This window comes from Sciurus carolinensis, chromosome 2 (assembly GCF_902686445.1).
Source record: "Sciurus carolinensis chromosome 2, mSciCar1.2, whole genome shotgun sequence".
Classification (NCBI taxonomy): Eukaryota; Metazoa; Chordata; class Mammalia; order Rodentia; family Sciuridae; genus Sciurus; species Sciurus carolinensis.
Window position 1 is genome coordinate 124,643,191 of NC_062214.1, and position 72,089 is coordinate 124,715,279.

Here is a 72,089-nt window from a genome sequence, read left to right on the forward strand (position 1 = left end):
TCCTCAGAAATCTTGAAATGGAACCACCATTTGACCCAGTTATCCCACTCCTTGGCCTATACCCAAAGGACTTAAAAGCAGAATACTACAAAGATGCAGCCACATCAATGTTCATAGCTGCTCAATTCACAATAGCCAGATTGTGGAACCAACCTAGATGCCCTTCAATTGATGAATGGATAAAGAAACTGTGGTATATATATATACAATGGAATATTACTCAGCCATAAAGAATAATAAAATTATGGCATTTGCAGGCAAATGGATGAAACTGAAGAATATCATGCTAAGTGAGATAAGCCAATCTCAAAAAACCAAAGGAAGAATGATCTCCCAGATAAGCAGATGATGACACATAATGGGGGGTGGGAGGGGGGCAAGAATGGAGGAAGGAGGGACTGTATAGAGGGAAAAGAGGGGTGGGAGGGGTGGGAGGGTAGGGAAAAAAAATAACAGAATGAATCAAACAACATTACCCTATGTAAATGTATGATTATACAAATGGTATGCCTTTACTCCGTGTACAAACAGAGAATCAACATGTATCCCATTTGTTTACAATAAAAATAAATAAAAAACAAGAAAAAAAGACTTGTTTATCTAAAATTTATATTGAATTGGGTATCCTGTAAAATCTGATAAGTTTATCTGAGAGTGAACAGTGATTTCTTTTTTTTTCCCTTCCCCCCACCCCTCCCACCCTTCTTTCCCCTCTATACAGTCCTTCCTTCCTCCATTCTTACCACCCTCCTTAACCCTAACACTAAACCTAACCCTAACCCTAACCCTAATGCTAACCCCTCCCACCCGAACAGTGATTTCTTAACCTTAAATGGGGCACAAGTTCTCCAGGTTCTTGCAAACCCATTTAGCCCAATTCATTTCTTTATATAGACTGCATGATCTGCAAGTCTTTGAGGATTTTACAATTATCTTGAAGAGCTGAGTCTCTAATGATCTTTCTGTCTTCATTTCTACAAACTGGAAGTAATTATTTTGGCAAAATCATCCTTTGAAGTTACCTATCAAATGTGAGAATCCTTGCACTTTGGGCCCCTCTGTATCCTTTCAAAGGTCTCAGCACTGTGAACTGGACTGGGGGATCTGGCCTGTGGTCTACACTGACCCCCTTTCAGTCTTTTCAATGTTTTTATAGCCAAAATAGAGTAGAAGTAAGGAGTTCTGAGTTTAGAAGTAAGAAAAATTTTAAATCTCCAGGGCTTCCTTTTAAACTGGTAATCATACCTCTGTGACTAAATCCTAAACGCAGGGTAAAACATTAATGGCAGGGGAATGTTTACGGAATTAATTGCTAAAATTTGAAGCCAATCTTAATGTTTAGCAATAGGGGAAGAATAAAATAAATTGTGGCGCATCTCCCACCATGGGGTAGTTTATCCTTATTAATCCTGCTTGTGAAGTATTTAGAATCATATGGAAAATGTCAGAGTTAAGTCAAAAGAAATTCCAAAAGGAATTTGTATATAGAGTATTACCAGAGCATGTAAAAAACCATATGCACAGAATAAAGAACAACTGGGTAGAAATAAATAAAAAAAAAAAAAGAAATTCTAAAGAGAGTTTTCCAAGGCTGAGATGAAAGAGCACAAGGAAGTAGCTTGGAAGCTTGGAACCATAGCGAAATCATGAACAACTGTAAAGGTAACTGCATAGATAAATAGAAAGTCAGCATTTTTTTTCTTTATTCCTATATAACTTAAATACTTATGTTGGTACATGTGATAATATCCCACAGATGTCTTCAGCTGTTTCTTACTTTCATTCTTGTTTTTTTCACTAGTGCAACTTACATATTTCAAATGAACTCCAAATTAGTAGGATTTGTAGTAGGTTTTATCTTAATTTATGAATTGCCTGTGGAGGGGAAATAGTTTTTCAGCATTTTGTGGTTCACAAAACACATTTACAAAATTTACTGCTATAGAAAATAAAGACTGCTTAACAAATGAGGGAAAGAACTGTAGTTTTCCTTTTTGACTGATTGCCAAAAAGGTACCCAAAGTATTTGCACATCTCTTTTAGACATCATTAAGCACAGAGGCATTTGCAGGATAACACTGATGCTAGATGAATTCTGTCATCTTGCCAGCTCTGAAGTGGCTCTTGGATTTACCACCACGTTACATGTATTAACCCATTTATATTATTTTGGTACAGATCTTTAAAAAGGGGTGCATTTCTTAAAAGACTGTACTCGGGCTCAGGTCTGATTTCTAGGCCTTATGTTTCATTTTCAAACATTTTTAAGGCTGAGGTGGCTGCCATTTTGTGCTCCTATCATTCCTACTTTTGTTTCATCTTTACTAAGTAGTGCTATTATTATTTTTGAAGAAAAAGACTTTGATACTGGTTTCTTCCCTCTCGTTCTGATTCCTGTGCAGCTGGTGGGGAAGGGAAGGGTCTGACCAGGCCACGGTTGGTGGATGCTGGTTATGTGGCTCTTGAGTAAAGAAGGGTCTGCTGCTTTGCTGCTGTCCAGCCACCAGCTTCAGTCACCAAATGAAGCAGACTGCAGGACAAAGGAGGAATGTGAACTGTATGTGCTTGTCTCTCTGTAGACCCAGCTGGGCTTCTGGCTTAGATATCCTCTGATAGATATGGCTGGGTAGTTAGGTTAGGATGCAGATGCAAAAGGGGAGAGAGCTCTGTTCCAGAACTTTCAAAGGTCAACCCCTAGATATCAGGACTTTATTTAAGCCCAGAGAATAAGAGAAATTAGACAAACGAACAGGTGACATTGGGTTTTATTTAACGTCTAGGTGTTGAAGGCAGCCCCATCCCTCCTGCGTGAACCCAAGTGAGCACTGTTTGGACACAAGCGTGTCATTGGTGTTAAATGGATAAAATCTTCTAAGCTCCTCCAGTTTCTGACCTTGTTAGAAAATATTGACCAGGCTGAGAGCTGAAATTACGCTTGTTTTGGCCAGATTTTAAGCCATTCTGTTTGAAAAGGATCCTGGTGAATTACAAATAACCTTAAAAATTAGAGATGAGGGAGTGGTATGGGGGTGCCTCAATTTGAGTTATGAAATATGAAATGCTGCTTGAATTGCAAGATTCTCACACAGATTTCTGTAATAGAATTGTTATGAATGATTTTTCAGTGCAGAAAAATAGCCATTTGAAATAATTGCTCCTAATCAGAAAAGATGGCCTTTGGAAATAAAATACATACACATATACATGCCCCCCTCCCCCATCTACTTGGAACATACGTTTCTTAAATTTTTAATATAACTCAAGTGGCAGAATTTTGCTTTTAATAGTTAACAGTTAAGAAAGGTGACTATCATGAGTCCACAAGATGGCAGTGTCTTCTCAGGGACCTCTAGGAAAGCTGTCAGGTGCTTCCCTGTGTGTGTGTGGTGGTGGGGGTTGAGGGGGATGGGGAAGGGCTTGTTGGTGTTGCAGGGAAGGCAAAAGCACCTCTTTTTTCTAATTGGAAGAACAGATTCTTTTTATGTTTTCTGAAGTAGAAGAATTAGAAACGACAAATGAGACCTTCCACTCTCTTTCTTTAGGGTTTAAGATCTGATTCCTCAGTGAACCGGAGGAAAAAAGAATGATGAAATCCTTGAGTGTTTTGCTACTGATCCTGTGGCTTCAGTTGAGCTGTGAGTTTGGACATTTCTGCGGGAACTTAAAGAACAATATGTGAAGTTGTTATCTATTCTGTGCCCAAGGGTAGAAACCTGAATGCTTTTACCTTCTAACTAGGGGAGGGTGGGTGGCCATAAAGGGGTAATTTAAATTCTGGAGAGTATCCACTACCCAACCAACCTTCTTGGACCACTGTCTTTTTGCACAGGGGTGAGCAGCCAAGAGAAAGTGGAGCAGAGTCCTGCATCCCTCAGTGTTCCAGAGGAAGCCAAGGCCTCTCTCAACTGCACTTACAGTGACAGTGCTTCTCAGAACTTCAGGTGGTACAGACAATATTCTGGGAAAGGCCCCGAGTTGCTGATATCCATATACTCCAATGGTGAAAAAAGTGAAGGAAGATTCACAGCACAACTTGATAAAGCCAACCAGCATGTTTTCCTGAACATCAGAGGCTCCCAGCTCAGTGACTCAGCCACCTACCTCTGTGCAGTGAGCACACAGTGCTCCTCAGGCACCTGCAGCTGCACAGAAACCTACTGTCTCAGGAAACCTGAGGTAGACCATAGACCACAGAGCACAAAGCCTTTTGTGTTCTAAATGTGATGGGAAATAAGAGTAATAAACATTGTATTAGGAGTGTAATCCCAAAACAGAAATGCAAAGGGAAGAAAGGAGTCATTAAAAAAAATTCACTTTGGGAAGTTTTTAAGCCCAAATTATTTTGGTTATGTTCTCCTATCTCATCTCCACTCCCCACTCCTGAACATTTAATGGGTAGGAGGGAGGACTACAGTCAGAGAGTGAGATTGGTTAAAACAAGAATCTCATATGGTTGCAGAGATCAAATGTCAGAGAGAGTCCATGTTGCTCCCCACAACAGCGGGGCTGGGAGAACACAGTGACTCTCAATATCTGGAAGTGGATCCATGAGAAAGGGTCTAAAAAGCCCCAGACTTAAGGAACTTCATCCTGGAGAGTAAACTCCTGCATGAATAAGCTTTCAAAGACCACATGGTATTGAGTCCTTTAGCAAATGTTGGTGAGGAAAGTTGCTCCTTTGACTCCAGAACTCTATGGATTTTCTTTGTCCCTTTAAAGAGATCCAGTAAAAATATTTGTGTTCTGGCAAAACTAAAATCTTGTAATAGATATTAAGGTGAATTACAGAAAACAATTGAAAATCCCATTTACTGTTAAACTGAAGTTGTATTTGTTAGTCCTGTCATTGGTAACATAGTCTAGTGGGTCAGAGAAACTTGGAAATGTGGAATTTAGATTTATGTTTAGTTTTGTTCACAAAGCTTTGGAAGGTAGTAAGGAAGAGCAGTGTGTTTGGCAGGTTTTTTTTTTTTTTCTTCTGTGACAAATATACCTAATAAGAACAACTTAAGGGAGGAAAAGATTTTTGGGCTCACAGTTTCAGAAGTTCAGTTCATCTTTGACTAACTCCATTGCTCTGGGCCCAAGATGAAGCAGAAAATCGTGGCAGAAGGGCAGAGAGAGAGAGAGAGAGAGAGAGAGAGAGAGAGAGAGAGAGAGAGAGAGAGCGAGCCCAAGGGAACCAGGAGGACAAAATGCAATCCCCAAGGGCACACCCCCAGTTATTCACCTTCTCCAGTCATGCTTCAGTGAACCAGAGTTACCACCCAATACAGTAGTCCTTTCAAATTATGATGGAATGATTAGATCACAACTCTCATATATTATTTAACTTCTGACTATTCCTGCATTAACACAGGAGCTTTTCGAGGACACCTCACACCTAAACCATAATAACAGGCAGAAAGTTGAGCTATAATCAAGATGCTTCAATTTCAGCTCCACCTTTTTGCATGTCTCTGACATCTTGGAACTCAGGAAGGAGCCTGGGTAGAGCTGCTTCAAACATCTATTATTTTAATAATGGGTAATTTGATCTTATGCTATATTATTATATTTATTTCAGAATTGTTTTCAGAATTAAATGAAATAGCATGTTGGTTGAGTTCCTTAAAAGGAGAGTGTGAATTGGAATTATTTTGCTCATAATTTTTTGAGGAAAGCATTTTAGATGGAGAGCGGTTAAGCATGGATATTGTTTAACTGTAACCTTGATTTGGCCTGATCCTTTTGGGAGCTCTGGGGCATGAATTGTACTGCAGATCTGATCTCTCCCACCTTGAGGTAAGGGGGCTAGCCTACTAACATCATGTGTTAGAATAAAGAACCAAAGTTATTGGCAGTGGTTTTTCTTGGAATAGAGGTTTATACTATTGGGCATGCAATGGTGATTCTCAGTGACAGAGGTCAATTTTGTGGGGAAGGACCATCTGTGAGCCAAGAATAGTCAACACTCATAGTGTCTGGGTATTGTTCACAGTATCCTGGGACAGGGATTTATGCTGAATACCCTGCTATTAACATGGAAATTTGCTGGAACACGGGTGACATTCTCTTACTGATAGACTTTCTAACTTCTGTATTCTAATTTTTTACTTTCATCATTCATTCAGTAGGATAACTACAGCTGGTCTTTTTATTCTTGAAGAGTTGAAAGAATTCAACTTAAAGCATTTGTTAATAGAAAAGATCTTAAAAAATATAAGGGATTTTTAAAACTAAGTCTTAGATTTTTTTAAAGAGCAGTGACCAGGAAACCAGTGTTTTATTATCCCAGTTTGTTTTGGGAATGATTTTATGACACCATGCCTGTTACTTTAGCCAGGCAGAAATGCCTCTGATAATCAGAGTTGATCATTTTGGGCTTCCATGTATAGAAAAACATGCAGGAAGAGATCCCATCAAGCACACTTGTGAATGCCTAACATTATTCTGTATTTTGATTACCATTAAGAATGAAGGGCTGGGTAGCAGGGTGGATCCCCTATATCGTCTGCACACGCCCTCCCCTCTTGCCTAAGGTGTCGTCTTGAGTGGGGTTGGCTGGCATTATGGACATGTGGGCGTGTATGTGAATGGGCAGGCCTCTCATTAGGATGGAGGAGCAGGCAATGGGCAGTTCAGTTGCTCCTTTTCTTCCCTGTGTCTAATGCCAGTTTGAAGATGGGTGAACTCTGTCAGCTATTCACACTGAAATCCTCAGCCTTCCCAGGTGGCTCATTCCAGTTTAGTGAGAACTGAGTGCCTTGGTAGGACTGGCCTACTGTGCTCCTCACACACAAGCACAGCAGCAGGATGGAGGGCACAGAGGGAGGCTGCTGTCCCCTCCACTCACTCACATTCAGTTTGTTCCTTTGAGTCCCTCCCTCGTGCCCTCCAGCACACCTGCTCTCTTTCTCAGTCCAACTGCTCCAGGGTCTGGTGGAACAGGTTTCCTTCACACACGTCCCCACAGAGATCTTGGCACAGCTCACTCTGGGCTGTGCTTTTCCTTTCTCTGTTTCATCCTTCAATGGGCTCTGGTCTGCTTTCCATCTTACAATATTGATACAGTCATCTTATAATTGTCTTACCATTATGTAATGAGGTGCATCTGTTTATTACTTTAAAAAATTTTTATGTATTTATTTTGTTCATTTTTACTTTAAGTTTAGGGAAAGTCATGACTTAACACTTCACCATCTATACTTCATTGGTTTCTCAACTTCATGATAATCTCATAAGAACTATTGGGAAAATAAACTCTCTCTACTTCAACAATCAAACTTCTTTAGCTCCTTAAATGTGTAATTACTAAATTAAAATGATTTGAAAAAGAGTCATGTATGGATTTCATATATGGGTTATATATAATTTTTGGGGGGGTGTCATTAAGTTACCCAGACTGACCTTAAAGTTGGGGGCTCAAGCAATCCTTCTGCCCCAGTCTCCTAAGCAGGTGGGATATCAGGCTTCACCATGCCCTACATATAGAAAATGTTTATCTGCCTTGATAAAGATCAAACGGGTTTTCTGCCACTGAGTATTAATCAAATGCTGACTTTAGCTGGAGAGGGAGATGGAATTCCTCACATTTTTTTATTGTTTTTTGTTTCAGATGGTTTTGAGAAATAAGGGTAAAAGGAAAGAATGGAAGGAAATAAGCAAAGAGTACAATACACATGTGAATGAATTCCCCACATGATGCTCCCTGGGATAAACCCCTGAGAGACTGAATTCTTCTAAGGACCCTTATCTTCCCATTTACCTTGAGTTGCTTCATAGGGGCTATGCAGTTATATTATTCCTCATCCACTGTCCCTAAGATATCCCTGTTTGAACATTTTCCTTTGCATTCCAGCCTTGTACAAGGAGCACCTTCCAAGGCAGAAAATGAGGGCATCTCTCTGTCCTGTGTTTTGGGAGGCTTCTGATGTTTCCCTCACTCCATGTAGTCTTGCAGTGACTCTGGGCTTCTGTGTTCCACACTGCATCACAGATCACATCTTCAATCTCCCTAGGTTGAACCTCCTGAACTTCTCCTCTGGGTTCCATGCTCCTGAGAATGTAGATACTGAAATTCAATTCTGAAACTGCAATTAAGTGCAGGGCTGTGTGTCCATTCCTGGTCACCAAAGTTTCACCTGCTTATGATTTTTATCAGTGCATTATAGTTATATGTAATAGTGGGATCCATTGTGACATATGTGCACATACACATGACATAATTTGAACAATTTCATTCTCAAGTACCAGCCTTTTCCCTTCCATCCTCTCTCCCTGAATCCTCTTCTACTCGTTGGTTTCCTTTTGTTACTATTTTTTAAATAGTGCATTATAATCATGTACAAAATTGGGATTCATTGTGTATATCTGTACATAGACAGCATAATTTGCTTGATTTAATTCCCCAGTATTTCCCCATGCTTTTCCCTCCTCCCTCCATCATGATCCCTTTCTTCTACTCATTAGTCTCCTATTTTTGTGATATTCTTTTTTATCCACTCTCGATTCCAAATATGAGTATAAATATTTGACCTCCAACTTTCTGAATCTGACTTATTTCAGTTAGCATTTTGTTGTCTAGCTCGATCTATATACCAGAAAATGACATAAATTCATTGTCCTTTGTGATTGAGAAAAATTCCATTGTGTGCATAGACCACATTTTCTTTATCCATTCATCTGTTGACAGGCACCTAGGCTGGTCTCATAACTTGAGCTATTGTGAATTACACTGTGATAAACACTGGTATTCATACATTGCTATAGTATGCTGACTTTTGTTCTTTTAGATAAATACTAAGGAATTGAATAACTGTGATGGTTCCATTCCTAGTCTTGAGAAATAACTGTAATGATTTCCAGAGGGGTTATCTAATTTGCAAATTCTACCAATAATGTATAACTGAACTTTTTCCCTGTATTCTCATCAACATTTATTGTTATTTGTATTCTTGATGATTGCCATTCTAACTGGAGTTTTGATTTGCATTTGCTTAATTGCTAGGGATGTTGAGGATTTTTTTCATATATTTGTTGGTCATTTGTATTTCTTCTTTTGAGAATTATATGTTTAGTTCATTTGTCTATTTATCAATTGGGTTATTTGTTTTTCTGTTTTGTTTTGTTTAATTCTTTATATATCCTGTATGTCAATCCTCAATCAGAAGACTAGATGGCAAAGATTTCCTCCATTCTGCAGATTCTTTCTTTACACACTTGTTTCCTTTGCTGTGCAGAAGCTTTTTAATTTTATTCCACCTTACTATTGATTCTTAGTTTTAGGTCTTATTAAGGAAACCAATGCCTGTACCAATGTGTTGATGGTTCTTTTCTAGTTTTTGCAGAGTGATCTAATTCTTAGGTCTTTGATCCACTTGGAGCTGATTTTTGTGCAGGAGGAGAGACATCTAGTTTCATTCCTCTACATATGGATATCCAGTTTTCCTAGTTCTATGTGTTTAAAAGGCCATCATTTCGCCAATGCATGTTACAGTCAGATGATTGTATCTATGTGGATTTTTCTGTCTTCTTCTATTCCACTGACCTTCATGTTTGTTCTGATGCCATTGCCATGTCACTTTTGTTACTATAGTTCTGTAGTACAGTTTGAGATAGAATAATGTGATATCTCCAGTATTGTTCTTATTGTTCACTATTGCTTTGACTATTTTTAGGCTTTTACTTTTTTATATGAGTATTAGGACTGTTTATTTCTAGTTTTGTGAGTAAATTAGGTGCAGAAGACAAGACTGAAGTATAATGCAATAGTTGTCATACAGATGTTCAAATTGCTGACATTTTCAAAATAAAGTCTTTCTTATCTGTTGTTTCAAGTTTAGAAACCACCAACTGTGAGAAAGTCTTTAATATATGCCATGTACCCTTTGCTGCTTTTAAATTTCACCCATATTGGCCAAACTTGTTAGGTGAGTCGATATGCTGAATTAGGATCCCTTGTTTTCTGGTCATTTCTGCTAGAGACAGTTGGGGAGAATGGGGATTAATAACCTTATACTCTCAAAATGACTTTATTGTTTCTGGGGGTAAGAGTGTAAGTCTGGTAGGTCAGTTCCTTCATCTGCTTTGTCTGTGGACTGTGTGAATTTTACCTCTCAGTCTGAGAATCCCTGTTTGTGTGCTGTGAAGAGGTATGTGGAAGCCACTTTTGGGCTCGAGGGACGTGGGACTTTCCATCTGATCCTGATCTGCATCACTTCTCCACCCCATGTCAGTCATAGTATTTATCCCAAAGACCAGGCTGTCAATTTCAAATTGAAGCATCCTATTTTTCTTCTCCACTCTCCAGACTGGTCCAGTGTGCTCACTCAGTTGCTCTGTAGTGTGAGTTGCAGTGTCTCTTCTATCATCAGGTTGACTGTCATCGTGGTCACCTGCCAATTCAGTGAGAACTAGAGCCTAAGTGGCTGTTTGGTCTTGGATATTGTAAAAGCAAATTTAACAAGTACAAGGCAAAAAGAAAAAAAAAAAGGAGAGAAAGAAATCCAGAATAAAAGAGAGTGATTTCTGAGGGAAAAAAAGTAAGCTGCAGGAATTCCTAGTCTGCTGACTTGGGAAGTACAATCACGGAATCCCTTCAAGCTGTCAGTTGCTGCTCTTCTGACCACCTCTGTTAGGGAGGCTCAAATACATCTGATGAAGATTGTCCAGAGTCAAGGACTTTCTCTCCAGCATGTGTAGCTCAGCTTTATTGAGTTTATCTTCTGTTCTGATTGTTGGTATGTTGATCAGAATGTCTTTTAGCTTGTTGGAGGAGCGCTTTCCCTCCCCCTTCAGAGCCACAGTATGCCTGAAACTGCCAACCTCCATTGCTTTTGTTAATTCTCTATGTTCAGTTTGCTTCAGGACTGCTGAGTGAATTCACTAGTGGGGAATTGCTGCAACACTGGATTCCTCTGAGTTACCATTTTTCTATCCTGTTTATACTTCTAAATTTTATTTCAGTCAGAATTTTGGAGAGATAAGAGATGAATACATGTATTTAGAAAATTTATCAGAAGCACATTCTAGTAACACTTAAAATTTTATCTGACTGTATGATTTGGTCTTACATATGTAAGAAACTATATGCATCAACTGATGGTGACATAGATCAGAACGGAAGGGAGAAGTGGTTTCAGGCTGGTATGAATTGGTGTAGGTTCAGAGGGGAGATCTTCTGACTCTGGAAAAGGATTCCTGTTGGTCAGATTCTCATTTCACTGGTAATCTCACCTTATTTGATTTTGTATTACACTTTTAAGTTCCAATGGTCTTTATGCTAAAATTAGTTTGGACATGGAAGAGTTTTATTATTATTAGGCCATACAGCAGACTGCTCTCATTTCTTTGGCATCATTTCTCACCTGTAAGGAACCATTGCATGCTCAGCTCAGCTCAGGGTCACTGGCAACCTCTCCTGTGTCTTCTGTACCTCCCACAAGTTGCTTCATTTCTGGTCTGCTGGCTGTACTCCCTCTTGCCTTATTGAGTTCATGTATATTTGCTACCTGTTTTTTTTTTTTTTGGTTTCTTTTTAATTATTTCCAGAATCATTTATTTCCACCAGATCTTCTTAACTCTTATCATTCTACTTAAGTGTCTGTATATGGGTCTCTGTTAATCTTCCTTTCAGGGTGATGTTCTCATAATTATGTATAATATGCCAGTCTGTTCCTACCAATGACAATGAGAGCAGGACTCTCACTTTCTTTTCTTAAACGTGGTACTTGAATGATTTTCTCATAGCCTTAACAAATATTAGACTTTTGACCTGAAACCAAGGAATCTTCACACTTTCTGTTTGACAAAGAAAATTATAGTTTTTATTAGTTTGCATAGATTGATTAATTAGTGACATGTGATCCAGGCTGAGATTTAGTATGAGCCTCTTGTTTAATTTACTTTTTTTCTTTAACAACAAATAAAGAAATATTTTTTTTTCTCACTCTGATGCTTACCTCTTAGCATTCCAGGGCTATATGAAGACTTGAATCAGCGTAAGGTCACTGATTCTTACCTGCTCTGTCTGACGAATGGCTTTGCAAAATATTATGGAGTATCATCTGTATTCAGGGTCTAGACTACAATCTTCTGTGACTAATTTTTCAGTTAGAAAAGTTATTGTTCTCTTCTTCTGTTGCATAATTCCCACTTCTCACGTACTTTAGATTAATACCATGCACTGCAAAAGGTGGTGACATCATCACAGATTCCAGAAGGGAGACACGCATTCCCTTCAAGTTGACAAATCACAGCTCTGACATGGGAAAGAACAGCACGAGGTCTAGATCCTGGTCCTGTCTCTGGCCTCCAGAGGGCGATGTTGCACAAGGGAGGCTTCTGTTTTTACTGAGCCGCCTCTTCATCCACTGAGCCCCTCGTCCGTCCCTGCCACTGGTTGATGCTTCCTCACTGGTGTCTGTAAGGTACCTGTCACTAGAACAAGGGACCAGAGAGCATCCAGACTGCTTAAAGGAAAACCTCTTTCTAACCGTTTGTGAAACTTGTCCAAGCAAGGGACTGTGCTCCCAGCCTCTCCACTCAGTGCCCCAAGGCTCAGATACTGCGACCTTCCTGCCTGCACAGATACCTGTAGCATCGCCACCACTCAGCCATGCTCCTGCTGCTCGTGCCAGTGCTGGCGATGATTTTCGCCCAGAGTGAGTACATGCCATCCCCCCTCCCCTCCCAAAAGTGACCGTGTTGATTCGAACTAAAGAGGGACACATTTTCTTCACAGCCAAGTCTGCGCTGCGTTTCCTTACTCAGCATTAATGTTGCAGGAGGAAGCAGAGCCCAGTCGGTGTCCCAGCCTGACCGCCACGTCATGGTCTCTGAAGGAATCCCCCTGGAGCTTAGGTGCAGCTACTCATCTTCTTTCTCTCCCTATCTCTTCTGGTACTACCAACGCCCCAACCAAGGCCTCCAGCTCCTCCTGAAGTACATGTCAGGGGCCACCCTGGTTAAAGGCATCAATGGTTTCCAGGCTGAACTGAGGAAGAATGAAACCTCCTTCCACCTGAGGAAGCCCTCAGCCCATTGGAGCGACTCAGCTGAGTACTTCTGTGCTCTGAGTGACACAGTGCCTGGGGCTGCAGGGGGAGCTGAGCACAAACCTGAAATGACACAGGGGACTTTGTGTGACCCACGGGCTCAAGCTGGGGAATTTTCAAGAGGTTTTCATTTTCTGTGCAGCCCAAGAGGGCAGGGTGGCTGAGCACATGGGCGTGTTTTGTCTCCTAAATACTTGCCTCCATGTCTGTCCTGCTGCCTTTAGTCTGACTGTGTCCCAGATGAAGGTCTTGTGATGAATTTCTCCAGCAGGGACCCCTGTCTTCCTTCACGACTTCATACCCAACACCTGCACTCTGAAGAAAGTACATCATTGCTATAAGAGCTCTGACGTAAAAGAGGCAGAAGCATTTTCATTTTAAAAAGTCACTTCTAGCATCCACTGTAATGGTTATCATTGCCTCAAGGGAACTTTAGTGTCTGGCTATAGACAGACTCTGGTTTCTTTTTGGTGTGTCACTTCTTCTGTTTTGGGGCACAACTTAAGAACAGACCCATCACCACTGAGAAGTCCAAATTTGAGAGTCTTAATTAGCTGGCCAGCTGACTGTCTCACACAATGCCCCAAAAATGGCTATTGGGAGAATAGCCCCATCATAGGATTGCAGGGGCTTTTATACCATAAGTCAGTACATCAATCATAACTGTCTGCTGCTATGATTCAAAACTATAAGCTAACATCATGAGATCTAAAATCATAAGCAGAAGGGGAAGTAGGTCAAAATGACCTTACTTAGGTACAAATTGAAGAACAGTTACTAACATCTAGACAATCACTGTTGACATGGTACATTGTTTAGGAAAAATAGGAATCAAAAAGAAAACAATTTTTCATGATACAAGAATTGCCATTTTGTGTTACCAAACATGTCATGTTAAGTAACTGTTGATGGTACAGAGGCGGGGTATTCCCATGAGAGAAGTATTCCCTACTTAACATGGAGTCTCAAGGTAAAATGGAGTCTGTTTAGTCATTGCCCATATAGCCTGACCTGTAACATTTCCATGGAGTCAAATATCACACTTCCAGTTTTACTTTTGTATCCCTTTTTAAGTGTTTGGAGTTTTCCTGACACAACATTTATCCTTTCATTGTCCTTTATTTCAATCAGGTTTATACTTTTCAGGGACAATAATATTTTAAAATTTTGGTGAAAACACTTACGATTTAATTTTTTTTTAGAAAACTGTAAGTCCACAATTCAATATTGGTAACAAGGAGCAAAATATTGTACAAAGCATCTCTAGAACATTTTCAACCTAACTGAAACTTGATACTCTTGGACCAATATCTTCCCACGTCCTCCTCCCTGTAGTCCCTGGCAACCACCATTCTACCCTGCTGTGAGTTTGACCAGTTTTGATATTTCATCTCAGTGGAATCATACAGTATTTGTCCCTCTATGGCTGGTTCATTTCACTTAGCATCATGTTCACAAGGTACATCTGCATTGTTGCACATAGCAAGGTCACCATATTTTTAAAGGCTGAATGATATTTTATTTATGTATATGCTGCATTTTCTTTATCCACTTTTCTACTGTCTGATATTAGGTCGTTTCCACATCTTGATTGTTGTGAATAGTACTGCAACACCCAAGGGAATTCAAATATCTCACTGAGATCCCAATTTCAATTATTTTAGATAAATACCTAGAAGTGGCATTGTTGGATCATACAGTGGTTTTATCCATAATTTTTTGAGGAAGATCCATACTGCTTACCCTAATAGGTGCAACAGTTTGAATTTCCACAACCATGTCAAAGGATTCCAATTTCTCTACATCTTCACCAACACTTGTCTTTTTTTTTTAAATTATATCTTTATTTTATTTATTTTCATGTGGTGCTAAGGATTGAACCCAGTGCCTCACACATGCTAGGCAAGTGCTCTGCCACTGAGTCACAACTGCAGCCCTTTGATTGTCTTCTGTTTTCAGATAGTAGCCATCTTCATAGATGTGAAGTGAAATCTAATTGCAATACCTCATTCCTCTGATCATTGGTAAGTTGAACACATAGAACCCTAAAGAGCTAAAACCATCTTGAGAAAGAAAAACAAAGCTGAAGGCAAACACCTCACCTCCTAGGTTCTGAATATATTACAAAACAGTGTGATACTGTCATTAATGTAGATGTACAAACTAATGGAACAGAATGGAAAACCCATAAATAAGCCCATGCATGTACATTCAGTTGATCTTTGTCAAGGATACCAAGAACAGGAAATGCATGATGAAACAAAGATAAATTTTCAATTAAAAATATTTCTACGAAAGATTATGTTAATAACTTATGGTTAAACAGTTCAGTAACTCAACTACCATGCAAATAGGTAGGACTGATTAGAAGGCAACTGTTTTTAAGCCAGAGAAGACGAAACATTACTTAGCACTAATTTCATAGTTGAGGAAGTAAGTGTGATAGTCTTAGGGTGATGTCATTCCTTCGCTGCTCACCATCAGTGTTCCTGTTGCTGAGTTGCCTCTGAACAGCTAGGAAATGATTGGCTGAAAGTCACGTGAGATCCCATACGCTGGGCACAGAAGAACTTAATTTTCTATTAATTACTATTAAACACATTCACATCTGATTGGTCTGTGCTAAGATTTATGTTTGATCTATCAAAATGTATAAGTGCATTCTACTGTCATGTACAACTGAGTAGAACAAAAATATCAAAAAAGAAAATTGTATTTAGAGTAAAAAAATTATATGTTTTAATCCAAGTCTCCTTTCTGAATTTTCAACAAAACAGAATGAAAGCTATTGTGCTTTTACATTGTTTTCTTTGGTTATTTTGATTTTTGTAGCTTTTAAAATTAAAAACCATTGTTCTGACAAGGCAGGCAACTCTAGTGTAAGAACACAATTTTACAGAGAGTATGCTGTACCTGTTTTCCCCAAAGTATCTTGTAGATTTGTCATTGTTCATACTTGGTGAGAGGGTAACTGGGCTAGCAGTTCTAATGTAACATTCTAATGTAACATTCTAACATAGCAGTTGTAATGTAACATATTTTAAAATAGCATTTAAGTAAATGGTCTAATTTCTACACAATATTACACTGAACTTTTTGTGCTTTTGAGGTGTTTAATAAGCTCAGCTAACTCATGATACTGTAGCAACTTATGCCTCAGTGTGCTTGATTTTAGCAGCTTACAGAAGTATTTATGAAGGAAAAATATATAAATATAAATATATAAAAATATATGAAATACCTCATGTTGAAAATTATTGTACTATATTTTTAGTGTAACCATGCAGAACTTGTTAGACACATGAATGTGTATGATCGTGTTAAATGCAAATGTTTTAGTCAGCTTTGTCACTCCTGTGACTGAAAGACCTGACAAAGAACAATTTTAGGGGAGGAAAGTTTGTTTGAGGGCTCACGGTTTCAAGAGTCTCAATCCAGGGATAGCTGGCTCCATTCTTTGGGGATTTAGGTGAGGCATCATTCCATCGTAGTAGAATAGTGTGGCCAAGGGAAGCAGCTCACATGATGATCAGCAGAGAGAGACTTCACTTGCCAGATACAAAATATATACCCCGAAGCCACACTCCTGATGCCCCCCTCCTCCAGCCACACACAGCTTACCTTCAGTTACCATTCAGTTAATCCATATCAGGAGATTGATTCAGCAATGACTTAAGGCTTTCGTGACCCAATAACATCACATCCAAACTATAAAAACAAACAAAGTAAAACTGATTCACAGGAAAAATAAAATGAATACACAATGAGAAACTAGAAGCCCCTTAGTGATTCATGAATACTTATCATCATTTTCCTGATTATTAGAGATGTTGGACACTCATTTAAAATATATCTTTGGCCATTTATATGTCTTTGGGGAATGTCCAGTCAAGTCTTTTTCCATTTTTAAATCAGTATTTTTATTTTTCCTATTGAGGAGTTTTATGTATTTTGGGGATTAACCTCATATCAGATGTGATTATGAATATTTTCTTTCACCCCATAGGTTACTTTTTTAATCTGGAGATTGTTTCCTTTGCTGTGAAGAAGCTCTTTGGGATATCCTAATCTCACTTGACTACTTTTGTTTTTGTTGGCTGTGCTTTTGATGTCATATCCACGAACCAGTCACTGCCAAGGCCAAGATCAAGAAACTCCTCTCTTATCTTTTCCTAGGAGTCTCAGATTTTTAAGTTCAGGGCCTGAATTCACGTCCAGCTGACTTTTGTGTATGGTGTAATCTAAAGGTCCAGTGTCATTCATTTGCAAGTGGATATCTATTTCCCCATGACCATTTGTTGAAGAGACTCTCCTTTCCCTTGTTTATTTCCCTTGTGCAGGTGCCCTTGACAAAGATCAGTTGAGTGGATATGAATGTTTATTTCTGGTCTTTCTGTTATGTTCTATTGGCTTATGTGTGAAGACATTATATAAGGAAAACATTTTGAAGTTGAATATTTTTAACTTGCAAAGGTTATAGATTTTTAACTTGATTTATTATATTAGTGGATATTTTAATATTGAATCATATCTGTGTTCTTGGCATAAAATGTATGTTTCAAGAGAACCTTTTATTTTCTCTTCACTTATTTCATTTATAAATGTGGGAATGAATTCTCATGTTTCACTGTTCAAAGTTACGATGAAAAGGTCCCCATTCAACCTAGTTAGCTGACTTCACAGTTGTCCTTCCCAGAGTCTGAACAATTTTTGCATATGAAGCCAAATAATACAAATATTAGGAAAACTGCCCTCTTTGTAGGTGATGTTGGGCAAGTCTTGGTATTTCTTAGTCAGGGGACATCATTTAATTATTTTCTATATTTCCTGTATTTCTATATTTCCTATATTTCTATATTTCTAAAAACTACCTATCAGAAAGCAGGCAGAATAAAATTTCAACTTTTAAGATAACCTCAGTTCCTTGCCCATTTTTCCAAGAAAAATGGATTTGTGTTGGCTGTGATCCCACCCAGACCTTGCTGCAGGGTTCCCTCCTGGCACTCTCCAATCCACACTTGCTCCAACACTCTCCCCCATGCTTCTTCTTTCCTTTTTTTTTTTTTTCTATCTATCTTCCTTTCCTTCTTCTCAATTACCAGCTCATTTTCCATCCAGAACATCATAAGTTCAATATTGAAAAATTCACAAAATTTTCTAGAGGATTTTTGCCATTTTTTTGACTGCTCAGAATCAGGACCCTTTTTTTTTTTTTTTTTTTTTTTTTTTTTTTTTTTTTTTAGCAAGAGCAAGTTTTGAGACATCACATCAGGCCCTGTTCTAATGGCACTTTATGATCTCATCACTGACTTTTCACAGCTCTGAAAAGGGAGCACTGTATTTTTATTACCCATTATTCATATTTTACAGTCAAGAGAATACTGGCCCAGAGCATATAGACAGCTACTGAGTGGGTGGTTATCACCTTGACCTCCATGATGTCTGGACTACAAAGCTTCTTCTCTGCCTGTGCCCCATCCTCCTGCCATAGAAACTGAAAGACCCAGATACTCATTGCTATGCACTGAATTATGTTTTCACAAAATTCATATGTTGAAGTCCCAATGCTGTATACCCGAGAATGTGACTGTATTGAAGATAGGCCCTTTAAAGCGGTGATTCAGTTAAAATAGGGTCCTTTGGGTGGCTCTCATCTAAAATGATCTGTGTCCAAGTAATAAGAGGGGATTTGAGCACAGACGGCACAGACGGAAGGGGGACAATTTGAAGACACAGTGAGAAGATAGCCATCTGCAAGACTCAGGAGAACCCCAAACTGCTGACACCTGGAATTTTGACTTAAATCTTCAAAAATTGTGAGAAAATACATTTTGTTGCTTAGGTCATTCAGTCTGTGGTCTTTGTAATACAACCCTAGCAAAGTGGTACTTCATATATGAGCCTACTGTGCAGATAGTTGTGGGCACATGAGTGGGCCCCAGGAGCAGGTGCATCCTTCTCAGTGTTGACTCAGGAACCAGTTATGGATAAAGGAGAGATTAAGAGTTTCCTTTGGGTGAGTGGAGGGAATTACAACAACACAGAGATGACTGGGCAGCAGAGACAGTAGAATTGCAGCTACATATGTCATTCTGCCTGAGCAGCTTTGTAGGAACCACCTGCAGAGTCTGGGACTCAGAAGAGGAGCCGATGGATTCTCAGAAGAGGGCTTCTCCAGACTGATTTTCTGTGCTGCCCTGACTTGGTAGATTTGAGTCTACTTTCCTGAAGCTATTGGGGATTCCCAGGCAAACCTGGTATTCACTAATTTGTTCCTTTTTTATTTAATCAAATCACAGTCCATTTGCATTGCTCATAAAATAAAAACTCTGACATATACTCTCATTCCAGCATTACCTGCCCCCCCCCCCAAAAAAAAAGCACATGATCTTGAAGATATGTTTGTAGAAATTGTTGTAATTGTATCAAACTTCACAGTGGCTTTCAAGGGTATCCAATAATTTCTGGGCTTCAACATTCTTCCCTCATTGAGTTCTCATCTGAATTCAATTATATCTACTTTTACTCTAAGCTGAAACCAGGATTCAATGCAGACAGAGAATGAACTAGCTTTCTAGTTCCTTCAGTGTCAGTTCTGCACATTTCACCATCCAGAACACATTTTATCAGCAGGATGATGTTGCCACCACTAGATGGCAGTGCCTCCCTCTCCTAAGACCCAGTTTCAATCTGTGTGTGTGTGTGTGTGTGTGTGTGTGTGTGTGTATAAGTGTGTGCACACAGGCACCCTTGCTTGCTTGCGTGTGTGTTCAAAGCAAAGGATTGAGTTTGCTGCTGACTGGCTGGGTAAAAAAGTCAAGACTCTGGGAGGGGGATGGAAGACTAGATAAATGTTCAGTAATGGAAACTAACTCTTCTGACTGAAGGACCTGGCTCCTTTTCAGGTCCCAGAACTGTGCCTCCTGTGATCCCAATAAGGAAGAAGGATGCAGAAACTCCTGGGAGTGTGTTTGGTGACTCTGGGGCTTCAGTTGGCCTGTGAGTGGGGGAGCTAATGGAGATGGGAAGAGGGAGACCAGAGTTTAGAGCCCACATGCCACCAGAGAGTTGAGTCTTCCTGTGATTTTAGAAAAGGGAGAATTTGAAAATGCATTTGGTGACTTCTGGTCTCTGGTCTTGTTTCTGCTTAGGGGTGAACAGCCAACAAGAAGAAGCAAGTCCTCAAGTCCTGAGCATCCAGGAGGGAGAAAATGCCACCATGAACTGCAGTTACAAAGCTAGTACTACCAGCCTGCAGTGGTATAGACAGGATTCAGGTAAAGGTCCTGCTCTGGTGATTTTAATACGTACAAATGAGAGAGAAAAACGCAATGGAAGACTAACAGTCACCCTGGACACCTCCACCAAAAGAAGCATCCTGTCCATCACCGCTTCCCTGGCTGCAGATGCTGCTACTTACTTCTGTGCTACAGAAGCACAGTGATCAGCAGGCACCTGCAGCCCTGATGCAAACCCTGCCAGGGCTGCTTTCCAGAAGCCCTGACCATGGGTGGACTTTGTGGTTTCACATTCTTCAGGAAGGAGTCTACATGTGGTGGGCAGGGAGCCCATTCAAATTTGTGTTTTTTTTTTTTTTTTTAAAGCATCTTGGAATAGGGCAAAGGTCACAAAATGTGGAAAGGGAACTGTAAGGCCAGGCTCAGTTCTGCCCATCTTGGTTCCATGTTCTCAGGCTCACCTGCCGCTTGCCACCGACAAGCGGGACAAAAGACATGTACACTTCAGAAGTTCATGAAGCAGCTTCCGCTTTATTCGGATAACACCCTCAATATATAAGCAGTCTCATGCATAAGCAATTGTAATCAGATATGTCCATCCAATCCTATTAAAGGTCAAGCGATCATGAGCTCAAGCATACATGTAAGATATATCTGTCCACGTGCTAAGCGGCTGAACTAATTATCATACAGCCAATGGTAAATGCTTCCTGTTTTTCTCAAGGCGCATTCAGCACTCCCTTTGGCTCTCTGCCAGTTGTCATCTTGGATGCATGTGGCGTAACCCTGGGCCCCGGGTCTCACCTGACACACTCACCCTCAGTATAAATGCCTTTTGTAGCCTCACTTGAAGTGAAGGATTTGGATCACTGAGTCCAAATGATTCTTCATATTCTAATTTTAAAAGGAAAAAAGTAAACCCTGAACAACAGAGGATGAAGAAGGACTGCTCAGTAATGAAAGGTGTTTTAGTCAACTTTTTGCTGTTGTGATTAAAAGATCTGACCAAAATAATTTTAGAGGAGGAAAAGTTTATTTGGGGGTTCACTGTTTCAGAGGTCTCAGTCCATACAAGTCTGGCTTCATTCCTCATTGCTTGAGGTAAGGCTGAACATATTGGCAGAAGAGTGTGGCATAGGGAAGCAGCTCACATGATGATTAGAAAGCAGAGAGAGACTACACCCACCAGAAATAAAATATATACCCCAAGGCCATGTCCCCAGTGCCCACGGCCTCCAGCCACACACTACCCCCCTTCACTTACCACTCAGTTCATCTGTATCAGGGGATTAATTCACTGTGTTAAGGCTCTCACAACCCAATCATTTCTCTTTTAAACCTCCTCACATTGCTTCACACATGAACGTTTGGGGGACATCTCACATTCAAACCATAACGGAAATTCTCACCTGTCCTATTGCAGCCCTGGCCCCGAGGGTTCTTTGAGTCGCCTGAGATGACTCTTGCTTTCCTCTGGTTCCAGGAAGTGGTGGACTCTCAGGCATTGGGTTTAGGAGGAATCTTAGGATATGTCCAAGCAAACCTTCCATTTCACAGCTGAGGATTGGAGCCATTGTGTAATAAGAGAGGGAAATATCTGAATCAGATTCTGCTGTTAAGAGTTGTGTGATTTCCAAGTCTCAACTTCTCCATTAGGAAAAAGGGAATTTGTAAGAAAGTCATACTTTCGCCATCTAACAGAGGGATGTATATTCTCAATATCCAGGAATGGAAATGCAGTGTTGTGAAAGGCTTCTAGGATGAAGTACATTGGCTTTCCATCTATTTATTCTCACTCCTATTAAAATAAATAAATGTTGACTATAGTTTTCTTGACACAGTTTTGACACTACTGAAAATGTGTGGAGAAAATCAGGGCATTTGTATCTATGTGCATGCTTGGTGAAAAAGATGCAGAAGCAGGGGAAACACAGGGCAGGCCATAGTCCCAAAAGCCCCTACCTGTTAGCACCACTTGTACTAGAGTCACCCAGAGCACCACAAAAGTTCTGGACTATTGGGCTCAGTGCTGGCTCATGCAGTAGTCTCTGGCAAGGTGATGGGTTTGCATTTTTAATGAATATCATTAACCTTATTTAGAGATTGGCAGAGCTTCTTGTTATAGAAAACCCTGGCAGTGTTTTTAACAAGGAGGAAATTACTTGTCTCTCATATAAAGTAGCTCTATACCAAGCAGGGCTGTCATTGTTAGGGGCTTCGTCATGTTGTGAGGGACCTGGGGTCTTTCCAGCTTAATGTTTCTCATGCTTCAGGTGTCACTGTTGTGTTTACATTCCCAAGAAACTGCTAGAGATCCTTCCAGGTCACAACCCTTCTAGACAGAGAGATCACAGGTGATGGACGCCTGCTGGCAGAGGACAGCCTTTCCCGAAGCTCCACCTGGCAGCCTTCACTGACATTTTACTCACCAGTCACCAGATGTGTCCCCTCTCCCGCAAACTGAGGAGGAGATGGGGTGCCAGGACTTGTTAAGAAAATCTGACTATGCTGCCACCCACATCAAAATAGAGTTCTGCTAGTAAAACATAGGAAAGAATGGGCACAAAATAGGCAGCACACAGTTCCTCCCCCACTCTCAGGGCATGTTAGGACTCATAAATTTTCTGGGTCATATTTATTCATTTCTTTAATTTCTGCACTTAATCTTTCTCTTAGTTCTATTGAATTAAACTCATGAAATCTTCCAAAAGATTAAGTGTCCACCACTTAATTTGCCTCCACGACCTAATTAAAAACCTACCTTAATCCCTTGCTTCTCTGCCCCAGTGCACTTGACACACCCACTATGCCAGTGTAGACCTTTGCACTGAGAGTGACCTTGTCAGTTTGACCCAGATTCTCATTTGTTCTTAAGATGGAGAAAAACTTCCTAATGTGACCTGAACTTAGCAATTTGAAGGGTTCCTTCTCCTTTTCTTCCTCCAAATCACTTTCCCACTCCTCTAAAAATGCTTTTCCCTTCACAGAAAACAGTGGAAACTATTAACTGTCCACTCATTCTTGTACATCTGGTCAAGAGATCATAAGTTAAGAATCTCAGTGACCTCTCTGACAACTGGGGACCTCTGGCTTTCAAACATGCAATTTCTCTTTAATTTCTTTGATTATTTGATTAAAAAAATGATCTCTATTACTACTCTGGGTGCTTCTTAATGGCAGGGATGATTATTTGTGCAGCTCACTTTTGAATCTTTAGCAACAAAGTACTTCAGGTATAATGATAAACTCCTATTTCCTCCTTCCTATCCATTATCTTAGATAACATACTTACTTCAGTTTAAGCATTCTCTAAGAGTTATGATAATATCCTCATGGAAAAACAAGTATGAAGATCAGACTGAGTGTATTTCTCAGACTTAAGTCCATGGATCTTTAGAGGTATATAAATTAATTCCAGGCTGTATCAGAGGTCAGCAGCCTATACCCCAGTGGTCAAACAGAACAGCATGCCATCTGTTTTTGTAAACACAGGTTTACTGGAAAGAAGCCATGCCCTTTCATTTACATGGTGTAAAGGTTTGCTTTTATGTGAAAACAGCAGAGTTGAATAGTGCCAACAGAAAATTATGACCTTAAAGTCTAAAATACTTACTATTTGATTCTTTATAGAAAAGAAGTTGCTGGACACACTGTAACCCCAGTGGCTCAGGAGGTTGAGACAGGAAGATCATGAGTTCAAAGCCAACCTCAGCAATGGTGAGGTGCTAAGCAACTCAGTGACACCCTGTCTCTAAATAAAATATAAAAAGGGGTGGGGATGTGGCTCAGTGGCCGAGAATCCTTGAGTTCAATCCCTGGTATCAGAAAAAAAAAAAAAAAAGATTATAGAAAAGAAGTTTGCCAAACCTTGGGTATTTTTAGATTTGGAGTTTTCTGTTGGATGACAAATCTTTTTTTTAAATTTTGTTTTTATAATATTTCTATCAACACATATTAATTATATGTATTAATGGGGCTCACTCTGGTAATTCCATATATGCATATAGTAGACACTGACCAAATCTTACCACTTTTCACACCCCACAGCCATCCCAATTTCTAGTAATCACTATGCTACTTTCAGGTCAACTATTTTTTTTTAAATTCCCATACAAGAGAGAGAACATACTGTGTCTGCCTTATTTCACTTAAAATAATACCTTCTAGTTCCATCTGCTTTGCTGCAAATGAAAGGACTTCATACTTCTCAGTGGCTAGATAATACTCCATTGTGTATATATATCACACATTTCCCATTATCTACCCTTATGTTGATGAACACCTCTGTTGATTCTTTATCTTAGCTTTTGTGAACAGTCCCTCATGAACATGAGTGTGCAGGTATCTCTTGGTTTAGTTATCTCATTTTTGTTTCCCAGGAGTTGGGTGGCTGATCATATGGTGGTTCTATTTTCAGTTTTTTGAGGAAACTTCATACTCCAGAGGTTCTACTAATTTGCATTTCCACCACCAGTGTATAAGAATTACTTTTCCTCCACAAACTTATCAACATTATTGTTATTATTATATTAATTATTATGGTAATAATTCTAACTTAGGTGAGATGATCTCATTGTAGTTTTGATTTGCATATCATTGCTGGCTTAGATATTGGACTTTTTTGTATTTCTTCTTCTAAGAAGTTCTATTCAAACCATTTGTCTAGTTTTAAATTAGATGATATGCGTTTTGTTAAGTTTTTGAGTTCTTTACATATTCTGGATATTAACCCTCTGTTAGATTAATTGTTGGTAAATATTTTCTTACATTCTGTAGGTTATCTCTTCACTCTGTTGATCTCTTCCTTTGCTGTGCAGAGCTTTTTCATTTTATGTAATCCCATTTGTTTCTCTCTCTTTTTTTAGTACTTGGAAGGGAATTGAACCCAGGGAATTGAACCAGGTTTACCACTGAGCTCCATGTCCAGTCCTTTCTATTTTGAGGCAGGGTCTCACTAAATTGCAAGAGGTTGACCTCTAACTTGTGACCTGCCTTAGCCTCCAGAGTTGCTCAGCCCATTAGTCTATTTTTGAATAAAAGCATATTTTTATTTTTAATTGATTGTTTTTAGATATACATGACACTTGGGTGTATTTTGACATGTTATACATAATGGAGTGCAACCCATTACAATTTTGATCCCATTCTTGTAGTTGAACATGATGTGGCATTACATTGGTTGTGTATTCACATATGAGCATAGAAAAGTTAGGTCCAATTCATTCTACTGTCTTTCCTATTCTCATTCTTCCTCCCTTCCCTTCAATCCCATTTGTCTAATCCAATGGACTTCTATGCTTCTCGCCCTACCCTCCCTTGTTATGGGTTAGTATCAACATATCAGAGAGAATGTTTGACCTTTGATTTTTGGGGGACTGGTTTACTTCTCTTAGTGTGATAATCTCCAATTCCATCCATTTACTGGTGAATGCCATAATTTCATTCTTCTTCATAACTGAGGAATATTCTACAATCTTCTTTATCCATTCATCTGTTGAAGGTCATCTAGGTAGATTTCATTACTTGGTTATGAATTGACTTCTATAAATATTGATGTGACTGCCTCACTGTCATATGCTGATTTTAAGTCCTTTGGGTTTAAACCAAGGAGTGATATAACTCAATCAAATGGTGGTTCCATTTCAGATTTTCTAAGGAATCTCCATATTGCTTTCCTGAGTGGTTTCACCAATTTGCAGTCCCACCAGCAATGGTAAGTGAAACTTTTTCCCCCACATTCTCACCAACATTTAATGTTACTTGTATTCTTGATTATTGCCATTCTGACTGGAGTGAGATGGAATCTCAATGTAGTTTTAATTTGCATTTCTCTAATTGCTAGATATGTTGAACATTTTTGCATATATTTTTTGACTATTTGTATTTCTTCTGTGAAGTGCCTGTTCAGTTCCTTTGCCCATTTATTGATTGGGTTGCTCGTTTTATTGGTGTTAAGTGCTTTGAGTTCTTTTTATATCCTGGAGATTAATGCTTTATCTGAGGTGCATGTGGTAAGGATTTTTTCCCATTCTTTAAGCTCTCTCTTCGTGTTCTTGATGGTTTACTTTGCTCTAAAGAAGTTTCTTAGTTTGATGCCATCTCATTTATTGATTCTTGATTTTACTTTTTGTGCTTTAGGAGTCTTATTGAGGAAATCTGTTCCTGAGCAGATATGATGGAGAGTTGGGCTCACTTTTTCTTCTAGTATGTGCATGGTCTTTGGTCTAATGCCAAAGTCCTTGATCCACTTTGAGTTGAATTTTGTGCAGGGTGAGAGATAGGGGTTCAATTACATTTTGTTACATATGGTTTTTCAATTTTCCCGACTCCATTTGTTGAAGAGGCTACCTTTTCTCCAGTAAATGTTTTTGGTGACTTTGTCTAGTATGAGATACCTTTATTTATGTGGGTTTGTGTCTGTGTCTTCTATTTTGTTCCTTTGGTCTTCAATTCTACTTTTGTGTCAGTACCATGCCATTTTTGTTACTATAGCTCTGTAAAATATTTTAAGATCTGGTATTGTGATGCTTCCTGCATTACTTTTCTTGCTAAGGATTGCTTTGGCTAATCTGGGCCTCTTACTTTTCTAAATGAATTTCATGATTACTTTTTCTATCTCTATAAAGAACATCATTGGAATTTTAATATTAAATCTGTATAGCACTTTTGGTAGCATGGTCATCAAAAAATAGAAAAGGATGGAACCCTTTGAAACTCATTCTGTGAAGCTAGTATCACCCTGATACCAGAACCAGACAAAGACACATCAAGGAAAGAAAACTTCAGATCAATGTCCCCGATGAACATAGATGCAAAAATTCTTAACAAAATTTTAGCAAATCACATACAAAAACATATTTAAAAATTGTGCACCATGATCAAGTGGGGTTCATTCCAGGGATGCAAGTTTGGTTCAACATACAAAAATCAACATACAATAATAACACAATTATCTCAATAGATGCAGAAAAAGCATTTGACAAAATTTAGCATCATTTCATGTTCAAAGTACTAGAAAAACCAGGGATATTAGGATCATACCTCAATATTGTAAAAGCATTATATGCTAAACCCAAGGCCAATATCATTCTAAATGGAGAAAAATTGGAAGCCTTCCCTCTAAAAACTGGAACAAGACAGGGATGCCCTCTTTCACCATTTCTATTCAACATAGTCCTTCAAACCCTAGCCAGAGCAATTAGGCAGACCACAGAAATTAAAGAGATATGAATAGGAAAAAAAGAGCTCAAACTATCCCTATTTTCCAATGACATGATTCTACATATAGAAGATCCAAAAGGAAAAAAAGAAAAAAGAAAAGAAACATCACCAAAAAACTTCTTGAACTCAACAAAGATGAATTAAACAAAGTAGCAGGATATAAAATTAACACCCATAAATCAATTGCATTCCTATATACCACTGACAAATCAACTGAAAGAGAAATTAGGAAAACTATTTCATTCACAATAGCCTCAAAAAAAGAGATACTTGGGAGTCAATCTAACAAAAGAGGTAAAAGACCTCTACAATGAAAACTACAGAATACTAAAGGAAGAAATTGAAGAAGACCTTAGAAAATTGAAAGAGCTCCCATGTTCTTGGATAGGCAGAATAAAAGCATATTTCTAATCATCTGGGTGACTAACTTAGAATTGAACATCCTAATTTATTGTAATGCTTTTTCGTGTCATTTTCACCAAATTAAGGGTCAAAGGGATAATAGCACTTTATAAACCAAGACATCATGGTTGTTTAGATGGATAAAAATTTTCAGGGCAATTTGGTTATTATTTTGATTATGGCCTATGCACACAGGCGAAATTCCAAGTAATTTGCATTAACATGGTCACCGCTATCTTCCCATTGAAAAAAATGATGTATTTTTCACATCCATTGTTAGTGTGCATCAACGTGCAATTCAGTAGATATAAAGTTAGCAATAAATGAACATTATATATTTTTCAGAGATAAATCTTTGGTGATTCATGAAATAATAAAATTGTACACTGAGGACTTAATTGGGTACTTTCGAATTAAAAAAAAAAACCAAAACTTTCCCCTAGCAATTACTAATCATAACACAGACAATAATACATCAAGCTCCAAATCACTTTGTCCATTATTGAAGTATCCATTCTTACCTTTATTCTCATAATGTATACCAACTCTTTAGTTTCATCAAAGTGTCATCTCTTACACTGATGTTTTAATTAGAATTTTACTTATATTTATTTGCAATTTTTTTATTTGATAATTTTGCAACATCTGTGAGTCTTAAAGTTAGTACCTAGTTTTGTTTTTGTATGTGTTTGGAGGCCCTAAATTTTAAAAAATGGTCAGAATGAGAGTGGCCCTTACAGGAACATCTGTTGTGAGAAACAGATACACCTATTATCCAGGACCTGCCCTGGGAGAAACTGGTTACACCAGGGCCTGAGATACATCCTCTCATACAGACTATACTTCATAAAAGGACATATTCATTCATTCATTCATTTATTCATTCATTCTTTGAATATTTTGAGCATCTTTCATGAGTAAAGGGCTTGTATATTTTGGGAGACAGACTATTGATACTAACAGGATTGGGTTCCAGATATTGGGAACACCAACTGTAACTTGAGAAACAGGGATTGTAAAATGATGTGATCAGACAGATATGTACACAAAATATGAAGGGAGAGGAGTTGGGACCTGACTCAGGCTGAAGAAAAAGTGAGTGCACTCATGTTCTTAAAGAATGAATTGAAGTTATGAGGCATAAGGCAGGGGAGAGAAGGGAGAGAGTCCAAACAGAGGGGTTCACCCCCTGGTTTCAGGAAAGGTGTGGAAATGTGTCAAGGGGAGATCTCACAAAATGCTTTGTTACACTCCCAGTGAACCCATATACCTAAAAACATCTTTACTAGGTGTGAACATGCATTTGATGCTGGACTGGGAAGACTTAAGGAGCTATATTGTCCTGAACTTAAAGAGGGTGACAGAAGAAATACCCACTGCCTGGGCCCCAGGCACCACTAAAAGTGTGCAGAGTGTTACTGTGTTCTTCCTGGAGCCCAAGATACTACTTTCTCTTCTTTGCACCTTGAGCTCCAGTCTAGGGTAAATACCACCTTCAAAGATGTAAAGCAGGGTGCAGGGATAGGGGAAAACAGGGTACTGTCCCTTCCAGTTGGTAGTTGACTAATTCCCCTTCTGCTTCTGAACAACACATCTCTCTTTTCTTCAGCTTGTGGCATAATCTTGTAGGGCAGTTTGTCTTGCTTAACACCTGGACCAGACTTTGTAGAAGATTCCACAAGGGATCAAGCAATTAGAGGAAGAACTGTCTCAACTTTGGGGAATCCCTGAATGAAACCTTCTGCTGACTCTCAGGCAACCATGCTGTCTGCTTCCTGTCAGGATTGGTGATCTTGTCGATATTCAGAAAGCAGTATTAACTCAAAATGGTTAAGATGTTCTATGCCTTGGATTTAGGATGACCTTCAACCCTCTTGGAATTGGAGAATATCCCCATTACATTACCAGTGTAACAAAGCCTTTACTATTTTAAGAAGGGTGCAAAGGAGACTCTGACCCAGGCAGAGACCCTGTTTTGCTTCCTGCTCCCTGAGGGGAAGCTCTGACCCTGAACTGCACTTACAGACACAGCCACGCACCTTTCCTTTTCTGGTACATCCAAGGACTTGGGACTCTACTGAAAAACTCATCAGAAGACAAGCAGTGTTTCCAGGCAGGTCAACTAAGGGTGACAGCTCCTTCCCCATAAATAAATCTTGCCTGTAGATGTAAGCCTGGGCTGACCTCTGTGCTCTGAGGCTCTTGGGTGTGCAGATGGGGTGCAAACCCAGAGGGTGAGGGGGTCTTGGGTGTGGCCACTCAGGGAGGGGTGATTTCTCTGTCCAGTGTTTCTGGCTGAATGTCTCCTCTAGGACCTTCCAACTCTGTTGACTCAGAGCAGGACATCTGGAGTTCTTGGATTACTCTCCAGAGCAGAATTGGGGGAGGGACAACGTCAAAGGGAACTGGGCTGTTTTCCAGAGGAGCCTGTTTTCAGCATAGATGTTTCTTCTCTCCCACAAATGGAGAACATGCCTGACAAGTTTCACTAGCTCTGCTACAGGACAGTTTAGTTATTTGGTCTATGCTGAAACATGTCACTTTAACTGTTTATAAATGTGACCAGGCAAAATAGTTCATGAACTAATGTGTGATCTGTTTTTATAGTTGGAACCTGGATTGTGTGTCTTGCTGATTTTAGCAGCAGAAACTCTATCTTCAATAAATGGGAACTTTATTTGCTCAGTCCTTGACTTCTTTTTCCCATAGGGTTGGTCTAGAAATGTGAATGCCTATGAAATTTCTAAGAGGACAGCTAAGAGAGACCATCCTCCTGTCTGGGGCACTGCAGTTTCAGAGCAGCCCTGTCAGTGCAGGCTGTTCTAGGGCATCTTGATCACATCTCACTCTGACCTTTCACTCAGCTTGGCAGCTCTTTAATGCTGAAGAATGACCTTGAGGATCTGTGCTCTGAGAAGTTCTGGATTCTAGACATGACTCTAGCAGTGAAACTGACCTGTTATTTTTATCACTCAATTTATGCCCATGATCCTCCTGCAGCAGCCAACAAAAAACTCAGGTGTCCACTCATAACAGAGGAGGGTGCCCATGTACTATAATTCACTGGGACCACAAATGGATAAAATACTCCCATGTTTCTCCACACCAAATGAACACAAACAGAGGAACTTGGGCTCTTGTTGCAACCCTGGGGGAATTAGTTCATCAGGAGAAGTTCCCTAATTTTCTGAAGATCTGGGAGCCCTGCATGTCCTTTTTCCTTCTTGCATTCTCTGGACGTGGCAGGTGCAATATGGGCTTTGCAAGGTCTAATGCTGCTTCATTTCAGGGTTCTCTTTAAGAAAAAGAAACTGAACTTAGAAATATTTGTTTCTGTGGCTGGAATAACAGGAAGCCATGAAATAAAAGCTTCATTTGTTTCATGATAAATATGTCTCTGGACCACGTAGAGATTAACTTCCTCTATAAGAATGAATTATTATGGGCTGGTGATGTAGCTCAGTGGTAGAACACTTGCCTAGCATGCATGAAACCCTGGGTTCAATCCTCAGCACTGAAAAATAATAATTGATTATTATAATAGCCTCAGTTTGTCCTGATATCTGCAGGTTCTCCTGCCCCAAGTCATACTTTCCACCACAGCAATTGAGTCACTTTAGCTATCATTCATATATTTTCACTTTTATCAATTTCAATTAACAGTTTTATTGAGAGATAACTCACATGCCATAAATGAATCCTTTTGTAATATTCACAGATTTGTGTAGTCATCGCTACCACTTTCAGTAAAACAACTCTGTGATATTGTAATGGTGGACATATGTCATTATGTATTTGTCTCAACCCATAGAATGAATGGCTCTGAGATCGAAACCTAATGTAAACTACACACTCTGGCTGACAATGATGTGTTCATGCAGCTTCCTCAGTTATAACAGATGTATCTCTCTGTTGCAGGATGTTGATAGAGGGAGGCTATGTATGTAGGATCCGGGGTCAGTTTGTGACTCAGGAGACATGATGTGAAATTATTCACTAACAATAAAATATTCCTCATGTGATTTTTGTCAAATTCCAAGACTGGCAAGGTAGGAACAAAGGTTGAGACTAAAATTTTACCTTCTTGTTAGAGAGTCCAAATCTGTTTTTACTTTTCACATTGGCACCACCTGTAGAAAAAAACGGAGTATGTAAGACCAAAATATATGTGACCATGTTAGTACACGACGATAGTTCAAAATAAATTTAAATCCTCCGTATTCCATCAAAGAAGAATATGCTGAACATGATTCAATTTTCTATTATTTCCAACACAATAAGTTATAAAAAGATAAAACAGCTGCTCAGAGCTGTCAGGCATCTCCCACTATACAGGAAGCATGTGACAGGGCCCAGGCAAACCTGCCCCATATCTGCTAACTGCATTTCCTGTTAGAGCAGATGAAGGACACAGCTTGGTATCTTTGCTTGTGCCTCTTGAGCATAAGGAACAAACTTAAAATCTGGATTTGAGACAGAACACAGAATATTTCTATCAGGGGAAGAGCTACCACTATGTGGGCCACCAGCCTGCTGGGAGCAGCCATCACCTCCATCTGTCTTGGTAAGGATGTGCACAAGCACAAGACTCAGGCTCTTCTCAGCCATGAAGGTTATGCAGAGAGAAGATCACTGCTTCTTGTTGAGGTTAAAAGGGATGGATAAAGGGCAATGGGATCAGAGCACTGGGTCCTTAGTCACTTTATCCTTTTTACTCCCATAATTCCAGATAAAGGATTAGTCTATTTCTTCCTCTCTCTTGTAGGAACCAGCATGGCCCAGAAGGTAATTCAAGATCAGACTGCAATTTCTGTGGTGGAGAAGGAGGCTGTGACCTTGGAGTGTGTATATGAAACCCGTGATCCTACTTACTACTTATTCTGGTACAAACAACTACCAAGTGGGAAACTAACTTTCCTTATTCGTCAGGACTCTTACAATGAGCAAAATACAACAGAGGGTCGGTATTCTCTGAACTTCCAGAAGGCATCACGTTCCATCCAGCTCACCATCACAGCCTCACAGCTCATGGATGCAGCAGTGTATTTCTGTGCTCTGAGAGAGGCCACAGTGAGAGGGTTGCCTGTAGGAGTCCCACAAAAACCTCAAGAAGAGCTAGGGCCTCTGGGGGGAGACTCCACCCCAGATAGAGAGGAGTAGGGGCTGTGTCAGCGCAGGTGGGGGTTTGGCAAGGAAACCTGAGTGCACTTCAAGTAGAACGTCCAGATGTTCACTTGTTAGAAGGATGTGTAGCTCCTGTCCTACGCAATAGATTGATAGAACATGTAGCAGATACTTTTATAGCACATGCAAAAATTATTTTTGAAATACAATTTAACAAGACTTATTAATCATGTATTGATTTTATTGAATTGAGAGTTTCAAATTACCTTTATACAAAATGGATAGTTTTATTGATGAGTTGTTAAATTTTTAGAATCATAAATTCATTTATGTATTCATTAGTATGTAGAATGCTTTAGTTCACTTGTAAAACAAATGGTTTTCATTGATTTTTAAAAATTTTTTTGAGAAACTTTCTCAATACTTTTTTCTCAAAAATGATCAATCAGGAAGAATAAATTACTAATCCATCAGGTAGAATAAGTTATTTAATTAAGATCTTTTCCCATAATCGTATTAACAACCTTTTGTACAAGCAGAATAGATTTGAAATGTTTCCAAAGTTACCATCGTCTGACTTCTCTCTTTTCTGACATGGTTATGATTTTTTAAAGAGCATCTAAATCTGTTGCTGCCCACAGAGGGAGATGATTATTGGGAATTTATCCTGACCTTGGATTCTCTTGTCTTCATCTTTTCTCTACAAGTTATTGCCAGTTTGAAGACGAGAAGAGATCAAAATCAGAATGACAGTTGTCATAGCAGCCAACACCAGAGAATCTTTGCCAGTGTCAACTTCCAGACTAAAAATAAAAATGTTTCCAGATGTATAACTAGTGCTCAAGAACAAGGATTTTTATTCCTTTTGCTCCATACATCTTTTCAAAAATCTCTGAATTTAATTTTCATTGTTTAAAACTCTAAAAGCATATTAAAAATGAGATTTCTTGCTCACCTAAAAAAATGAGAGATCTATGAATGCTAGGCCTTCTGGAGTAGAGGCCAAATGTTCTGTCCGAACATGTGAAGACTTTAAAGAATACTCATTTCATTTTTGAAAATATGCAAATATACCATTGTTTTCATAATATAAATTTATCTAAATTTACAATGTTAAATTATTAGTTACAAAAATTATTTATATTTATAAACAAATTCATAAGACAGACAAATCTGAATTAACATTTGATTAAACTATATCTGTTTTTCCTCAAAATTTCATGTATCACACTGTATATTCTAGTCTGGAAATTTAAGTGTAGGTTATTCATTATTATTTCAAATTAATATAACAACTTTGAAAGATGCTTAGTTGTATGGTAGGTAGGTGTTAGAAAATCATTAGTTAACAAGATATGATTCCTGCCTTTATGGATGTCATATCCAGTGAGGTATAGTGGTATCTGGTACAGAATAGCCAGGAGAAAGAATACTGAACTGAAGTTTTAGAGATCACTACATAAACAACCTATGTGAGTGACCTTAAGGAAATTAACTTCTTTCAACCTCTATTTCCTTACTTGCAGAGTGTAGAGGTTTAAAGTAGGCAGTGCTGTTGAACAGTTCTTTCCAAAATTTTGCTGGCCTCACAAAACACACTTATTTCATAGCTTCTTGAGTTCCTAACACTTATTAACTACCTTATTATATTTGGAAGAAGACAACTGGGTGTTATAGAAACTTCCATGGTGCTCACACACTGCACAATAGTGTAACAGGACTAGCAAGAAGCCAGAGTGATTGGGGAGAGAGGAGAGTGACCTGGGAAGTCATCTGCTATGAACACACAGGTGTTGCTCTTCAATGTAGATAGGATGGAGAGGGAGAGGGAGAAGGAGAGGAGACAGAGAAGGAAGTAGAAAGAGGAGAGGAAGGGAAGAGGGAAGGAGGAAAGGAGAGACAGAAGGATGAGGAAGGATAAAATTGAGCAATCAGGAGAAAGAAACAAAGAAAAGGAGAAGAAAGGAGGGAGGGAGGGAGCAGGTATTCACTCATTAATAAAGCAGCTTCTATTTAAGTATGATGTTATGGTCTCTTTCACAAGTCATCAGACACAATTTCTTTCCTCCATGTAGGACAGTCAGGAAGTGTAGAAGATGTCCTTTTGACAAACATGAGGTCACTGACATTGACCAGCTAGCTGGACCTCCAGATGACACAGCTTCTCTTGAGAAGTCCTAAGGCAGATGGAGAGACAGACATTTTTAATCATAGCAGTGCCAAATGTTCCTTGTAAAATGAAGACAATTCCCTGTCTTTAGAGGAACTAAGAACATTGTAGATGGTTGGGGCTCCTTCAACATCAGAGCCCCATCTAGAGGTGGATTTCAAAGGCAAATGTTCACAGGTGTTCACAGCGTACAGAACATGAGTGTGGCTGTTCAGGTGTTTGAAAAAGGGGAGGAAACTTGATGCTGTGTCAGTTGGCACTGGACCTTAGTGTCAAAGGATGAAAGAAAGTGACATGGTAAATTCAAAATTCTCTTAGTAGAGTGAGGGTGCCAATAGGTTATCCAAGATTGAAGGTTCACTTTGTCCCTGAATCCCATCTGAGTCAGGTTGCAAGCTTATTGCAGGTGGACAAGGCCAGTGAATTAAGTATTTTTGATAATGACCATCTGTTGCCTCCTCTATAGATGTTCCCTGAAATCAGTCACCCTCATACCCACATCTCAGAGGCTGTGATCTTGCACATCTATCTCCACTCTAGGGTTTTGGCAATATTTCTGGGCTGGAAGTCAAAGGAAAATAACAACAATAACCAAATGCCAGGAGAGCTATTGCAGTCTTAATGAGCTGTCCAGGGTCCTGAACCACTTTGCTAATATGACTTCTGGATGAGATCCACTTTCATAAGTTTTATTTTTTAAAAGAAAAGATGAAAGTAAATATTAGACACATATTAACTGGATACAAAGAAGCTCTGAACCTCACCTCTGATCCCTCTGTATTTTTTACTTGTTGCATTTGCTTTTCACCTGGTCCTTGTGCAGTCTGCTCTCCACCTTCATCCTTTTGGTGTTTGCCCACATCCCCACCTTGTTCCAGGGAGAGTCACAGATTCAGCAACTTAGGGCTCTGCTCATCCCAAATGGCATCTCTGAAAGCTCTCCCACCTGATTTCTTAAGTTTCCTTTTATTTGACAAAGAGGAAAATTGACCATCAGAGAGAGATGTCTTTGGGAGTAAATAGTACAATGCCAAATATGGACTTTTAAAATCTCTAATGTCTCACATCATCTTTGTAATATAACCTTCAATGTACCTCAGCATTTCCCAACAGAGAAACAAAATTAGTTGGATGTGAAATACTAACTTAACCCAGTGAGTTTCCAGGAGAAGAAAAATACTATTTGTTTCTTGTTTACTACATTTGAAAAGATATTTCCATCTAAATTGAATTATCAATTCACAGGAAGTACAAAGGACAAAGGGATATATTAAATCTATCAAAAGTATATCATAAACAAAACCCACAATGTGAAAAATTCTGCAGATCAGAAAATCCTGAATTTTTCAACAATAAGCTTCAGAGAATGAAATGGAATGAGGAGACCTAGAGATTAAAGGGTCTGAAAATGAATCAACCAATCAGTGTGTGGCCCTTAGGTGGATGGTAAATCAAATGAATTGTAAAATAATTGAAAAATTGAGCATATATTGGAATTTCAATTGTATTAAGGAATTACTATTAACTTTTAGGTGTGATAATGAACTTGTGATTATTTTAGAAAGTCAAAATTTAGAGATTTGCAGTACAATTATCAACAACAACAATTTTATATCTGGGACTTTAAAAATGATGTAGGGCTAAGTAGTTAGGTAATAAGTGAAACAAGTTTAGTCATAAGTTAATAATCAGTGAAACTGAATGATGGGTACATGGGGCTTCATTTATCCATACAGTATACTTTTGAATATATTGTAAATTATTCTTTAATATAACTAAAAATAGAAATTGGATAGATTCAAACCCTATCATCTTGAGATATTCTTTAACTTGTTGAGATATTCTTTAACTTGTTGGTGCCTCAATTTCCTCATTTATAAAAAGGTGATATATATATATATATATATATATATATATATATATATATATGCACACATATATATATATAACCTATTTTGCAGAGTTGAGTTGGGAACCAAACAAAAACATCAGTCTATATAAATTATGTATATCTATATCAGTTATATACATGCCATATATGTACATTAATATAAATTATTATGTATACACATGCTATATATATGTGTGTGTACACACAAGCATGAACACACAAAGTTTTAAGAGAGGTACATAGCATGACTTTTATTTTGTTTTGTTTTTACATTACTGGGAATTGAACCTAGGGCCTCACACATGCTAGGTAAGCATGTACAACTGATGTACCACTGAGTTATTTAAATTTTTTATTTTGAAACAGTATTGTCAAATTGCTCAGGCTGACCTTGAGCTTGAGACTATCCTGCCTCAGCCTTCCAAGTAGTTAGGACTACAGGTGTGTGCCAGCACACCCAGGTAGCATGACATCTTCACACAGCCAATTCATACTAGCCATTATTAATATAAAGTGTAGAGGTAGTACTTGGGCCAGCAACACAATTTCAATCACGTACTTTTTTCATAACACTATGCTGCTCCTTGACATGATTTTCAAAGCAGAGAGCAAATAAGGCATGGGATTCTGCCACACCTGAAAAAATCACCCCAGCAGGGAAAATGGCCCTTGGTAAGTTTCCCCATCCATAGCTGTCCTTCCACCAGCACCCACCCTCCCAACAACCCCAGACCCCAGAGAAGCAGCTTATGTTTCACATGCAGGTACTGTTCTCAGGGAGAAGACAGGGCTGTTTTAATCCCCCTACCTTGGTAATTTAAAGCGAATTTTTTCATCTTTGCTGAAAGATTAAGCATATATTCTGTGACATAGTCAATATTCATGCCAGCATTCACACTGACTTGGTTTTGACCTTTATACCACTATAATAAACAGTTCAGCAGTGTTGCATGTCAAGATAAAATCTAAGAAGTAATGGCACCTTTTCTCTTGAGAAATATAGAACTAATAGATGAGTTTCAAGACACTAAATCTCTATAGGTCATAAAGTCCCCCCCCCCTTATTTTAAGAGTAGATTAAAAATTTTTCAATATACTTGAAAAATCACTGATTACTTTTAATTATTTATTCCCTGAGATGAGGTGATTATTGGCAGAAGACATTCTCATCCTGTATGTGGTTTCAGCACTAGCTGTCTTGAGAATGGGATGGGATTTATAACCTGCTTCAGGAAGTCATGAGAAGGTTTACCTAGTCCAGACAGACATATTTTTGTTCTCTGCTCCAGAACAAGGGTTTGGGAGCCACTTTGGTCACAAATTTGTGTCACTGCCTAAAGTTTTCCCATTGAACAGAGGGTCCTCTCTCCATCTCTGCAGGTATACTCTAGCCTTGACCTTCTGTGACTGTACTTTCTGAAGGAGGAACACAACAGGTAAGGAAGGATGCTCATTTTGCTGCTTGGTAGTCTAAGAGATGTGGTCTAAACTGAAATCATTGTCACTTTATAATTATAAGCACACTATAAAATTGTAGAGAATATATAGTCACCATTCTTGTCTCAGGACTTAGGTCTCTTGGCATAAGCACAACAGGTGAGTTTCTTCCACCTCTAAACTTCCAAATTACTATTTAACACTTATTGGTACTTGTCACTTGACCCTTTGTATGGTTGTTCTGAAAATTATATCTATAACTACATGAACATCATGGCTAACATGACAAATACTGACAGTACCAAGAGTTGACAAGAACATGGGGCATCAGGAACTATCATATACTGCTAGAAGAAATGGGAACTGGTCCAACTTTGAAAACCATGTGTAAGTATCCACTAAAACTAAACATATTTATTCCCTATGATCTAGCAATTCTACTTCTAGGCATATACTCAATCATAAGCAACATGTGTTCATTCATAAAATATATATACAACAATGAAAACATTTATTGCATCTGTAATTATAATACACAAATCTGGAAAATAACCCTGGTGTCTTTCATCAGTTTCAAGGATATGTAAGTTATGATAATGGAGTATAACAATTGGAAATGAATTGTTGCTATATACTCTGTGTGGAATGAATCCCACAAATATTATTGGTTTAAAGATGTTAGACACAAAAGAAGTTCAAAAATAGGCATACCACATTTATTAAGTTTAAGACAGGACACTGGGACAGGGTGGTTTTATGGAGAGATAGTTGCTAGTCACTAGAATTAGGACAAAGGAGGCTTCTGGGGTGCTGGTAATGGTCAGTTACTTTATCTGGGTGTCAGTTACATGGGTGAGTTCACTTTGTGAATATTCACCAAACTCTTCACTTAGGTTTTATGCTTGTTTTTGAAGGTATGTTATACTTGATTTTAAAATATACCTTATCTTCCTTATTTATTAAACTCTGAGAAATATTTCATATCCAATCCACCTTTGTATCCTTACTTCCTCTCAAGCTGTGATCTCATATAAGAGATGCTGAATAAATGTTCACCCAATAAAGGACTTGACTATTTGCAAAGATGCCCTGCTTCCAGTCCCAAGAGTCCAAAACGTTACCAGATGGGCTTGAACTTTGCTCCACTGCCTGCTGAGTACTTCCCAGTTCAGACTTGCAGAATCTCATACCTGGTATTCTGTAACAGCATTTGAACTGGCCTCCCTATTTCCAGGGTCTCCACCCCGAATCCACCTCATTTCCCTCTAAATGGTTTATTCTTCCACAAAGCACAGTGTGAATCACATATGTCCCCTGCTTGACACTCTTCAGTAGACCTCTTCTGTTCATTGAGTAATACAAGCCTCTTGATGAGGCTCTTCATGGTCTCTATAATTTTGTTATGGTTTAGATAGGTTGTTGCTCCCCTCCCCCACAAAAGTTCATATGTAAGATAATACTAGAACTTTCAGAGGTGAAATGGGTGGGTTATGAGATCCTTAATCCAGTCAGTGAATTAATCCCCTGATAGGGATTAACTGGGTGGTAATTGAAAGCAGGTAGTGTACGGCTGGAGGAAATTGGTCATAGGGGCATGCCTTTGGAATATATATTTTGTTCCTGGTGAGCCAAGCTTAGACCCTCTCTGCTTACTCACTGTCATGTCCTTAGCTGCTTTCCTCTGCTATGCCCTTCTGTCCCCATGTTCTGCCTCACCTCAGGCACAGAGCAATTAAGTTGGCCATTTATTGACTCGGATCTCTGGAACTGAGTCCCAAATAAAATTTCCTCCTCTATATTGTTCTTGTCAGGTCTTTTGATCACAGCAATGGAAAAGTTGACTGAAACAAATTTTATCATGACCTTTCTCCTTTAGTAAATCGAGTCTAACTTGAAAATGAGGTAGAGAAACACCCTCTGTCTTCCATCAACAGCTCTGTCTATGGTCCCTTACTGCCTTCATCACTGCTGTCTGAATGCTTTCCATCATTCTTTCTCCTGATCCTGGCCATGGTCCCATCATTCTTGCCTCATGAGAAATCCCTGATCACTCTGACTCACAGCCATCTCTCCCTTCTTACAGAAAGTCTTGCCACTCAATGACTGCCTCTGATATATTATCCAATTTTTAAAAATATTTCAGTTATGCCATCTAAATTTACAATGCACTTTCATAATTATTATCTCATTTACTGCTCAAGATACCTTTGTGAACAAGGCAAGGTGTAGAGAATTAAACACATTTTATAAATAAAACTTTTGTTCAGAGAGGTGAAGTGATTTGATCCAGTGAACTCAGCCAAGAGTAGAGCCTGTTCTAATCCTCTAAGTTCCTACAGCAGATCCCCTGTGTTTGAGTTTATGTCTTATCACCCCAAAAATATTATGGATCTTTTGAAACATGCTTATACTTTTCTATTCCTCACAGCAATGAAAAGTTTCCTGGGGTTGTTTTGAAGAAGTGATTAGTTCCTTTCAACATTGTCCCCACTCAGCTGAAGGACAGACTTCTGCACACCACCTCTGCTCTACGGCACTTCTTTTTTTTTTTTTTTTTTTTTGCACTTGTTTAGTAAAGGCTGATTGCTGGAAGAAATATATATTACTGCCCCTCCAAATTTATTTAGCTTTGGAGAGTAGGAAAGAGGAAGGTGAATGAGCATTTTTAAGGCCAGGGCAACCTTAATTTTACCTCCAAATCCTGGACTTTATATTGAAAAATGACTCCAGGGAGGCTAGCAGAGGGAGTGGCAATGAGCTCTAAGAATCACCATTTCATCACAATTGAATCAGCTTTAAGTGGATCAAAGTCCACCACTCCTTGAATATTCTATTTGGAAACCAAATGGAGAACTTTTAGATGTTGAAACTGTTTAGTAAAATTAAAAGTGTATTAACATGAAATTTTAACTTTATCCCAAATGTTAGACAAGATAAAAGATTTCTGGAAGCAACAGAAAACTAATATGGTGAAATTGACAGAATGGAGAAGGCTGCAGGGAGATGCCTGGATGCCCTCCGAGGTGATGCTGCCTCCTCCCACGACATGCTCCATCCTGCTCACTGGGGTCAGTGCCCTGAGGTCTTGAGGTCAGGCGTCTGGATAGCAGGCCTAAGGGGGGAAGGAGATGGAAGGACAAAAACAAATCTAAAGACTGGAATGAGATATTCAAACAGGCTTTACTTGCCTTGCAATAAGCCCATGGGCTGTTTATTTCCAGTCCCATCCCTCATTCCACACACCAGGGCCAGGCTAGTGGGAGCACTGGTGTGGCATAGGGTTCATTTTACTTACCTCCTTTTCATGGGCAGAAAGCAATGTACTTTTGCTTATGTATTTTTTTTTTTTATACAGAGCTTTACAGATCATAGGTAACTCTGTCAGTTCTGGAATGAATGCTTGGGTTTAGGGTTTCCTGAGCACGCACAAGTGTGAGAGCAGCTGGGTCATCTGCTTATCAGGGAATCTTAAGTAGCAGTTAAACGGTCTAAGTTCATTGAATTGGTGTAAAAACCCACTTAGAGTAAGTATTTATCATCTGGAGATGATTCTTGTGTTAACTGATTTTAGTCATGGCCACTGTTTTTACCTGGGCAGTGCTGCCCCTCAGAGTCTGTGTTGGAAAACTCAGCATAGCTGCCTGTAGTAGCCAAGTCCCAGGACTCCATAATGGTTTATGTAAGCAGAGAGCCACAACATGGTTTCTTCCTATTATATGATCATACCTTGCATAAGTAAAACTCAAGCCTAGAGAAACAATGAGCTCTGAAATTGGTCTTCTTAATTCTTCTACTGAGCTGGTTAGACTAGCACAAATAGGTACAAGACAACTGCCCAACAGACCAACAGATACCAAAAAACCAGTACCTTTAATTGAAATTCATGAGACCCCTAATAAAAGAGGAGGGACAGTTAAATACCAGATAATACTGAATGAAGAAAGCCTGGCTGGTCACATTAAGCCTCTAAACCCTGGGTTTCAAAAGAAAATACTTACTTGAATTACAGCAGAGTCATGACCTACCTGTCAAAGCTGTATCAGCAGGGCTGCTGCCATCCAGGTGTGGCCAGGGACCTCAAGGGAGAATTTTTTGCATACTGAAACTGTATAATGGCACCAAAGTAGTGATTGCTTTCTTCTTGTGTACTCTCACAGGTGTTTATGCACCTCTTCCAGAGTCCACGTGATGTGGATGACCGCCTTGCTCTGATGGTTGATGGAATTTATCTCCATCTCCACTCCATCTCACATAAACAAAACCTCCCCTTTGGAGTCTCTTTGTAACACTACACAGGGATCCTCAGACGCACACGATTGAGAGCTGATGGTCCAGAGGCTGCATATTTAACTTAGCCCTGTCTGACTTTAAATAGTATTTGACCCTTTCACATGTAGTGCAGGACACACAGCTTCCTTTCTCATCCTTTCAGCTGCCGTTGCCACCCATTTTTATTCTGTGGATGTTAAAAACCCACAATGCAGCTTTATGATTTTACCTTTCAAACAATCATCTTTTTAAGGATTTTTCTTCTTAGCCCTTTAGTTGTATTCTGACATGTACATTGTTTCTGATGAAAAGTCAAAAGTCTTTCTTAGCTTTGATCCCCTGTCTTCATTTCCATTTTCTCCTTATCCTACCCCAGCTAGTTTAAAATTTTTTCTCTTTATTACTGGGTTTCAGAAACTGAATTACTGATTTTGTTATAGCTTGGCTCTGAAATGTCCCCCAAAAGGTCATGTGTTGAAGTCTTGGTTCCCAATGCAGCAATGTCCAGATGTAGGGCTTTTGGAAAGTGATTGGATAATGAGGCCTCTGGCCTCCACAGTGGATTAATGCACTTGAATAATCAATAATTTTAATGGAATAGTGGGAGTAGGTTGAAACTTTGGGCAGGTGGGACATGGATCCAGTAAGTAGGTCACTGTGCTGTGCCTTTGGGGACTAGATATTCCCTCTATCTCCTTCCCACTCTTCTCTCCCTTTCTCCAGTTCCTGGCTGCCCTGAGCTGGGTAACTTTCCTCTGCTGTGCCCTTCTGCCATGATGTTCTGCTGCACCTCAGGCACAAAGCATTGGAATCAACTTTGGGCCAAAACCTCTGAAGCAGCAAGCCAAACTAAATCTTTCCTCCTCTAAGTTTTTTTCCTCAGGAGTTTGTCACAGCAATGAAAAAGTGACTAACATGTTTGAATATGCTTGTTCCTACTAAAACTCATCTTGTGGCTTGATCCCCAATGTGACAGTGGTGGTGAGTGGTGCCTTTGGGAGATGAATAGGTCATCATGGCATAGCTCCCATGAATCATTTAAGGTTCTTCTTGAGAGACTAGGTTAGTCAGTTCTCCTGAACTAAATCTTTCAGGAGTGAGTTAGGTCTCACAGGACTTGATTGAGTACCGTGAGGCTGGTTGTTAGAAAATCACTGACTTCTTTGTTTACTCTCTTGCTTCTTCTCTTGCTGTTGAATCTTTTTCACACATCATTACCCACTTTCACACATCCTTCTGTGTTGTGATGTGGCTTGGGGTCCTCTGCCAGATGTTTAGACTTTCCCATCATCAGAATTGTGGGTTCATTAAAACCTCATTACTTTATAAAGCACCTAGTCTCATATATTTTGTTATAACAACACAAAATGAACTAGACAGTTATAACGAATATTAGAATAAATTTCGTTCTATTTATTGTCTTTTGTTGCTGGTTTAATAATTAAATATGGAAAGTTTTAGCTGTTATTTCTTTAATTATTTTTATTTCTTTCTCTCTCTTTTCTCCTTCTCCTTCTTCTCCTTCTCCTTCCTTCTCCCCCTTCTCCTCCTCCTCCTCCTCCTTCTCCTCCTCCTCCTCCTCCTTCTTTTTCTTCTTCTCAGGCTTCAGTTACACATATATAAGACCACTTGACTTTTAACCATAGCTAGTGGACAATATATTCCTTAATCTTCAATTGGAACAATTTTTCTTCAGGATCACAGAGCTTTTTTTTCAATTTCCACTATACAATATTTTATTATCATTGTATTATACTGAGCATTTTTTCCCTGTGGTTTTAAATTTTCTATTAACTCTATTCAAGTTATTTTTCAATTGATTAATGTTTTTCATCTCTATAAGATCCATTTAGACACTTATTTTTCACCTGTTTTTCTCTTCTTTATTTTCCTATATTTTTACACCCCTTAATATATTTTATTGCACATCATTTTAATAATTTGTAATAACTGTCCTTTTATAATATTCTATCATCTGTGTCATTTTTAGATCTGTTTCTATTGGTTGATTTTTCTCCTGCCTATAGATTACATTTTCCTGCTTCTTCTCATTTCTGATAATTTTGATGATGCTAAACATGTGCACTTCACATTTTTAGATGCTGAATTTTGTTAAACTATTTTAAAGGGTATTGGACATAACTTAGGCCAGTGAAGTAATTTGCTCATCAGTTGGATCTTTTGAGAGTTGCTTTAATCTTTACCAGGACTGACTCTATTCTGGAACTCTCTTAGCCTACTACAAATGTATCAGTGTTCTGAGTGCCTTCCCCACATATGAAAATGTCTCTTAAATCCTGGCTGCTGTGAACACACACACTACCCAGCACTATGTGAACTCTGGAAAGAATTTTGTCTGTTGCTTTCTCTTCATCTTGGAGAGATTCCTCCACATGTGTTGCAAACCAAACCAAGATTAAAAATGAGTATGAAGGTCAATCCCTATAGCATCTACCTTCATCAGTGAATCAGATATCTCAGAAACATTTTTTTTACTGTATTTATAAATGTATCAGTCCATGATGTGTTGGGAAATACTAACTGGTCCTTCTCTACAGATTGAGAATCACATTACACAATGTTTCCTACAAGATGGCATACTAACTGAGGGATGAATGAGGTGGTGGCCTGGAGGAGAGGGGAGAGAACTTTCCAGGCAGAGGGGTCCTTCATCACCCAATGGACCCACAGGGATGTGTACAGGGAAGAGATCTCAGACTATTCCACTTCAAAGTTGTGTCTGGGATTATCTGAAGCTAGAGATCACTGTACCATGAAGAGAATGCTGAACTATTGATGCAATATTATTCCAAGTATAGTTGGAATATATAAACAAATGCTGAATGCTTTCTTCTTAGAGTCCTATATCATTTTCCTTCTTTATCTACCTTCCTCTCGAGCTGGTTTACAATACCCCACCCTTATAGAATATTTTGCTTTCCACAGTTTCAGTTCTCTGCTATCAACAATGATATGAAGATATTAAGTGGAAATTTCCAGAAATAAACAGGTCATCTTTCAAGTTGCATGCCATTTTGAGTAGTGGGAGGAAATCTTGCACTGTCCTGTTTCCTGTCACCAGGACTGAATCATCCCATGGTCTAGTGTATCCATGCTTTACAACTACCTGCTCTTTAGTCCCTGTTTTTAGGCAGTCTGTGTTTTGAGGTCACCAATCAAACTGCAAATGTTACAGCCACAATGCATGACAAATCCTTAGCCAATCTGGAAAAGGCACCACATTTGTGGGTGAAAGACATGAACAGGAAACATGTTCCAGTTGATAGCAATGTGTTGTACCAGAGAACCATGTGCCTAATTTATAAATAAACTGAAAGCATATATGCCCAGGAAAACATAGAATTCAGTACTATCTGTGTTTTCAGGCATCTGGAGGTCTTGGAATACATCTATGGAGGAAGAGGTGGAGGTACTATATTGTTAAAAATGCAGTACAAGATAGGGGTGCAATTTGCAGAGAAACCACAAGAGGGAGTGAATTTCCCACTTGTGGTTCAGTTTTGTTTTAGGTAGTGGTTCAACATACCTATTATCTTTGTAGTCAAAAGATCGACTGCTGTTATGCAAAAGGGGGCTCTTGCTTGAGTGAAGAGTTTCTATAAAATCCAGCTGGAGACTGGCCCTAGGTGAACTGGTGTATTGCATGTAGCAAAGATCATTTCCTTCTCTCAACATGCTTTATGTCACTGGTTCAGTTCTCCTAACCCTCTTAATGTTCAGTAAGTAATATTTTACCCTAACCATTAATGCTGTTTCATTTTGTACAATCCTGACAACTTTAACCTTTCCCCCCACATAACAAAGTATTTTGATTTTTCTTTTAGGGGGGAGCAATGGAGACTCAGTGACCCAGACAGCAGGCCTGGTTACTCTTGTAGAGGGAGCACCTATGACCTTGAACTGCACTTACCAATCCACTTATTCGGGACCATTTCTTTGGTGGTATGTCCAATATCTTGATAAAGCTCCTCGCCTGCTCCTGAAGACCTCAACTGAAAACCAGAAGACAGAGAGCCAAGGTTTTCATGCCACTCTTGTTAAGAAGGAGAACTCCTTCCACCTTCAGAAACCTGCAGTCCGAACATCAGACTCAGCTGTGTACTACTGCGCTATAAGAGACACAGTGAGGGGAACTGCAGGGGGAGCTGAGCACAAACCCACAGCAGCACAACCTCTACCAAGATGCCTCACCTACTGAGCTATTTAAAATCTCCCTCAGTCTTCAATTCTTCATGCAGATCTTTATGAATCAAGTGAGGTACATAGAAGCTGGTCTTATTGTCCTGCTTAGAGCTCCATGTCTAAGATAGGCTGTGCTTCTCCTTGGTTCATGCCACAGAAAGTTCAACCCAACTCCCCACCAGCCCCTCACTTCATGAAGCTGCTCAGGAGACACTGATGTGGGGAGATGCTTAAGAGGAGTCATCTTCTTCCCTGTCCTCACTGCACACTAGGTGGGAGGCAGCAGGGTCAGGAAGGCTGTGTCCAAGGAGGTTTCCCTTTTCATGTCCAGTCGCCTATGCATCACCTGACCTTTAAATCCCAAGGATGTGGTACAGTCATGCACAAGGGCTTATGTTTTCTCATACTTCATCTGATATAGGAGAAAGTAGTCCAGGTTTTGAAAATCTCAAGTCTTTAAACAAAATACTGTTCAAATTAAATTTATGAATATTCTTATATATTTCTTTGTAAAGCAAGAAGAATCTGAATGCAAAGACCATGGAATCCTCTCACAAGAAAGATCCATGTATGTCTGTGTGTACAAAGAGCAGGGAAGATATTGACCTCCTTTATTGACCAGGGAGTCAAGTGGAAAGTCAAATCCCATGTTTCTGACCTCCAAAACCAAACTAAAACAGCAAAGCACGGAAAAACAAGGATCTCTCAGTTCTGATAAGAAACACTGGACATTTCTCTTGGGCCTTATGACTCAGCTGCATTATGAGTTGAGGAGTTCACTGAGATGGGAAAAAGAATACCTAGGGTTCAGCCCTGGCCTTGTTCATTATTCTATTGCTGCTTATTCTTGTGTTTATTTCCCCTTTGCCCTAATCCATGCTTCCTCCCCCTCTGTCCTACTCTGTGCAGTAGTACTTCAACCCCTGTGAACTGAATCACCTGGCTTCTTTTGCTTGTTGACATCTTACTGGATTCAGACTTTGCATAGGAACTGGAAAGAGATGTGTGTGAGGGAAGAGAGAGAGGTTGAGTTGAGGGAAGAGAGAGAGGCTGAGTGTTTCTCCTTGCCCTTCACCTGCTCAGATGTGGTGGTTCTGACGTGGGCTGCACCCCTATAACTGCAGCTCTGTGGGGAAGACCCTCTTCCACAGCTCCGGCTCCTGCTGACACTGTGTTTATCCCTCGTCCCTCAAGCTGAGGGTCGTACTGACTCCCCGCTCCTCTCAGGCGGTGCCCAGGTGCCTGGGCGTCCTCTGCTGTTTCCCTCGCCCACTTGCACCTCTCACATGCCCTTCACTCAAGTCTCCTCATATTCCCAGCTGACCGTGCCTTCTGTTCCCTTGTCTGTACCCTGAAAGGTACAGGACTCCTGCTGTTGCTCCCTTGGGGGTCCCTCAACAGCAGCTGTTGGTTCCCTTGACCTTCCCACATCTGTGAGTCCTACTTTATAAAGACTTGAATTTGAATTGGATTCTGCTTCTGCTATGATCCTGACTCATCCTCTCGCCCACTTGCCCATGATGTTTTCTACAGTGATCTGAGATTCCCAGTGCTGTGGAGTTCTGTGGGCCTTGTCCAGCCTGTGTCTACCCTGTGTGTTTTCATGGGTACATTCTTAGTAATTGTGTTTCTTTCTAGATGAGTGTATTTTCATATTCTTAATTTCTTCTGTATATTGCAACATCTTTCTTTTTACCTTCAATTTCAGACTCTGGTATTTAAAATATCATTAGCTTAAATGTTTCCAATTTTATGACACACACACACATACAAGCATGTGTATATATATATATATATATATATATGCTAATATAGAGAGAATAACTGATATATTAGAGCATGTTATTGGAATATACATGTAAGAATATATTCACTTACTTCCATGATATAGACATGTATGGAATATATATATAGGTAGAAATATAATTTAAGTAACAAAAACTATTAAATTTATATAACAAACAATTAAGCAACTATGAATTATACCATTGTAAGGTGTTATTATTTCTATCCATAACCAAATTCATTTAAGAAGTGACATGGTCATTCGGTCTGCTAGGCCTGGAACTATTATCACATAAATGAGAGGGTCCTTTCCTTGGTGAGTTAGAATGTTGGACTGCAGAATCACCCTATGTATTAGTCGGTTTTCTTCAGGCAAACAGAACAAACAGGAACTAGATAGGTAGAAGGATCAGCTCATGTGATTTTGGAGCCTGAGAAATCCCATGATCTGCTGTCTGCAGCAAGAGGAAGAGTTTCAGTCCAAAGACCCAAGAACCAGGTGTCTGACATCCAAGAGCAGTGAAGGATGGATTCCCAATTCCAGCAGAGAGAGAGGAATCACCCTCCCACTACCTTTTTGTTGTGTCCTGGTCCTCCACAGATTGTATGATGCCAACCACATTGGGGAAGGTGAATCTTCTCTACTCAGTCTACCAATTCAAGTGATAATCTCTTCTGGAAACAGCCTCACAGACACACCAAGAAATAATGGTTTACCAGCTATCTGAACATCTCTCAGCCTACTCAAAAATACACATAAAATAAATCATGACATCCTCCATATCTGGAGGAATTCAAAGCAAAAAAAAATCATCACCTTGTCATCATATCACTATCATATTGTCCTACATAATATAAACTATATTATGGAATAATAATAATCATTATTTTTAGATAACCCTTTTTGGACACTAATACTTATCACAAATTCCAATATTCAACTATTATAGTTCTGCTGTATGGTAAGTGCTACTATTATTCCCTAAGAAAATTGACATTTAGAGAAGTCATTTGTGGTTGTCCATGACTGGAAATTTGAAATTATTAATGTTATGAATATGAAATACATATTTAAATTTATGTTTATAATTTGAATATAGAAAATACAAGAAACTATCACTCTCACCCTTACTACCAATATAAGTCTGACAAGTTATAAAATTAAAGTTAAAAATGGAAGAAAACAAACTGTCAGGAAGCTGAGGATCCAGAGAAATTTAAAAGAACTAATTCCAGAAAGTGGCTGTTTTTACCACTTGTGAAATAGTGAAAGGTGAAGGAAGATTCTATAGAGAAGGATGAAGAAAAATCAGTCAAATGTTTATAGAACCTTAAAGACCATCTTTTGGCTGGCATGAGAGAATAGAACAATGAGGAGCTACAGCCTCTTAGTAAGTCTATAGCATCCACCACGCTTCTCAGGTATCTTCATGGATACACAGGTAGTACTCTGAGGCCTTGGGAAAGAGCTGGAGAGTGAGAAAAAAACCCTCTGGAAAAGATTGATAATACTACATGAGAAAAATTTTAAAATGGTGCTAATAAAAAGACAATGTTAGGAAAATCTATGAGAAATCCAAAGTCTGAAATAATTTCCAGAAAGGTAGGAAAATATGCTTTCCAGAATATATAAAGAACTCTCACAGATAAACAATGAAAAGACTATACAATAATAAAAAAACATAAGCCAAATTTCAAGTACTGCTGTTGGCTAAATGTTTTTTGTTTCCCCCCAAATTCATATGTTAGAGCCTATTGTGATTTTAATTTGCTATGATTTTTAATTTGTTTTTTTATTTGTTCTAATTAGTTATTCCTGACAGTAGAATGCATTTTGACACATCATACATAAATGGAGTAAAACTTCCCATTCTTCTGTACATGTTGGAGAATCACACCAATCACGTAATTATATATGTGCATAGGGTAATAATATCTGATTCATTCTATTATTTTTCCTACCCCCAGACCCCTCCCCTCCCTTTACTTCCCTCTTCCTAATCCAAAGTACCTCTATTCTTCCCTAGCCCCACCACCCTTATTATGAATTAGCATCCACATCAGAGAAAACATTCAGCCTTTGGTTTTTGGGGATTGACTTATTTCGTTTAGCAAGATGTTCTCCAGTTCCATTCATTTATCAGAAAATGCCATCACTTCATTCTTCAAGGCTGAGTAATATTCCATTGTGTATACATACCACATTTTCTTTATCCATTCATCTGTTGAAGGGAATCTATGTTGAATAATTGGGTTTTGTGATCTCTGTTTCTCTTGAGAGTGACCATAAGTCAAGATAGCTGCTGTCTAGGAGAGCCTTGACTTGGGAGTAAGTTAGTTTGTGTCCATGTTCAGAAAGAGAAATGGTGAGGGCATGAAAAGAATATGTATGAAATAAGACAAGTTTATTATTCACAGGTTTCAGAGTGGTTAAGGATGCTAATGAGAGTGGCCATAAGTTTAGAGGTGGCATAAAGTTCAACCAGAAGGCTGGGAGAGACAGGTGGGGAGAGAGAGAGAGAGAGAGAGAGAGAGAGAGAGAGAGCAAGAGAGAGAGCTTGTGGGTCTATCTCTTTATTAAGATTTCCCACAGGGGTTGTAGATTGTCTAGATAAAAGAAAATATTTATAAAGAGGGGAAATTATTTATGTGATGTTGGTGTTTACCATTAGGTTTTCTTATGGTCAGCACTCTGGGGTTTCTGGGTTTTGGGTCAATGAGATGAGAAATAATCACATGGGAATTTTTAACTAGTCCATATGTGATAGAGTACAGCTGGGTTTCAAAAACCTATGCAAGTCTTAAATGTAGATGCCAGGGCAGCAAGTACATTAAACAAGTTTATAAAAAAAACCTTATCCCCTACATAATGGCATTTGGATGCTAGACCCTGGAGAAGTGATGGTAATGGGAATACTGTCCTTATAAAATAGGCCTCAGAGAGCTTTCTTGCCCCTTCCACCTTATAGAAGACTGCTATTTATACTAGGAATAAGGTCCTCAACAGACCTGATCTTCTAGTGACTTGATCTTAGTCTTCCTGTCTATCATAACTGTGAGAAATAAATTTCAATTATTTAAAAGCCATTCAGCCTATGGTATTTTGTTACAGAAACTTCAACAGAAGAATATAAAATAGGCACCAAAGACATAAAATAGGCTAAACATCATTAGTCATTAGGGAAATGCAAATTACATACACATTCTGAGCCCTTCATCCCAAGTAGAAAGGTCAAAAGCAAACAGTCTAATAAATCCAATATTGGCAAATGTTTGGAGAAACTGGATCTTTTGTGCAGTGTTGGTAAGAGTGTAAAATGTCACAGTCACTATGGGAACTGAGGTGGCCCAGTAAGTCCACACAGTTATTTGGTGAAAAAAAAGTAAAAAACAAGGGCCCACAAGTGACCCATATGAAAATATTTGTAGCAACCTTATTCATAATTAGCACAAATTAGAAGCAACTTGAATGTCCATCAACAGAATATGTGTACAATTGTGGCATATCTATACAAAGGACTATTACTCAGTAATTAAAAAGAAGTACTGACTTATACATAACACTGTGAATGGGTCTTTAAAACCTCATGTTGAACAGTAGAAACCAAATTCTTGCCCCAATATACTTTGTGATTCCACTTATATGAAATTCAAGAGCAGAAAAAAATGATGGTGATAGCAGTGAAAAATGTGGTTTCCTCTGGGAAGGATGGTTTGACTGGAAGGGGGCACAAGATTTTCTAGAATCATAGGAACAGTCTACATACTGTTTTAGATGGTGGTTACACAGGCATACACAATTCTCACACTCATTGAAATGAACATACAGTATCCATGCATTATATGAATTATATTTAATAGATAAAGGACCAAAGTCAAATAGCACATATAGAGAGAGATAAGCACCTGTATAATTATAGAATGATATACATCTTCACAAATTTGAAAAAGCCAGGGCACCAGCACCCCTGTCATGGAAGAGGACTTTGTCCACATGCAGGGCACTCTGGTACCTGCACCCTCTCTGCAGCCCCAGGAGCCACCATCCTGACGTTTTCATGCATGGACTGGTTGGTATTTTTAAGTGGGGTCAGGTAGTTCATGCTCTTGTATCTGATATTATGATACAGAATATTATGATATTCATATTATTATGTGTAGCATGGATCTTTATTCTCAGAGCTGCATGCTATTCAGTTTTCTCATTTGTGTGTATTTAGACTCTTGAGGCATACTACTGTCCTGCCAATTCTTGATTGAGTCCCATCTTTGAAAGTTGTTGGAGGGTCTGAGAGGAGGCTGTAATCATAACAGACCACAGCTGTTCTGTAATAATTAGAAAAATACTAATACATTTCTGAAACTAGAGAAAGCTGGAAGACTGATTTTCTGTGGGTATGTTTTATTTTATTTTGGTTCATTTTTAATAGGGCATACTTTTTTTTTCTGCAATGAAATTCATTACATGTTCAGTCTAGTGTTTTGTAAGAACCAAATTTACCCACATAACAGGCAATATGCAGAACATTTCCTTTCCCTTAACACTTCCGTCCTTCCTCTTTCCAGTTTGATTCCTTTGCTTGGAGACAACCACTTTCTGATAACTAGTACCACTAATTGAATCACTGCACTTTTTAAAAAAAATCTGTCTTTCCATAATATAAGAAGAACTCTAGTGTCACTAGATTTACATATTCATCGCAGGAAGATAACATCCATAGGTAATAAAAAGCTGTAATCAACTAAATCACACACATAAGTCAGCACACTGATGCCAAGCAAATCAGTCACTAAATTCCACGTTGCTGAAACACAAAATAATTGCAGTGCATCTAAGGGGGAAAAGCCTTTGAGCCACACCTGCCACAGCAGGGGCTGAGAAAAGCACTGCGATTTTTGAATTGTTTCATTTTTTTAAAGCAGGAGAATAATGATGCCTGGTCTGGTGAGTTTGGCTGCTCTCATTTTGACTGCAGGGTGCAGTGTCTGAAAGCCAGATTTTTCCTAGCACAGACTTACTCTTGATTGCTGTTGGGCACATGCAACTGGACTAAAGCTGCCACTCAGGAAATGTGCGGTAATACCAGTAAACAGACTAGTAGCTTAACCCAATGTAAATTTCCTAGAATCCTTTAACTTGGAGTATAGGAAAAAGATTATGATAATTGAGAGTGAGAAATTTTATCTTCCCATCTGGGAGAAAATTGGTGAGCACATTTCAACATAGATTTTTGCTGGAGATAAATAGCATACACCATGTGAAAAGATGAATCATCATTTATTTTCAGTAGTCCCCACAACCCATAATAAATGTATTTCTCATGAAACTTCTGAGTCCACGTTAGATGCCTTGGCTGAATGTAGCCAATGTTTAAATTGCCAGAGCCCTTCAATTTAATGTGACTCGTGTACATGCCCAGATGTAACTGTTTTCCATTCACTTACAATAAGACCGAATAGACGGTTAGATTCTCCAGTCCTGTCAAAGCCATGGCAGAGCACAGGAAAAATGAAACAAAGTGACATTTCCTGTTCTGACTCAGAAGCTGTGCACCTGCCCTCTGAGGCCCAGGCTGGGCCTTCAGACCTGGATTTGAGGCAGAGCAGAGCACATTCACTCACAGGGGAAGCTTCCAACATGCAGCTCCCCTGCCTGCTGAGGGCAGTCATAGCCTCCATCTGGCTTGGTAAGAATGGTAAGGTGGCCACAGACTCAGGACCTGGCTCTGAGGGTGTGGACAGAGGTGGGTTATCATTTTCTGATGGGGTTTAGGGGAGCAAAGTGATGGGCATGGGAATCAGAGCTCTCCTACACTAGATCCTTAAGACCCCATGGACAATGCCACAGGGTGGATCAGTCTAATGTCTGTCTCTGTCTCTCTCAGGATCCAGCACGTCCCAGAAGGTAACACAAGACCAAGCTACAATATCTATGCTAGAGAAGGAGGCTGTGATCTTGAATTGTGTATATAATGCTACTAGTTTTAGTTATTATTTATTCTGGTATAAACAACCACCAAGCGGGGAAATGATTCTCCTCATCGATCAAGAGTCTTACAGGGAAGAGAATGTGACCCAGGGTCGGTTTTCCCTGAACTTACAGAAGTCAGTCAGCTCCATCAGCCTCACTGTCACGGCCTTAGAGCTCCAGGACTCGGCGGTGTATTTCTGTGCTCTGAGAGAGTCCACAGTGAAGCAGGTGCCTGCAGGAGCCCTACAAAACCCTCAGATCTCAACACCAGGCCTCCCCCAGCGATGAACACCTGGGCGGTGGACTGGAAGCAGCAGAGGCAGTCTGCAGGGATGGGTTTAGAAGGGAAACTTACCCTAAGGAAAACGTCTCTCTGGGTCAGAGAATATTTCCAAAATGTCATTTATCACCAAGTCTGTCTTCAATTCTTTATCTGGGAGTGGATTATTTGATTAGAGATTAAAAAAAAAAAAAAAAAAACCTTTTGTGGTGGTAACTTTAAAGTAGGAAATTGACTTTTAAAAAGTTCAAGAACACTTGACCAAAGCTGCACCTGAATTGTTACATTGTTTAGGTCCATTCCACAAATATGTGCACCTTGCTTACCAAGTCTGAGCACTGCCATAGATCTGAACTATTTTGATCACACCTTCTGTACCCTCCCTCTCCCATTGCCTCATGTGTGCCATGAATGACTTGGAGTGATGAGTGTAGAACAAATATCACCTCACCTCTTGAAGCCAAGGAGAAATGAAACTCAAATCAACCTCACATTCTCTATGGGCAGTTATAAAAGTTATATATATTTAAAGTTGCAAAGAGCACATCTGAAGAAGAAATCTTAAAAATAAGACAAAATCACTCCAAAATTCTACCACTCAGGAAAAATTATATTACAAAATCATATGATATAGGATATAGAATGAGTTCTATTCCACATCATCACCCAGCCATATGTTGTGAAATAAGTACTTACACAATATTACTTAGATCAACATATATTCCATTAATGACATTCCAAGTATTTTATGCTTCATCTAATTCCATTTTATTACTTTTGATAATGTTTAAATTATTTACTATAATAAATAATGCTGAGATTAACATGTATATTTCATGATTTCCTAGATAATTCCCAGGAACCAAATAGTTGAGATTTACCTTTCAGTCTTTCTGGCTTGGGCTACCTGACCATTTTTGTGACCATACAGCAAGCACATTTTTACTCTGAAATCCCTAGATATTCTTTTATTTTCTTACCCGCAAAATTCTCTTATATAAAATATGTTCCTTATTATCTACTCCCAATGATTCCAGATAGCTTTAATTTCAGTTAACCCTGCACTAAGTTCATGTGCAGAATTGCTGTTGTAAAATTACTTAAACAACTTTGACCCTTGGCTATTGTTTGATGATACTGGGTGGGAATTAACTAGTGGGTTTGCTTTCCTATGGAATTCCAAATAGGAATATCATTTTCTTTAAAAATGTTTCTGTCCCCCTTGTGCAAGCCTGCCCCCACCTTCTCTTTCTCAGTGCCCCTCCCAACTCCTTTCTCTTCTCTATCATGGAGAATGAAGAAAGGCAGCTTAGGACAGGACTTGTGGAGTGTAAGGAAGAGTGCCACCTGGTTGTCTTGTTTCCTTTACACCAAGACATGTGTCTAGAAAGGCCCTCCCAAAGACATATTATTCCTACCAGGCATTTCAGGGAACCAGAGAACCATAGAATCAGAGAATCGGAGACCTGGAACACTTGGCTTCCAACTCTGGACTCATCACCCTCTGCATCTGAGTCTCATTCACTCTTTTCTGTCCTTTGGATGGGTTTTCTCCCTCTTCTCATGACTATATAAAATATGTGATGTTTTCCTGAATATTAAAAAAAAAAAGCTTTGAGTTCCTTGGAGCATTAGATCACCAATAAGATCTATTTTTCCTCTTGGGCTGTGAATAATTGGTAAGAGAAGGCTTCTGGGTGAATTCTTTTCTTAAGATTTTTATTTTGGGCTTTAAAACTCAAATGCTTTCAAGGGAATCCTGGACTGGGAATGACATCTGTTCCTACTGTCAGCCTTATTTTGGGGACATGACTAAATAGGGAAGGACTAGCACCCTTGGAACTGTCATATCAGTGACTGAGTTTAGCTGGGGCACAGCTAGAGTCAAGGCCATGAGATCAACTGTTCAGGAGGTGACTGGGCTGATGTGCTGGTGTTCTGTCCTCTCCTCTGGCGCAGATTCAGATGCAGAGGCTGAATCATGGGCCCAGGTTCTAATGTCTGCTTGAAATCTGATGCTGGCAATGAGATTGTACTCCCGACCCTGGGTGAACATTTCAGGTCTGAGAAAAGATACTGTGCAAAACCAGGAATGAGCAGAGGGACCTGCTGTCCCCACTTGTCTCAGTTCCCTCACCCCATGTGCTTAAGAGTGAGACACAGCTCATACCTGCTTACTTTCTGAAGAAGGTGCAGTCTCGGAGTGAATGACTGAAGCAGGCTTGGCATGTTGGCTTGCTAGGGCTGCTGTGACAAAGTTTCACAAACAGGGGACTCAAACAACAGAAACTATCATTTCACCATTTTGGTAGCAATGTCTAAAGTCAAGGTGTGGGCTGTTAACCTCTGAGGCAGGGAGGGCAGGGTCTGAACCAGGCCTCTCTCCTACGCTTATAGAGGGCACCTCCTCCCTGGGTCTGCAAGTCATCTTCCCTTCATGTGTGTCTGTGTCCCCAGTTCTACTTTTACACTGGGTTAAGGGACATCTTTGTGACCTCACTTTAACTTGATTACCTTGATTCCTAACTTGATTAGGAGACTCTTGTCTCCTAATAAGGTCACATTCTGAGTATTGGAGTTAGGACTTCAACAAGGGCGTTTAGGGGAACACAGTCCAGGTCATGACCCTCAGTGAAAGCTCACAGAAGGAAAGGGAAAGGAATAAGCAAAAGGTGTATGACATCAAGGATGGGGTGAGGAAAGAAACTCAGGGAGGGGGAGCTTGGAGGTTGTCTTTGTTCCAGTCTCACTTTGAATCTTGCCAAAGGTGCAATGGGAAGCTCATAGATTCAATATGATTCCTCTGAGAATGTCTGGATTCTCTCAGTTTTTTCAACTACAGCCACTTGCATATGAAAAATAATGAATCTTGAAAGTGTTCTAGAAAGCAGCAATTACATTAGTATTTCTTATGTCAACATTTTCTTTAGTTTTCCATATAGCAGTAAAAGTACTTCATTCTTATGGTGAGTCAACTTATAAAGGAATAATCATTAAACTATTTAAACAATTTCATGCATATAGAATAAAAAGTGGTATTTCCTTGATTTTCCCCTGAAAAATTCTCAATTACTGTTAAAGATCTGATGATGACAGTCCCACTGTTACTGTTTACTTACAGATAAATCCATAATAATAACATGATTTTAGAAACATAAATGTGATCACACTGTATGTAAAATTCTGATTTGATTAATGAGATAAATTATTTATTTATTTTTTACAGATACATTTTTGCAAGTCAGAAAATGTAAACTACCTCATTCTTTTTTATTTTGTATATAATAATACTGATATATCATAATATATTGAATAATTTATGTTGAAAAATATTTAATTATTTTTCCATTTTTTTATTATTGCATATAAGGTTTAGGGTATTTCTTAAGAAAAAATTCCCAGCTCCATGGAGTATCTGAATCCAATGATGTCAATCACTATCAAATCTTTATTAGTTTATATTTCAACTATCAGGATACTAGTGATGCCATTTTTGACATCATCAAAAATATTGATCATTAATATTATGATTCTTAGCTTTTTGCCATCTGACGGATGAGGGATGTTAGAAAGGGACTTCTCATGGAGGTGTAAGTTAAGAGAATCTGGTCCTGTACTGAGGAATCTGGAAAAAGTAGCTACACATGGATAGTAAAAACCTAGATCCCTTCTTTTCTAATACAAGCACGTAAATCACTTTCTAGTGATTATGCATAAATCATAATGGAGGTCTACATGAACCTCTATTGTTAATGAAAACAAATGACCCCCATTATAAGCAAAAAGGAGACTATTCATCTTTGAAGAAGTTACTTTCTTCAGCACGTGTGACAGCATCTTAAGTAGTCAGAAACTTTCCTATTGATTGCCATGAGCAATCAGATTTACAAGAGAGATGGACACACACAATAAAGCAGTTCAAGCAAACGTATAATCGCAACAAATGAAAAGGAAAATAAATTTAAAATTGATGTTACAAAGGATTATAAAATTGGGAACTGGTTCAGTTTTGCAGGTTGGGGATTGTGCTACTGGTTGTCAGAGAAGCCCTCTTTGGGAAAATAGTTACAGCAAGAAATGTTAGAAAGATGGGTATTAGTCAAGTTAAGGCTCTCACTAAGGAGTGTTACAGGCAGAGGGGACAGCTTGTACAAATGCTCTGAAAGGGGGAAAAACTGAGTATTTTTGAAACCTCGAAGGAAGGGCAGAGTGGCTAAAACATAATGCATAAGGGTTACGATGAACTGACGGGAAGCTAGAATTAAGTGAAAACATACAGGACTTTGCAGATCCTATAGGAAGTTTGGATTCTTTCTAATGGAGAATTAGGCAGCAAAGTGGCAATTAGATAGAAATGAATAGTCAAATTTTGGGAGCTGAATTTGATAGGGCTTGGTGATAATTTAGACACGGAGGATGAACAAGAAGGTAAAGGATAAGCAGGCTTGTGAACCAAAGGACTATTTCCCATGGGAGGGTTGGTGGGAAAGAGAAGGTGTGAAGGGGAAAATCAAATGTTCTACTTTGATACACATTTGGTATTTGAATATACTTTGCAATTTCAAGTGCAAAATAATGGATATATGAAAAGGTGATTGATTGTATGGGTTTGTATCACAGAATATTGTTCCTGTCTGTATATATAAACTTGAAAATCATGATTTTATGGATATTTTAAACACCATGAGAGAGGAAATCTTATGAAAAGTACATAAAGTTAGACAGGAAGATGATCTAGAGTCAAGCTGTGAAGGAACATAACATTTTGAGATCAGATAGAGGGAAATGAGCCAGTAAGATGGGTTGAGAAAGAGTAGAGAGAGAGAGCTGTCAGAGAAAAACCAGAGGCATGTGTTTCCATGGTAGGTAAGGCGTGTTGAGGAGGACAGAGTGGAAGACTACAGGGAGGCTTTGAGGAGTGCCAGTAAGATGAGGCCTGAACACGCTCTGGATTTTGCATCATGGGTATCATTGGTGATTTTGTTAAGAGCAGCTGTGAGGACAAGGGGATGTGGCAGAACTGAGTTTTGTGGACTGTGGAGTGATAGGGAGAGTCAACGGCCATGTACATACAGAGCCCACGCTGTACCCCCTCAGTAATTGACTTCTCAGCTTTATAGTTTATTTCTATGTGATTTTCACAATCAACCCAATGACCCCAATCCCAGCATTGTCATTAACAAAGATGTACCTACCCAGGGTGGGACAATGGCAGTGAGAGTTCTGTTCCAGTTATAGCTAATATGGGTTGTGTAAGAGGTTTTTAAAAACAATAGTAATCTCCATACTGCTTTTCATAGTGGCTGCACCAATTTGCAACCCCACCAGCAATGTATGAGTGTACCTTTTTCTCCACATCCTTGCCAACACTTATTATTGCTTCTGTTCTGGATAACTGCCATTCTGACTGGAGTGAGATGAATTCTTAGAGTAGTTTCGATTTGCATTTCTCTAATTACAAGAGATTTTGAACATTTTTCCATATGTTTGTTGATTGCTTGTAGATCTGTGGAGTTGTGGTGGAGAATAGTGATATTATGGACTAAATAGAGGGGAGTGAAGGGAGGAAAGGGGGTATGGGGGTAAGATTGATAGTAGAATAATTGGGACATTATTATCCTATGTGCATATGTGATCACATAACCTGTATAACTACATAATGTACAAACAGAAGAATGAGAAGTTATACTCCATTTATGTATGATGTATCAAAATGCATTCTACTGTCATGTATAACTAATAAGAACAAATAAAAAAACAACAGTAAAGGTGATTAAGAGTTAATCTGCTCTTTGTTGTCATCATAAACCAGGACTGTTAAACTGTGTCAGTGATAAAATTCTACTCCCTGGGGAAAAAAACTTTTGCTGGTCTAAGTTCTATGTAACTGCTGAGGTTACTGTTGAGTTTTAATAATATATCTGGATAACAAATTTTCACATTTCTATTCAATAAACATGGTGTTCCGTGCTGAAGTTATTTTGAGATTACTAGTAATGCAGTTGTCTTCAATACATATGGACTCGATATAGAGATGTCCATGTGTTCTTCATTCATTTACTCCAGGGATAGATCATCTTTGCAAAACCACAGTGTGGTCACAACCAGGATATGGATACTGATAGAGTCAAGGTGTAGAACCCTTCCTTCTCCACAGGATCCCTCTTATATCAACACCCACATCTCTGCTGTCTCCATTTACTCTTTAACCCCTGGTAACCACTAATTTATTCTCCATTTCCATAATATGGTCATTTCAGGAATATTCTATAAATAGGATCACACTACATATAACATGTTGAGGTTGGTATTTTCACTCCATATAATTCTCTGGAGTTTCATAGAGGTGGATGTGGACCTCCATAATTCCTTCCTTCTTATTGTTGAACAGGATTTCATGGCATGAAAATACCACATTTTGTTTAACCATTCACTTCATGAAGGCCAGCTGGGTTTTTTCCAGTCTTAATCTATTATGACCAAAGCTGCTATAAGCACCATGTTCAGAGTTTTGGGTGAAGATAAGTCTCCATTCTCCAGGACATATGCCCGGGAATACAATTACTGAGTCAAAAGGTGAATACATGGTTAGTTTTATAAGAAATTGTCAAACTGTGATGCTAGACAGTTTTGCATCCCCACCAGCAATGTCTGAGTGATCTAATTTCTCCATATGCTTGGCAGCACTTGCTGTTGTCATTGGTCTTAATTTTAGCTATTCTGATAGGTATGCAGCAATATCACACTGTGGTTTTTATTTGCATTTCCCTAGTATGATGTTAATCATCTTTATTTCTTTTAAAAATTGATTAAAGCCTATATTTACATTCATTCAATTTTTACATAGTGTCCTTTTATATCTGCAGTGTCTATAATAACTTCCTTTGTTTCATTCCTGATATTGATCATTTGTGTCTTTGTTTTTTCTTTGTATGGTTTGCTAGAAGTTTATAAATTTTACTGATCTTTTAAAGAGTTGGCTCTTTGCTTCATTGACTATTCCTGTTTTCAGTTGTACTGATTTCTGTGTTATTTATGTTATTTCCTTCCTTCGGCTTGGTTTGGGTTAATTTTTCTCTTATTTTTCTAGGTTCTTGAAGTGGAGCTTAGATGATTTGTTTGAGATTTTCCCTCTTTCTAATATTCACATTTGGTGTAATAAATTTCCCCTCAGTTACTTTGTATTTTGATTTCCACTCAGCTCAATGCATGATAGATTGCCCACAGACATCCTCTTTGATCCTTGAATTATTAAGAAGTGTGTTGTTTAGCTTGCAGGCAATTGAAGATTTTCCTGTTATCTTTCTGATATTTATTTCTAGTTTTATTTCATTGTGATCAGAGGACATACTCTTTATAATTTCAACTTTTTAACATTAAATTTGTTGAAGTTTGTTTTATGGTCCAGGATGTAATCTTACTTAGAATATGTTTCCTGGGCATTTGAAAAAAGTGTGAATTCTGCTGTTGTGGGGATTATTTTATTCATTCTAATAGAGTCTGCCAACTGAAGAGTACTGTTGAGTTCTTATAGATTCTCACTGAGTTTGTGTAGTCATTCTATGAATCCCCGAGAGAGGCATATTGAAGTCTCTGTCTATAAATCTAGATTTAGTTCTCTTTTCCCTTCTAGCAGTTTTTTCTTAAACTTACTTTTTAGCTCTGTTGGTTGGTTAATGCACATTTGGGATTGTTATAACTTCTTGGCATACTGACTCTCTGAACAGTACATATGTTTCTCTGTTAATTTTCTTTGCTCAGAAATATTGATATAACTATTCCTACTTTCCTTTGATCACTGCATATCTTTTGTACATATATATGTCATTATATTATAAATGAGTTTCTTGTGGACAGTTATAATTGAGTTATGTTTTTCATCTACTTATATTTTAGCTGTTTTTTTCATTGGCGTATGTTGGTGAATCTCTGCATCATAATTGGTGCATGTAGACTCTTTGCATTTAGTGTATTTAATATTTTAAGACCAAATCTTCAGTTTTATTTTTTGTTATTTGTTCTCTCCATTCTTTTTGTGTTTCCCTGTGGTTTTTGTTCCCTGATTTCCTCATTATTTGACTTTTCTAGAATTCTATTTCAGTTATCTATACGGTTTTGGAGATAACTATTTGTATAGGTTTCTTCAGTGTTTGCCTTAGGTATCACATTACATACAAGTATCACAGTGTACCTGTGACATTATGTCACAATTTGAATGAAGTACGGAATCACTCTCTCCCTTTACTTCCGTTTATCCTCCGTATGGTCCCCCAATACATATATATATATATATATATATATATATATATATATAATTTAATTGAATACTTTTATTAGTTTTGCTTCATCTATCAGACATAATTTAGGAAATGCATGAGGAAAAGAAAAACCTATCATATTTACCCATATTTTTGCTTATTATGTTCTTTCCTGATGTTCCAAGGTATGTTTTTATGATTTTCTTTGTGTTTAGAGAACTACCTTTAGACGTTCTTAGTGGGTAAGTCAACTGGTGGCAAATTTCTTAGTTTGCCTTCTTCTGAGTGTCTTGATTTCATATTAATTCCTGAAGGGTCAGTTCATATTCAGATTCTTCTTATTGACAGTGCTTTTTCAGCACTTGAAAAATATTTGGCCACTTCCTTCTGGTCTCCCTGGCTTTTGTTGAGAAATCCATTATTGTTGGAATTGGTTTTTCCCTTGGATGAGATGTTATTGTTCTTTGGCTGCCTTCAAGATTTTTTCTTCTTTTAAAAAGCTTTCAGATTTGTTATGATGGCATGAATTTATTTAGGTATATTCTGTTCAAGGTGTTTTCAGCTCCCCAAAATATATTTATAACTCTTCATAAATTTGGAAGTTTTCTGCCATTCTTCATGGAGTACTTATTCAGCCTTATTTTGTTCTCCTCATGAGGATCCTGATAATACAAATATCAGACCTTTTGTCGCAGTTCTACAGGTCTCTGAGGTGCTAATCACTTTTTCGTCAGTCTGTTTTCTCTCTGTGCTCAGGTGAGCAGGGTCAGTTTTAACAGGTTCTGGTTCACTGATGTTTTTCTCTGATTCATCCATTGGGTTGTTGAGCTCATCTCCTAGTGTTTTCTTTCAGTTATTTTACTTTATCTTCCAAGCATTTAATTCCTTTCCTCTTTATACATTCTATTCTTTGCTGAAACATTCTATTTTTAAATTTAAATTTGTAATTGTTTGTTGAAGCCTTTTTAAATGATGTCTGCCCTTGTCAGGCAATTGTAATATCTGAGTCACTTAGGTTAGGTGTTGGTGTCTGTTAGGTCGGATTTCAGCGGCTGCATGGGAGGGAGCAGAACAACTAAGGCAGCGGGCAGTGTGCCAAAAAGCGACCAATCAAATGAGCACAGATAAAGCCCACTGACCCTTCTGTCCACCTATCTCTCAGAAGGACCTCTGCCTATTCTGGCCTATGAAGACCCTGGGCAGCCGGGGCCATGAGTAATTTTCTCTGGCTCTCCACCCTGACCTGTACCCTGGAGGGCTAGGAATTTCTTCCGAGAGCCAAAATCCAATAAAGCTTGCTTCGGCCCCTTTTGTCTGATTTCTGTTTGGCTACCTATCCTTGCCCTCGAGCCTGTTGATTGAGCTTCCTTATTCAGGCTGAGATTTTCCTTGTTCTTACTATAGTGAGTGAGTATTGATTGAAACCAGGATATCTTGAGTATTATGTAAGACAACTGTGGATCTTATTTAAAACTTTGTTTTTTCTGTCTTTCTTATAGTACTGGGAATCGAATCCAGTGCCTCATGCATGTTAGGTAAGTACTCCACAATTGAGCTACTCCCCCAGCCCATAAACCTTTTAATTAGAGGCTACAATGCATCTTAAAATCTGTTTTCTAAGAAGTCATCAATGATATCATTGAACATAAAAAATATTTCTAAGTTTCATCATCTAGACAAATTTAATCATCTAGACAAATGTTGCTCAAGCTTTATTGTGCATATAAATCACAGTAAAATGCAGATTCTCACTTAGAAAATCTTGGTAGTACTTGAGATTCTGCAACTCAGACTAGTTCCAAGGTCATTGATGCAATTTTGTGTATTCTCCTCTATCTAAATTGGATTTCTTACCATTGTTTGTTTTTCCTTTGGCATGAAATGGCCTTGCCCAATCATATTGTTTTATTAATTTCTTTCACATTATTCGTAAAGCATTTACATTTGGTGGGCAATGAAACACACATAATATACCAATACACTAAGGATATTAGCTACTGTGGTAGCAGAATTCGAAGGTGGTATCCAAGATCTCCAATTGGTATATATACCTTGCATACTTTTCTCCCCTAGAGTGTTGTCAGGACCTGGAATATGATGGCTGGCACTCCTGGAATTAGGTTATATTTCATGGCAAAGGTGAAGGTATTTTGCAGGTAAAACTGAAGTCCCTAATCACTTTGAGTTCATCAAAAGGGAGATTATCCTTGGTGGTCCTGATCTTATCAGTTGGACTCATTAACAGAGGGCTCAGGCTCTTCCTGAAATTACAGTTTCCTTCTAGAGGAAGAGTTCTGCAGCTGTAAGGAGATGAATTCTGCCAAAACCACATGAGCTTGGAAGAAAAGTCCCATTCATCAGACAAGACTGTGAGCTTAACTGACTGAGCCTTATGAGATCCAGCTTAGCTGCTCCCAGGCTTATGACCTACAGAGACAATAAATGGATGATGTTCTATGTTCTTAGGTTTGTAGTAATGTGATCCACAGCATTAAGGAACTAATACAGACCTACTAAACTGCTCAATGAAAGTTCACAGTATTTAGCTTTTGTTACAACTATAGAAAGTTTGATATGCAAAGAAATCTTAGCACATAGTGATTTGATGGACATTTGTTCCAATTTAAACATATTTATAAATATTTATATGACACCATCTTAATGTCATGTGATACTAAACTGGAAGATGATGTTGGGGTTAAAGACAACTGTGTTACATAGAAATATCACAATGTACTGTCACATGGAGAGCCAATTAGGAAGTATGGATTCTATCCCTAGCACTGTAAAACAAAAACAAAAACAAAAAGCATGGTACCAAAAAGTGAAGGAACAAAAACTATTATAGAATAATATCAAGATAATAAGTATTAAAATACTATGTAATTTTCTGGATTCTATCATGTTCGTGGCTTTCATTTTTCAAAAGTTCTAATTTTTAAAATTTCTTGTGATTATTTTTCATTCTAAAAAATTATCAGTTCATAGTTTCGTATTTTTTTAAAGACTCGCCTTAAAGTTGCAGACCTTACAAAATATAAATACTCTTCTGTACATTATTATAAAACTTTGGAATTAAACCCTGACAGGACTGGAAGGAGGTGTGGAAAGTTCACCAAACCTGTACATTTCTTAGCTTTCTATTTGGCTCCTGGAGGGCGCTGCTGCCTCAACAGGAACTGCTTTTCCTGTAGACTAAATTAAACTAAAAAACACCTTCCTTCCCTACATTTTAAGGACGAGCTCTGCTGAACATTTTTTAGACAGCTACAAATGCAGAATCTCAGAGGGCAGAGGCAGACAGATTTCTCAAGAAAGTGTCTCTTCCTTTCAATATTCCCAAAAAGAAATCTAAATTCCCTGTCATTCTTCCCTAATTTCAGAGCCATCTGAGTCCAAGTCTCCAGTCATCCAGTTCTATTTATGGGGAATGGCTGCGGAAGGAGTGTGCTGCTTCCTCACGGCTTGCCATGATCTTGCTGTGCATCCCTGTTCCAGAGGAAGGATCATTCTGCTCTATTCCCTTATCAGTGGATGGAATGCTGCCTGGATTGACTCTGAATAGGAACTCTTGCATTGGCTGCACAGAGCTGATATTGCAGGAGGATGCAGAGTCCAGTCAGTGACCCAACCAGACTCCTGCAGGAGACCCTCTGGGCCGAGGTGCAGTTACTCATCTAAGCAGTATCACTACTGGCCAGTGCCAACCTTGTCCTGGCCTCCAGCCTCTCCCAAAGTACCTGTCAGGAAACGGGCTTGTTTAAGGCATTAAAGGTTTTGAGATTGAATCTTGGCAGAATGTAAATTCCTTCCAACCAAGGAAACTCTCATATCATTGGCATGACAATCTGAGTACTTCTGTGCCCTGAGTCCCACCGTGCAGAGCTGAACACAAACCACCAGTGACATGCAGATTAAAGAAGCAGGGTCCCAGCCTCAATTATTTCAGGAATTTGGCATGTTCTCTGAAGGCAAGAGTACAGAGAAAGTAGAATCTTAGGAATTGTTTGGTTCTTATAGAGATCTTAGTGTGTGTTTGCTGTTTTCCAAAGGAAGGATTCTGATTTCTGAAGGGCAAGCATTCTTATCCTAGAGCCATTAGGCTACAGGATTCTCAACAAGCTGGTTACTTGCTGGCACGTCATTTGATAGGGGTGGGGCAAGAGAGCCTGAAGTTTGTTTTGTGCCTTAGTGTGGGACAAATCAGAGGTTGACCTTTGTCATTAATCTCTTCTCAAGCAGTCAGGAAACCCAGAACAACTGTTTTTTTTTTTTTTTTTTTTTTTCCCTGAATGACTTTATCTCCAGATGATTTTATCCAGTATCTTGATTTCAATTGGCTAAATTCCTCTGATGTGGCTTCTTCAAAAGACTTCAGCTCATTCATTCAAGTGTTTGAAGCAGGGGAACTTAATTGAAGCTGGTATTAAAGGATGTGTACAAGGCCACCATTCCAAAGACAATACAGTTGGAAGAAAAAAAGAACTTCTTTATGTACTGGTCCTAGGAACAGGCATTCCTAAGTAACCACAAAGTCCTGCCAAAGTTTCAGGTGGAAGCTTCAGGTTGGTTGTTTTATGAATGACCTGTCCTTTCTTTAACAGATCCACACTCTCCTTTTTCCCAGCTCTGCAACATGTTCTTTTTTTTCTTATTTCATGTGTGTGTGTGTGTGTGTGTGTGTGTGTGTTGTGTGTGTGTGTGTGTGTTTTCCTGGTGCTGTGATGGAACCCAGGATCTCACATGTGCCAAACACATGCTCTACCACTCAGCTACAAACTACCCCATTTTTCTCCTTTCCAATTCAATTTCTCGAAGACCGCCTGAGTAGCCAAGGACAATTAGTGATTTCTTAATCCTCTTTACTTATTTCCTGCAGTATTCCTCACCGTGCCTGTAGGATGCATTTGCAGTTATTTTTTAATGATCCATCTGATCTTCATTGTCTGTAGATAACTTCATTTTCTACTTCAGTGAAAATGGCATCCTCATTTCCTTTGTCTGCAACTCCATCTACAGTGGATGATGATGATGATGATGATGATGATGATGATGATTAGGTGCTGGGGATTGAATCAGGGTCTTGTGCATGCTAGAAAAGCACTCTACCCCTGAGCTACCTCCCTGGCCCCTGAGATTATTCTTAAATTAGTTTAGTTTCTGCAAGCATACAAAGTAAATATTTTCATGTAAATTTCCCTAAACAGTTATTTTTCTTTCAAAACATTTAAAAAATCTATTAAAGATGAAAAGCAAAATGTATATAATACCTAAAAATTCTTATTTTTAATAAAATGTATTTAAATAAAACAAAGTTTATTTTAAATTTTTAAAATGTTAATTATATTTTTATAAAAACACAATTACTCGTAATTCTCATTTGAATGTCTACATAACTGCTGAAGTAAATAATCAGTATCATTATCCAGGTTCAAGGAACAAACACATATAATTAAAAACAATATTGTGTAACATGGCAAAGCTTTCCAGTATCATAAGCAACTATTGTGAATATTGTGCTGCTTCATTAGCACCCTTCAAAAACACAGATGAGTACAGATGAGAAGCAAGAAAATGCATCCTTATGCCTAGTGGGAGATAATACTCCATTGTGCAAGAATGTATTGCAACCACACGATCTGAGAGGGAATGTTGGGTTAGCTCACTAATTTTTCTTTCTCTTCCCTAAAGTTTCCCCAACTTTCAAACCAAAATGTCCCTTCTACATTAGCAACAGCACAACCCTTCAAATTTCCTGATAATCAAGTGCACTTTCAAGGATAAGGGTCTGGTATGTGAAGGAGTACTTTCCTTGAGCCTGAAGGTATGAGTACAGTGATTGTGTAAGTTTACAGATTGTGCCTGTTTGTGAGTGAGAGATAGACCCTTTGATTTTTGGTACATTTTCTGAGTGTGTGTGTTTGTGATTGGTTGGACCTATAAAATTATGGGGCTTTGGGCAGGAACCCTCTTGCCAGAGTCTAAGGATGGTACTGTCTACATCCTTGCTCATCTTCTGTGTTCATTGTACTTAGATAAAGGTCACTTTTCAGAGATCATCATCTCTGTTTTGTCACTTTGCAATCTTGTCACCTCTACAGAAGTTATTCAGCACTACACCTTCCTTTGAGTTTTGTAATAGAAGGTTGAAATAATGTTCCTGTTCCTGTCTTGGTATGCCTGACAAGACACATTGTTTAAGGTATTTAAGGCACATGTTTTTCATGGCATCCTTTAGGCATTTATTGAATTTAAGGAGATGTTTGTGTCCCTCACTACAAATGCTATGAAGGAAGATATACTGTCTTACTCATTTTGCATTCTTAAGGTCTATATTGAGTCACTCTCTTGCAGAATCTAGTAGTGAATAGTTGTTGAATGATTTGAGGAAGTCTCTGAGAATGGAGATAAGGACTAATAATGATAAAGAGGGGAGAATGAGTATGAGAACAAATTAATTCATTATAAGAAACCTGCTTTTTGCTGAATATGACTTATATGCCTTTCAAGTAATAACTCTGCGTTCTAAAACAAGATTGGTGACTTTTACATCAGGATACTTTTCCTCAAAGCTTACAACTATAACGCACATATCTGAATACAATATTATCATAACATTAATCTGCATTATTAATTGTATTTCTTGTAAAACATTCCTAAATTAAACACAGAATCATATAAAGGACAAAAGAAAATGGAGAATTCAAAGGAACAGAAAGCACACTTTGCTTTTATGTCTGATTTTAATTTTTATTGCTTAGGTTTTTACACACCACAGTAAAATCCCAAACTTTGTTTTATAGGTTCAAATTATTTCAAAACCATTTAATATCATCTTTTCTTTAATATTCCTTCTGTTCCCATCCAGTACCTAGAAGAAAGGGAAAGTAAGAAGAAAACGGAGAATATGGAAGCAGAAATACAATGAGAAGAGAAAGCAGAAGGAAAAGAGGAAGAGATGGATAAGAACAAAAAGGGGTTTACTGAACTTCAAGCATGAAGCACAGGAAGTTTTTACAGAAGAATCAGAAAAACAGAGTGTACTGCCCATCCAAAGTAATATGTAGAAATGGTGTCTCATTTGCTCCTATTTTTCTTCTCACAATTCACATTCTTGTTAGGGCCACCTGAACTTTCTCCTAACCATAACTTAGCACCCATCGATCAACCTTTCTCCATCTTCCCTCCTACTATATGGTCATTTCTTATAATAATCTACCACAAATATTGGTTATTCCAGAATAGTCACAGTTCACACTTCTTTATATTTCAATAATAAGAATTCATCAAATATATACTAGATAGTATTTATGTTGTTACTTTGGGTGACTGGAATGACTTTGACCTAAATGAAGTCACAGGTCAATAAAATCCTTTATAAGGATACATACCTGTTTGCCTGTTTTCTGGGTTGTAGTATGTGGATGTCCTTTCTATGATCCTACCCAGGACCTACTTGGTACAGTTGAGGCAGTTCTCCTTTGGAGAAGCCCACTTCTTCCCCCATGACCCTGCATACTTCTTATAATTCCAGGCTTGTCAGAAAGTGTTCCTCAAGTAATATATTAATGACCTTGCCCTGTCCCCCTCACTTCACCTGGCTCCACCCTGATTTTCAGCCGGGGTTAGGCTGGCAGAGAGGTTTCAGGCACAGGGATTTGCGGTGTCTGGGTCTGAGCAGGGTTTGTAGGTGGAGCTCATTGGTTGCAGGAGCAGAAAAGCTTCAGAGCCAAGTCCTGACACACCCCTCCCCAGGGTCTGGTGGAGACTCCCATCTTACACAACCAGGCAAAGTCTTAAAGAGTCTGCTGGGTGCTCTGTTGGGACTTTTGTGTACCCAACTTTGCTGTGAATTGGGCTGCCCTGAATTTGGGGACACCAAGGATTTTACAGCTGCAGCATATGAAGGAGAGAGAGGAAATGGAACTCATAAGCCTCATAAACTTTATATCATTTTCATAATACATAGGGCATTTGGGGGACTTTGTAGAGGATATGGTGACTATCACCTGTGTCTGTTTCTTTGTTTTTAATCAAGTGTGAGAGAGACATGGATGGATCAGAGTCCTTCAGTCCTGATCCTCCAGGAAGGGGCCAGTTTCACTCTGCTTTGCAATTTTCTACTTGTATGGACAATGTGCAGTGGTTTCACCAAAATCCTGGAGGACACCACACCAACCTTTTGGAGCCCCGTGGCAGCACCTTTCAGAATTTCTCACCTACATCAGCAGTTTTAAGCACATATATCTTTTGGCCCCATAGGTTTGGGACTTTGGTCTCAACATACACCTCCTTTTGAAATATAAATTTCCATCTTAGAACTAGCAGAGTCACAGATAAGAGAACTGAATCAAAATAAGCATTTAATTCACAATATGCTGGACCCCAAAAGGGTAAATAGTAAAATAAATGAAAAGGAAAGAAAGTCATCCAGATGAAGATGTTATTGGCAACAAAGCATCCTCTTTGGTGTCTCAGACACACCCAGGGCCACCTCACCACAGCATGTCAACCAGGCACCAACAAATACTGTGCTTGGAGCCCATCTTACCTGAGCAGCAGAGAAAAGAAGTTTCACAGAATACTCATATAAGATAAATGGATGTGGAGATAACTTTAAAAGGTATGTTCCTTTCATCTATGTCCCATAATGTTCTTGAAACTTGTGTGGCCTAGGACCTGATCTAGCCAGGAGAGCTTCTCTGCATGTTTGAGAAAAATGTGCACTGTGCTGTGTGGATGTCTGTGGAGTCTACTTGCTTTAGAGTGCTGTTCAAGTCTTCTGTTCCCTTGCTGTTATTCC

The 72,089-nt window shown here is 38.7% G+C and overlaps 4 gene segments (V, D, J or C); all 4 read left to right on the plus strand.

Moving 5' to 3' along the window:
* The first annotated feature begins 12,520 nt into the window (after positions 1 to 12,520).
* LOC124977874 (T cell receptor alpha variable 8-2-like) lies at positions 12,521 to 13,302 on the plus strand. The segment is given in 2 exon segments: positions 12,521 to 12,644; positions 12,768 to 13,302. Coding segments are annotated over 2 exon segments (480 nt in total).
* A 6,682-nt stretch (positions 13,303 to 19,984) lies between these two features.
* LOC124976529 (T cell receptor alpha variable 17-like) lies at positions 19,985 to 20,481 on the plus strand. The segment is given in 2 exon segments: positions 19,985 to 20,036; positions 20,189 to 20,481. Coding segments are annotated over 2 exon segments (345 nt in total).
* Positions 20,482 to 32,315: 11,834 nt separating this feature from the next.
* Positions 32,316 to 33,058, plus strand: LOC124976530 (T cell receptor alpha variable 19-like). The segment is given in 2 exon segments: positions 32,316 to 32,462; positions 32,664 to 33,058. Coding segments are annotated over 2 exon segments (444 nt in total).
* A 21,343-nt stretch (positions 33,059 to 54,401) lies between these two features.
* LOC124976531 (T cell receptor alpha variable 19-like) lies at positions 54,402 to 55,036 on the plus strand. The segment is given in 2 exon segments: positions 54,402 to 54,464; positions 54,663 to 55,036. Coding segments are annotated over 2 exon segments (423 nt in total).
* The last annotated feature ends 17,053 nt before the right edge of the window (positions 55,037 to 72,089 follow it).